The 71,237-nt window shown below is 36.1% G+C and overlaps 7 protein-coding genes and 1 non-coding gene across 17 annotated transcripts; 4 read left to right on the top strand and 4 right to left on the bottom strand.

The window, feature by feature from the left end:
- Positions 1-23,134: 23,134 nt before the first annotated feature.
- On the top strand, positions 23,135-23,911 carry LOC118488405 (G-type lectin S-receptor-like serine/threonine-protein kinase At4g27290). Its single transcript, XM_035985950.1, has 2 exons — positions 23,135-23,739; positions 23,860-23,911. Exons 1-2 carry the CDS (start codon positions 23,232-23,234, stop codon positions 23,874-23,876), a joined length of 525 nt encoding a protein of 174 aa, XP_035841843.1. The 5' UTR covers positions 23,135-23,231; the 3' UTR covers positions 23,877-23,911.
- Positions 23,912-30,804: 6,893 nt separating this feature from the next.
- Positions 30,805-33,220, top strand: LOC110916813 (cyclin-dependent kinase G-2). 2 transcript variants are annotated; one of them, XM_022161471.2, is made up of 2 exons: positions 30,805-30,940; positions 31,367-33,220. In XM_022161471.2, the coding sequence occupies exon 2, from the start codon at positions 31,756-31,758 to the stop codon at positions 33,085-33,087; it is 1,332 nt and encodes a 443-aa protein (XP_022017163.1). In that variant the 5' UTR covers positions 30,805-30,940; positions 31,367-31,755; the 3' UTR covers positions 33,088-33,220. The 2 variants fall into 2 exon arrangements, with proteins under 2 accessions (XP_022017163.1, XP_022017162.1); XM_022161470.2 differs by having other exon boundaries at positions 30,820-33,220.
- A 56-nt stretch (positions 33,221-33,276) lies between these two features.
- On the bottom strand, positions 33,277-34,758 carry LOC110916814 (mitochondrial pyruvate carrier 1). 3 transcript variants are annotated; one of them, XM_022161472.1, is made up of 5 exons: positions 34,666-34,758; positions 34,283-34,401; positions 33,716-33,770; positions 33,497-33,632; positions 33,277-33,413 (listed from the first exon to the last, which is right to left on the bottom strand). In XM_022161472.1, the coding sequence occupies exons 2-5, from the start codon at positions 34,373-34,375 to the stop codon at positions 33,368-33,370; spliced, it is 330 nt and encodes a 109-aa protein (XP_022017164.1). In that variant the 5' UTR covers positions 34,376-34,401; positions 34,666-34,758; the 3' UTR covers positions 33,277-33,367. The 3 variants fall into 3 exon arrangements, with proteins under 3 accessions (XP_022017164.1, XP_022017165.1, XP_022017166.1); XM_022161473.2 differs by having other exon boundaries at positions 34,514-34,725; XM_022161474.1 differs by lacking the exon at positions 33,277-33,413 and having other exon boundaries at positions 33,493-33,632.
- Positions 34,759-35,930: 1,172 nt separating this feature from the next.
- Positions 35,931-37,980, bottom strand: LOC110915947 (O-fucosyltransferase 37). The gene is made up of 6 exons (XM_022160696.2): positions 37,386-37,980; positions 37,080-37,248; positions 36,914-37,003; positions 36,581-36,837; positions 36,247-36,505; positions 35,931-36,174 (listed from the first exon to the last, which is right to left on the bottom strand). Exons 1-6 carry the CDS (start codon positions 37,919-37,921, stop codon positions 36,037-36,039), a joined length of 1,449 nt encoding a protein of 482 aa, XP_022016388.1. The 5' UTR covers positions 37,922-37,980; the 3' UTR covers positions 35,931-36,036.
- A 2,174-nt stretch (positions 37,981-40,154) lies between these two features.
- On the top strand, positions 40,155-42,311 carry LOC110920480 (UPF0161 protein At3g09310). Of its 7 annotated transcripts, none has more exons than XR_004884621.1 (7): positions 40,158-40,445; positions 40,535-40,607; positions 40,701-40,766; positions 40,879-41,019; positions 41,325-41,403; positions 41,502-41,577; positions 42,071-42,311. XR_004884621.1 is itself a non-coding variant. In XM_022164700.2 (6 exons), the coding sequence occupies exons 1-5, from the start codon at positions 40,371-40,373 to the stop codon at positions 41,381-41,383; spliced, it is 414 nt and encodes a 137-aa protein (XP_022020392.1). In that variant the 5' UTR covers positions 40,155-40,370; the 3' UTR covers positions 41,384-41,403; positions 42,071-42,311. The 7 variants fall into 7 exon arrangements, 4 of the variants coding, with proteins under 4 accessions (XP_022020392.1, XP_022020391.1, XP_035841844.1 ...); XR_002581713.2 differs by having other exon boundaries at positions 40,233-40,448; positions 42,016-42,311; XR_002581711.2 differs by having other exon boundaries at positions 40,233-40,448.
- LOC110920479 (nucleolar protein 56) lies at positions 42,220-44,891 on the bottom strand. Its single transcript, XM_022164697.2, has 8 exons — positions 44,571-44,891; positions 44,122-44,336; positions 43,863-44,020; positions 43,558-43,745; positions 43,222-43,474; positions 42,990-43,138; positions 42,774-42,908; positions 42,220-42,683 (listed from the first exon to the last, which is right to left on the bottom strand). Exons 1-8 carry the CDS (start codon positions 44,773-44,775, stop codon positions 42,358-42,360), a joined length of 1,629 nt encoding a protein of 542 aa, XP_022020389.1. The 5' UTR covers positions 44,776-44,891; the 3' UTR covers positions 42,220-42,357.
- A 4,377-nt stretch (positions 44,892-49,268) lies between these two features.
- TRNAR-UCU lies at positions 49,269-49,341 on the bottom strand. Its single transcript has one exon. It is a non-coding gene; the product is annotated as a tRNA-Arg (tRNA).
- A 5,178-nt stretch (positions 49,342-54,519) lies between these two features.
- On the top strand, positions 54,520-58,941 carry LOC110916070 (probable inactive leucine-rich repeat receptor-like protein kinase At3g03770). The gene is made up of 7 exons (XM_022160816.2): positions 54,520-56,270; positions 56,513-56,646; positions 56,973-57,204; positions 57,294-57,505; positions 57,592-57,617; positions 58,315-58,426; positions 58,529-58,941. The coding sequence occupies exons 1-7, from the start codon at positions 55,013-55,015 to the stop codon at positions 58,757-58,759; spliced, it is 2,205 nt and encodes a 734-aa protein (XP_022016508.1). The 5' UTR covers positions 54,520-55,012; the 3' UTR covers positions 58,760-58,941.
- Positions 58,942-71,237: the final 12,296 nt, after the last annotated feature.

The following is a 71,237-nucleotide window of genomic DNA, read 5'->3' on the forward strand; positions in this document are numbered from 1 at the left end:
CCTGTAAGAATACTTACCATTAATGTTGTTCGGTCCTTTATAGACTTTTAGATTTATTCCACCAACTTTTGTTGCCAAAAATAAGATAGAATGAGATGGTAGTCATTTTCTACTTTTGAAGCTACCACAATATTTTGTTTAAATTGAATTCAAAGAATATTATCTATCTCCTCATATTTGTCTTTTTATTCGTATCTAACAAAATCAAAGCAATTCCTAGACATATATTCGAAGGCATGTCGTTTTTTATGTTTTGAAAATTTCTTACACAAATTGTTCGAATTCGATTTCGTTTGATGGAAATCAAAAGCAATTCAAGCCTTTCGTACTTTTCCTAATCGTCCTTTAATTTGGGTTAGGGACTGTAAAACTTAACGCCCCGCCCATTACGGACCGCAATGTTAATTGTCTTTGTCAACAATACTACTTTATTTTATCACATGTCAATTCTGTTTGAAATAATAGTTATTATTTGTATTTTTTAACAATAAAATGTAGTTTTCTTGAAGTGGGAGTCGTGAGATGAATTATCGTGTCCACAAAAAATAGAAACATGCATATTCATAGAATGAGAGTAGATACAAATGCTTGATATTTGTTATTAACCAATCCCGTATACTTTGGTTGCAAAAGTTATAAAGTCATGGATATCTCCCCACTAAAAAAGTGTTAGGAGAGTGTAATAATTTTGGAAGGTACAAACTTAAAACATCACAAGTTCGGTTAAGGATTAAACCCAAATAATTTATCTTTGAGATTAAGGGAAGTCATATCCACATAAAGATACATGTTCCTAATATTAAAAGACGGGGCCAGCTAGTTCCAAACATACAAAAGAAACAACATTATATGATCAAGTCTCTAATATTAAAATTACACTAACGACGAATCTAGAAACTTTTGTCGATGGGTTTCTTTTAGTAGATTTTCACTTAATTATTTTTTTCAAATCATATGTCACTATTTTTTTTCAAAGCGATGAGTTCCTAAGAGCTCACAAAAAAGGCCTAGATCCACCCCTAAATCCGAACCCATTTTTAACCGGACACCCGACCTGATCGGCATGTTTTACCAAACTTGCATTTGATATTTTATTTGTGTAAATTTGAACTCAAAGGCGCTCATCCTTTAAACATTTTTTTGTCTTTTACAGCAAAACTAATAGGATTCTAACATCAAATCGATAATTAAGTCCACACATTTCACCATGGCGATAGTTCAACAAGTAAAAAAGCCCACCCTAAGAGAGGCCTGATGACGGAAGAGCAATGGCGTACATTCGAGTTCGGGTAGGGAGTTGGTGGTATTGTTACCTGTATGTTTATTTGTTTTGGGTTGTTACTGTATTATATTCTAGCCACTGGCTAGTGTTGTTTTAATGGAGTATAGCCATTAAAAAAACACATTTCACCATTGTTGGCACATTCATCCTTGCTGTTCAAAAAAATATATATTTACCACTAAAAAACGCAGCCTAAAACTTAGAGATAAAATTTAAAATTGAATATATCACTCTTTCTTTGCAACAAATTCTATTATCTCATATCCTTGGGTAAATTCTGCATGTAAAAATCACCCAGAAAAGAGTTTTCTCTTATTAGCAACACATCTATTATTAAAACTAGATTTGTTGCGCGCCAAAACAGAGTAATGATAATGTAAAACAAACGTTACTTGAAAATGAGACATGTTGTTTAAAAAGCCAAATCGTTAGATTATGTGACAACTCGTATTTTCGGAAGCCCTTTTCTATGTACTGATTCCTTTCGTGCTTTGTTTTATGATGTAATTTACGTGTACACTTTATGGAATGATTGATGTTCTTGTTTTTATTTGAATGGTTATGAGTTATTAGTGTGTTATGTGAATGGTTTAATGATAACGTAGTCGTACACTAACTTCGGGTCTCATAATCCTCATGGACCCGCACACTCTCGTGTTCTTGATCCTCGGCCCAAACTCTCATCCTTTGTGCAATAAGGCACGACTCAAACAAAGCCCGAAGGCTCGGCCCGGTTCACAAATGTAGCGCATACACACACATGATTTGTGTGTGTGACTCTCACAATTTTCAAAACACAAAACATAACACCAAACCCTAGCTCTCTCCCCTCTCATTCGAACCCGACGACAGCCCCTCTCCCTCTCGAAGATCTTCTTGATTCCATCTTGTTCCTTTCAGTTAGTATATCATTACCTTTGTTCGAATTGAATTCCCTTGGTAAACGTGATTGTTTTGATACATAATGTTGTGTTTAATTATTTTCTTACTTGATGTTGATGCTTAGGGTTATATGTTAGCAAGATTCTTGATGAATAAACTTGCAATAACAAACTGTTCGAAGGGATTTATGTGATGTTGATCGATGATGACCTAGTGTGGATTACATGCGCACTTTGATAATTTTCGGGTATAAACAAGTTACTATTATTGGTTTCGATGTCACATAAGAACTAGGGTTGCATGATGTGAGGAATGTTACTAATATCAATTCACGAAAATCGAACGATGAATTGTGTTTTGTAAATTGGTGTGAATGATGATGATTATGTTGATAAGATGAAACGGTTTAGGATTAGGGTTTATACAATCTTTGGAAAGTTTGTAAATGATTGGTTGATTTGATCGTGCGAGAGTAAATGTGTAACTGATTCCATGATTCACGGCAATAACAAACTGAAATGCACACCTTCTGGCCGCACACTTGTCACACCCCGATATTTCCACGTATTACGGTGGGCCCGGTGGGGAGTATCGTGACATAGTTGATATCATCATAGTCAAATAATCACAGTTCAATGCATAGCCGAAGTCTAAAGTAATAATATTACAAACCGATTCGAAAGTAACATAAAATATTACAACGGATTGTAAAAGGATCCACAGGCGAATCTAAAACAAAAGAAATATTGCTCAACAGATTTTTAAACATCAAAAGCTTGCAAGACTCCTTATTTGATACTAGGAGTAGCCAGCCCATTTCGCTTAGTACATGCACTTAACCTTTTTGGAAAATACGTCAGTTTACACTGGTAAATACAATTAACCGACTCGTTTTAAAAACATTTAAGAAAATTAATTTAAATGCACAAGGTACAAATAATCTTTTATAACTTGGGACAATTATTTAAAAATAATCTTGTATACTGATTTACATGTTTGTCATACATTCAGGATCCGGGATAGAAGCCGGAACAAGATTAATACACACCACATAATATAAACCCACGGCGAGTTATTCTCAACAGGCGGGTATATCTTTTTACATACGCACTGTCAGGTGTATGCCTACACCCCGTGCTTAAGTCATGGCTATTTCAATGAATGAGCCGAGGATATCCAGGACATGGTCATTAACCCCCCAAAGGCTTCGATCAAACAAAACAGATTAAACGGATTATCTCAATGATTTAACCATTAATCGATTAAAAATCAATACCCGACCAAGCGGTATTAATAAATACCGTATCCAAATGTCACACCCCAACCGATGGCGGAAACATCGGGATGAGACGTACAAACTGTTCAAAGACATCATAACACTAAATGTGACAATAATTAAAATTCCATTTATTAATAATTCAAAGTTTCATACAAAGTCTCAAAAAGAAATAACATAACATTAAACAAGTTTATTTCGTAGGTGGGTTTCTAAGTCATCCTATTTATTTCTTCACTTCTTGTATCATCACCCTGCAGTATGCATTTAAAATAAAGTCAACAAATAATGCTGGCGAGTATACAAGTTTGTACATAGCATAATAGAGTTAAAATAGTTTAACAGGATCTAGTCCACGTGAATACTTGAATTCATATTAACAGTTATACTCGTAACGATGAAACTATGTGTTCAAACCATAGTTTAACGCAATTAACATAGCCTAACCCTCGAAAGGGTGGTAACATAGAGTTAAAAATCCTAACAATACCCATAATATTACGGGAGGGGCGTTACAACCTACAGCGCTGCCATTGTTAGGGGAGGCTTGCAAAGTTAATGAACACACAGCCATAAATGTTTAACATTAGCATAACATGATTAACATGAGTCAAATAGATTCACAAGAAATGTGGATAGATAGTGCAAAAATGTTTAACATAGTGTTTTTGATATAGGAAATGCATACTACACCCAAAAGTGTAAAATCGAAAATGGGTCAAGTATACTCACCTTAGAGTGCGTTGCGTATTCTTGGAATAAGATAGAATAATAGAATAATAGATTTCCCAAGAGGCGTGCACAAGAAGATTACCCTATTAAGTTGGAAGGATTTTGTTAAATATTGGGAATTTTGGGAATTATAATATGACAATTAAATAGGTAAAATAAATACTAATCTTACCAAAACATCACAAATAGAATTTCCAAAATGTTGGATTAAATAAATAAAAATTTAAATAATAAATTCTGAAATAATTAAATATGTGTAATATAAATTTCTGTTTTTAATAAATATAAAATTCTGATTTAAATTTCTGGTTTTTAAAAAAAATAAAAATTCTGATTTTATTATAATTCTGTTTTAATAACATAAAATTTCTGATTTACAATAAACAATTCTGATTTAAATAATAAACACTAATTCTGAAAATATATTAATAAATTCTGATAAATTCTGAAAACATTAAATCTGATTTTATAAGATAATAATTCTGATTTAAATAAAATAATAAATCTGAATTTGTAAACTAATAATTCTGATTAAAATATTAATTCTGATTTATAATAGATAATTATTCCTGATAATAAATCTGAAAATAATAACAATTTTGATTTAAATATTAATTCTGTTATTAATATTTCTGAAATATAAAAAAAATAATTCTGATTTTATAAAAAAATTCTGATTATTTAAATAAGTTAAATAAATTCTGATTTTATATAAATATTAAACATATTAAACCTGATATATTAATAATAATAATATTAATAATAATAACATAATAATAATATTAATAATCATAATAATAATAACAATAATATGTTAACAGTAATAATCGAACACAGACGAAAACGGAAACGGAAAATCGTTACAGGCGACGGCGGACGTGCGGAGGTGCTCCGGTGGTGAACTCCGGTAAGGTGACGGCTCCGGTGGTGGTGCAAGACTTCCGGCGGGGTCTTGAACGACGGTGGGCGAAGGTTACGGTTTCGGTTTCGATGATCGGTGATCGAGAATGAAGGGACCAAAGAGACTGAGTTTCGGTCGGTTTTTATAGACAATGCAGGTGACCAGTTACGGAATCGAACAGTCATGTCCGGTAAGCAGTTCAAGGGTTGAAGAAGACGAAGAACAGGCGGTTACATTTTTGTTTTGAATTCTCGTCATTAATGTTAGCTTAAATATAAATGCTTCTGGATACTTTAACAAATATGAAGGCAGTCCAGTTGGTTGATGCGCGTGTCTGGGAACCAAAAGGTCGCGGGTTCGATCCCCGGTTCGCTCATATCCTTGGGATTTAATCCCTTTTTTTGGTATAAGTTAGTTTTAACTAACTGGGTTAGCCACTAACTGAGTTTTCCAACTCAGTTAGTGCTGCCCTTTAGTAAAAGCTAACCAGGTTAGGTTATTTAACGAAAATGCTTAGAACATCAATAAAAATTCAGAAATAATTATTTATTTAATTTAAATTGTTATTTTATTTATCTAAAATATTAATAAAATAATATAAAAATCAAATTTAACCCAAACTTCAATATTTTTACCGAATTAGCGTATAAATTCCCAATTTTTGCACGGTTTAGGGTAATCTCTTGGCAACGATGAATTTAAGAGCTGAGATTAAGATGTAATTTCTCTGTTTTTACGTGTTTAACATAGTTTCAACGTGTTTCAATTGTTTCAACAATACATAACATTCAAACACAAAATATGGATAAAATCATGCATTTTCATTATAATTTCAAGTCTCGAGTACAATTTGGAATTTGAAACAAATACCACGAAGGTACAACTTACAAAAATAGAAAGTACAAGTAGACTTGCCAAAAATGGAAAGATTGAAAATACGAGATGTCACAGTCTCCCCTACTTTAGGAGATTTCGTCCTCGAAATCTAAGAGGAAAACTTTTGAAAAGATGACATCTAATGATTCAAAAAGAGGGAAATAAATGAGACTTTGATCATAATGTTTTTGTTTAGGAAAATTGATTTCATGTATGCATCACATAGCACATTGTTTTTCACATGAATTGCCAAATAGTTTCACATAGAATAGCATAGTATTGCACATAGAATAACAAAGTGTTACACATAGAATATCATGTATAATGAAAGCAAGATAAATTTAGTTTGTTCACGAAGGAGTAATTATTAATTGTTTTAGATTGCGATAATAACGTGCTTCGTCTTTCCAAACTTGAAATGAAGATAACGCTCAAAATGTAAATCACATGATAATTGAGATAACATAAAAAAGAGATTTATCATAAAAATATGGATTGTCACGGAACGTAACATAAGACTATTCCAAAGTGAATCGAAAACCTTCTCGAATTAAGGAAACGTGCTTTGGCCTAATGGACAAATACTCTCATCGAGGAGCGACTAACGATATTTGTCCTTCCAGTTACTACACGTCCTTAATCGATTGGGAAATCGAAACTTTGGCGAGAGCGAAAATCGAGGAGTGGGACTAGTTAAACAAGATGCGAGTTTCACCTCTAACTTGATAACATCGTACCCTAATGTGGTTGGTACTTATCCTAAGATAAGGGTCCACTAGAATATGAAATGGAAAACTCCCAACAAGGTTTGGATTTCACTCCTAACTTGAGGGTAGATTCCGTGCAAAAATCAAAGTATAGCTGAGTGAAAATCATCACCAAGTGTGGGAATCACCCCTATCTTGATGAATCATTTCGATTGTGTTGTAAGAGTGTCTTCAAAGCTTCCAAGTGTGTATTGTGTTAGCCTTAGGAAAGGCTTGTATATTAGAAGTCCAAAAGAATAGAGAGAAGCAAAGAAGAGAGAAAAGGATAATGTCTTTAACAGCAAGTAAATGAGAAAGCTCCTAAACTATAGACTAGGCAAGCAAGGCATTCCTAATTCCCTATAGTTATGGCTCTGATACCAATCTGGTATCAGAGTACTCCTACTATAGACTAGGGAAAAGAAAGGCAATTCTACCTAATTCCCTATAGTTATGGCTCTGATACCAATCTGTCACACCCCAACCGATGGCGGAAACATCGGGATGAGACGTACAAACTGTTCAAAGACATCATAACACTAAATGTGACAATAATTAAAATTCCATTTATTAATAATTCAAAGTTTCATACAAAGTCTCAAAAAGAAATAACATAACATTAAACAAGTTTATTTCGTAGGTGGGTTTCTAAGCCATCCTATTTATTTCTTCACTTCTTGTATCATCACCCTGCAGTATGCATTTAAAATAAAGTCAACAAATAATGCTGGCGAGTATACAAGTTTGTACGTCTCATCTCGATGTTTCCGCCATCGGTTGGGGTGTGACAGATTGGTATCAGAGCTAAAAGTATTTACCTGAGCTAAAATATAAATTTTAATCCCAGCCATATAACAAAGCAGCAACTACGGTAGCTTTTACTGGTCTCCTAAATCTGGAATGAAGGTTTTAATAACCTATTAGATTCCTAACGGGTCTTAATTAAGTCATAACTTAGACCGGTTAGTTTTAAAGAAAGGTTTACGGTTCGAAACGCAAGATTAAGCAAAGACCGGATTAGAATGTGGTTTAGACCCAACAAGTATGAGGACTTGTATAAAATGGGTATACTAAACACATTCTGGATTTTGAGGTAAAAATGATAAGGTTTGACCCGTTTCGATTAATTTATGCAAACTAGTTACATAAACCGTACCGAACGCGAATATGCATAACGGGTAACCAAACAAGTCATGTACAGGTTCCACAAGTTAATATGCTTAAAATATGTTATGATATCAGTAGGATACCTTCCATTATGCCCAAAACAAATTTAAAACCAATTTAAGCCTCGTAGGGGTATTTTGGTCATTTTAAAGTTTATAAAAGGGGTTAAATAATAATCTGAGGTTCTGGTCTAATTTAATCAGTAAAAATATTTATTTTAATAAGTTATATCAGTAAGATATCATATATATATGAAATTTATCATTTATGGCCAAACTATGCACCGCAGGGGCATTTTGGTCATTTCACATATGCTATAAGGGTCAAAATTGGAAATCTGAGTTCAAATCTTTTACTTACTGTTAAAGTATAAAAATTTACTTATAATATCAGTAGGTAATAAGTCTTATGTGTAAAAAATAGTTTTAATCCATACTATGCGTTTAAAAAGCGTAAAAGTTGGTATTTGACGGTATTCGGGTTGATTTAGGAAATCAGAGGTTTTGATCAGCCTCTACTGTTTAAAATAATCTATTTGATGTATAAAATCAGTAGGAAAAGGTTTGATATGTAAAGGATGTGTAAAACTCATTTTATTAGCAAAAAGGGCATAACCGTCAATTACCGAATTAATGCAAGAACCATATGTTATGATCAGTTTAAAATTTAACAAAAATTTCCAAAAATCCCTAAATATTAAATCTTAACAGTAGGTGGCAATTTTGGTGTCAAAATTTGGGTTTAAATAGGTTTTATGCCAAAAATGCCGTTTAATTAATAAAAAGCTTTCATTTTACGATATCGAGCATAACTTCTATTTTAGACCATAATCTGATGTCAAACTTTTAGGACATACTTAAATATCAGTAATAAAGGTTTTTGTTCTCTCACATTTTCAAAAATCTCGTTTTAATATCAAAAGGGCATAATGGTCAACTTTTAAGCATTTAACGGGAACATGCAATCAACTAGGATTTCTATGGAACCAAGTTGTATAACCTTAGAGGGTTATACTATCCTATAACATGGTCCTAAAGGAACCCTAAGGCATATCTAAATTAAGCTAAATCGGGTCAGAACTGGAAGTCAAAGCAAAAGTCTACTTTTGCGACTTTCGATTCCGAACCGAGCCTAAACTCAGATTTGTCGGGTTGAACATGCTTAGACATGTTCTTATATTATTTACCAAGTTATTTTAATGTTAAAACATGTTCCATAACCTCTGCATTGTTAGTTATGAATTTATTTGCAAAAATTGATTCTGTTGACTTTTTATTAACAAGTTTGACCCGACAATTGACCAAGTAAAAGTGATAATCAATAGGTGCCCTTTTAAGGGTTTATTACCTACATAATTACCAACTCATAGCCACTTTCAATTCGAATAATGGCTGGACCGTTTGTGATTAATCACAAAGTCAAAGCTTAATTACAATAACTTTGACTTTCGGTCATTAAGCTAATAAAACTTGAACTTAGGAAGCTAAGAACACTTACTAGGGTACTTAGCACGAAATATGAACTTGAGGAAACTTCCTAAAGCTCCAGGAGGCTTCAGATAAAGAGCTTGAGAGAAAAAATTTGAGAATGTGCAAATGAACACAAAACTACAAGGCTCTTATATAGGAAAATGGAAGCTCCAAGATCATTGCATTTGTCCCTATGTTGCTACCAGATGGTCACAGGTGTCCCTAGTGCATGAAAAACCATTTGCTCAGTCACTGGAATCAAAAAACAAGCATGCAAAGGCGGTGGAACTGGCTAAACCTGCAGCTGTGCAGGTTTTCTGCATCTGATACTCGTACGCGGGCCGCGTAAGACTTATAAGAAGTCTACGCGAGCCGCGTGGCTCCTCTGTCACCGGAAAACAACTTTCATTAATTGCAGTTTTAGTCCCTGGTCCATTTTTAATTAAAATAAATTTGGTTTATTACACTTATGACCCCCATAGTTAACTTTTAAGGGCCTTGGGTCATAAACTAACTCCGTTAAGCTCCCGGTTAGTTGTACGATCACCCGAAAAGTCTTGTTTTCTTCGAAACTCCACAAAATTAATATACGATGTTCTTGAGAGCAAAATATATAATTATTACAATGTTTTTGGGATCGTTAAAAGGTCACTCAGAGGTAACATTTAACATGTTGACACTTTTAACCCCTATGTTTCGTAAAATCCTTATTTTAAGCACAAACGACTTTATATGTTCGATAATTTATTCGTTAAAGAATACAAACGTCGTGTGAGGTTAATCAGAGGCACAAGAATGGCATGTTGACACTTTGGATCCTTTTACTTACATATTTACATTGTTTGACATTTTTAGTCCTTCCAGATCAATCTATCACACGTTTAAAGTCCATGACACGTGTCTTTATTATATTGGTCGTGATTTTACGAGGTGTTACCTCCTCACCCCCTTAAAAGAAATCTCGACCTCGAGATTTACTGAAATAAATGAGGGTACTTCTGTTTCATTGTGGATTCAACCTCTCACGTGTATTCTGGACCTCTACGGGCATCCCATTTTACCTTTACAATCGGTACATGCTTCTTTCGAAGTTTCTTAACCTGTCGATCCTTGATTGACAAAGGTTTTTCAACGGAACTTCAAGCTCTCGTCTATCTGCACGTCCTTATGCGACATTACTAGCGACTCATCGGCTAGACATTTCTTTAAGTTGCAGATGTAGAATACATTATGTATTCCACTAAGCTCTTCTGGCATATTTAACTTGTAAGCTACAGTTCTGACACATTCGATGATCTCGAATGGTCCTATGTACCTTGGGCTGAGCTTGCCCTTTTTGCCAAAACACATCACCCCTTTCCAAGGTGATACTTTAAGTAGTACTTTATCTCCAACTTCAAACTTTAGAGGTTTACGCCTCATATCTGCATAGCTTTTCTTCCTATCCCTGGCAGTTTTGAGACGATCACGGATCTACACAATCTTGTCCGTCGTCTCCAGGACTATATCAGGTCCTGACAGTTGGACATCTCCAACTTCCGCCCAGCAAACTGGTGTTCTACACTTTCTCCCGTACAAAGCTTCGAAAGGTGCTGCTTGAATACTCGAATGATAGCTATTATTGTACGAAAATTCAATCAATGGAAGATGGTCATCCCAAATCCCTCTTAAATCAATAACACAAGCTCGTAGCATATCCTCGAGTGTTTGAATTGTGCGCTCGCTTTGCCCATCCGTCTGAGGATGATATGCAGTGCTGAAGTTTAATCGAGTGCCTAAAGATTGCTGAAAGCTTGTCCAAAAATGCGATGTGTATCTTGTATCCCTATCAGAGATAATAGACACTGGCACTCCGTGGAGAGATACAATCTCATCCACGTACAGCTGAGCTAACTTGTCGGAGCTGTGAGTTTCTTTAATCGGCAAGAAGTGGGCTGACTTAGTCAACCTGTCAACTATAACCCAAATGGTATCATTTCCACGCTTTGTTCTTGGTAACTTGGTGATAAAATCCATAGTTACCATTTCCCATTTCCAGGTGGGAAGTTCAGGCTGTTGCAGTAAACCTGACGGCTTTTGATGCTCGGCTTTAACTTGCACGCACGTCAGACATTTAGCCACATAAGTGGCTATAGATTTCTTCAAACCTATCCACCAATAGTTCACTTTTAAATCCTGGTACATTTTGTCACTGCCTGGGTGAACTGAATACTTCGAACTATGGGCTTCTTGGAGAATCACATCTCGAAGTCCTCCATAAATTGGAACCCATATTCGACCATTCAATCTTAGGATTCCATCCTTGCCATACGACAATTGATCAGCAGTGACGCCTAACTTCTCATTCGGATAGTTAGCTTCTAATACAGCTCCCTTTTGGGCGGCTAACAACCTTTCATTCAAGCTGTTCTTTAATTCAATGCTCTTGGCGTTGATCCTAAGAGGCTTAACTCTTTCCTTTCTGCTCAAAGCATCAACGACTACATTCGCTTTGCCTGGATGATATCGGATTTCACAATCATAGTCATTCAGTGTCTCCATCCATCGACGCTGTCTCATGTTAAGATCCCTCTAGTTAATTAGGTGCTGAAGGCTCTTATGATCAGAATAGATCACACACTTAGTCCCATAAAGATAATGCCTCCAAAGCTTTAGTGCAAATACAACGGCACCCAACTCCAAATCGTGGGGGGTGTAATTCTTCTCGTGCATCTTTAATTGACGTGAAGCATAGGCAATAACCTTGCCCTTCTACATAAGCACACATCCCATACCTGTGTGTGATGCGTCACAATAAACCACAAATTCTTCAATACCTTCTGGCAATGTCAATACAGGTGCATTGCTTAACTTCTGTTTAAGAATATCAAAGGATTCTTGCTGCTTGGGACCCCGGTCAAACTTGACATTCTTGCGAGTTAACGAAGTCAAAGGTGCAGCAATTCTTGAAAAGTTTTCAATGAAACGCCTGTAGTATCCTGCTAAACCCAAAATGCTGCGTATCTCCGTAGGCGTCTTAGGCTCTTGCCAATTCATAATCGCTTCAATCTTAGCGGGATCCACCTGGATACCATGCTCGCTTACTACATGTCCAAGGAATTGGACTTCATGAAGCCAAAACTCGCATTTGGAAAACTTGGCGTAGAGCTTTTCTTGCTGAAGAAGTTTGAGAATACACCGGAGATGTCTTTCATGATCGGCTTGATTCTTTGAATAAATGAGTATGTCATCAATAAAAACAATGACAAACTTGTCCAAGTATGGCTTCCAAACGCGATTCATGAGATCCATGAATGCTGCTGGTGCATTAGTGAGCCCAAAAGGCATCACCAAGAACTCATAGTGACCATAACGAGTTCTGAATACAGTCTTATGCACATCTTCATCTCTGACCTTCAGTTGATGGTAACCTGACCTTAGATCGATCTTTGAAAAATAACTCGCTCCTTGAAGCTGATCGAAAAGATCATCGATCCTGGGTAACAGATATCTGTTCTTGATTGTAACCTTATTCAGCTCGCGATAATCAATGCATAGACGCATTGATCCATCCTTCTTCTTCACAAATAGAATCGGCGCTCCCTAAGGGGATGAGCTAGGTCGAATAAAGCCCTTTGCCAACAAATCATCCAACTAAGTCCTTAACTCTTTCATCGTAGTTGGTGCCAACCGATAAGGTGCTCTTGCAATTGGTGCTACTCCAGGATTGATGTCGATCCTGAATTCCACTTGCCTATCTGGAGGTAATCCAGGTAGTTCTTCAGGGAAAACGTCTGGATATTCAGAAATAACAGGGATGTTTTTGATCTTGGGATTTGGTTCATCAATGGTCACATGTGCCATGTAAATGACACAACCCTTCTTCAAACACTTTGATGCCTTAAGCATAGACACTTGCTTAGGCAATCCGTACTGCGTATCCCTTTGTATTGTCAGAGGTTCACCATAAGGAGTCTTGATAACCACTTGCTTCTTATCACATACGATTTGGGCTTGGTTATGAGATAACCAATCCATGCCTATCACTATGTCGAATCCAGCTAGTTTCAACGGAAGCAAGGACAACGGAAAAGAGTGATTCCTAATGGATATAAAACATCCATCTAGAATGGTTGAAGCAGTCTCTATAGTACCATCAGCCAATTCTACTTCATACTTTATGCTTAGAGTTTTAACAGGCAGATTTAACAACTTACAAAATTTATTGTCTACAAAAGACTTGTCTGCACCCAAATCAAACAATACTCTAGCATAAACATCATTGATAAGAAAGGTACCTATTATCACGTTGTCATTTTGCACAGCCTCCTGAGCGTTCATTTGAAAGACCCGAGCATTGGTCTTCTTAGCCTCTTCAGGCTTCTTTGCAAACTTGGGGCAATTGGTCTTAATGTGCCCCTTCTCGTTATAGTTGTAACAAGTTGCGTCCTTCATTTTATTGCAATCTAGGGTCTTATGCTCGCTTGATTTGCAGATCCCACAAGCTCTAGGCTGCGATTGAGACTTTGATTCCAGCCTACACTTCCCTAGATGGCGCTTCTGGCAGGTCTTGCATTTGGGTTTCTCACCCGAATGCTGGTTATCCTTTTTGAACCCGAAACTCTTCCTATGATCTGAATTCCCCTTTCCTTTCTTGTTAGAGCGAGGAGAACCCTCATCCTCCCGTTTCCGTTTACCTTCATCAGAAACTTTAACCGACTTGTTTCGGATCGCATCCAGTGTGAGAGATAGAGACAAATCCACCACTGACCTGAAGGTGGTAGGTCTTGATGCCTTCACATTGCCCTTTATTTCTGGAGCTAAACCTCCAATGAAGCGTGCGATATGCTTCGGTTCTGGTGTGACCAAGTACGGAACCAGTCGGGACATGGTAATGAAGCTTGTAACATAAGCCTGACAGTCTAAGTTCTTCATAACCAATGTTAAGAAGTCAGTCTCAATCTTCTCAACTTCATGTTGGGGGCATAAATTTTCTTTGATAAGAGCAACAAATTGATCCCAAGTCAGATTATATAACGGGATTTTCCCAGTAGCTTGGATTAACGACCTCCACCAAGCTAGAGCTTCACCTTTGAATGATTGTGACACAAACTTCACAATATCCTTATCAGCACAACCACTGATGTCAACCACGGTATCCATCTCTTCGAGCCAAGTCATACAATCAATGGCTCCTTTCTCCCCTGTGAAATCCCTCGGCTTACAGGAGAAAAAATATTTGTAAGAACAGGCTTTGACACGTGGTTCTTGGTTAAGCACAACCTGTCTAGACAGAACACTCCTCCGATTCGATGAATGATGAGAATTGCTTTTGTGAGATGAATGAGTCTTGGAGGGTGGTTTTGTATGAGGTACTGACTGAGTTCTGATGCGAGTTCCACTCCATTCATTAAACTGTTTGTCAAGAGCTCGAGTAACGGCATTATCTATTAATGCCTGCAGTTCCGCACCAGCTACATTAACTCTGGTAGTATTATTATTCTCCATCGGGTGGCTGTTAACCTCATCTGATCCAGCCATGTAGCTTGATTGCTACATAAATATTGTCAAAGATTTATTCAGAAATCTATTATGGAATTCTTATTTATGGCAATTCACTAACCATGGTAACTATAAACCATATTGGTTAATTTAATTTATTTAAATTTTTATTATAATTTATCCAGTTATAAACTATTAAGGATAATAGGGTGGCATACAGAAGGCCTAGTCAAAAGGACAATTTTAATTCATAAGCCATGATTTTATAGAATCAAAGCATTTAGGTTTGAACGTAGTTCATTACATTTCTTGACAGGGAGTCATAGGCTACAACTGTCTTTTGTCTTATTTGACAATTATTATGGCCCGCAGGCACATCATCACTAATGGATGTTTAATTAAATAGAGAAAGGAATTGGAAGAATCCAATATAAGGATGACAAGTGTGATTTTATCGAATCACTTTTGTCAGGAGGTGTGCTAACATGTTTTCAGATGTTAACAAGGATTTATTTCTTAAAAAGGATTTACCATCATGGCCCTATCTTAAAATGACATGTAGGCTAGGTTATACCTTCAAGATTTTCTTTTAATATCTATTGGCAGATCAAGTACAAAAAGGAATGATATTTCTGATTTATTTCATATATTATATTCATGCATATAATGACAAATGAAATTTTAAATTAAAACATTCCATTAAACTGAAGAAGTACATAGATGCCCTAAACGGGACTTTTAAACAAATAAATTGTCCATATAGGGACTAAAAAGGAAATACAAGTTCTCGCAGGGACTGAATACGTAAATATATGTCCACGCAGGGACTTGATTAGAATTTAAAACTTAGTAAACAAATAAAATAGGAATTTCAATAATCCCTTTTCTTCTTCCCCTTTATTAAATCCGCCAAACCCTTAATTAGACCCCGATGGCTTCTACGCTCCTCTTGTACCTCTCGTTCCACCTGTTTCAACCTCTGAAGGATTTCCTGCTGCTGCGGTGGTTGGATCTGTGGTGGCTGCGGTTGCTGCTGCTGCAGAGGTTGAGGAGGTGGTGGGTATTGATATCCATAGGTCGGGTACCCTGTCTGGTAGGAAGCTGCATAGGGCCTTTCAGGATGAAGAGCATTGTAGTTTGCCGCCACGTGATACGGGTCACCATCAGGGGCATTATAGTAGTTGTAATCTGGGTAAGCTAGTTGCTCAAACGGGTTATACGCCGCTGCACCGGCGTAAGAAGGAATTGGGTTATCATAACCCATGTGGGGTGGTGGTGGTGCGACTGGCCTAGAGTCCACCTCAGAAACTGGGTTTGAAGGCCCACCCATTTGTGGGTCTTCATACAACGGCGGGTAATGGCTGTTGTTTGAGTGTTGGGGTGCTGAAGTGGAAACCCCCTCGCACGGACATCCATGCACCTGATCTTCTTCGCCTCGGTGGTTCCGGAGGCTGTTGCTGCTCTGGCTGTGGCGGTGGTGGTGGCGTAACCGCCTGGAAACGCGAATCCTCAGAGGGATGCTTCTGCTGCTGTTGCGGTGGGTTGAAAGGGGGAGTAAACTCCCAGTGGTATGTGGCCCACCTTTCTGCAAAGCTGTCTGGGCCCCGGTTTGGCGAACTATAAAAAGATGATCCGTCAGAAATCTCGATGGGATGCGTGGGCGTCCCAGATGGTGGCATCTCAGGATCGGGGTCATCATCCATCTCCATATCCTGCATCTCAGGATAGTGGTCAACTGGTCCCAAAGGGTTTGGACCCTCTGGTTCTTGCACCTGATTCGCCGGATTAAATCGGCTCTGGAAGTACGGGGTCGGGTCCTGAAAGGCGAGGTGAGAACCCGACCGCTACAACGGCAAGTAGGAGTGGTGTGAATGGTCGGACTCGTTGTCTTGATGGAGCCCGAAAGAATCGTGGTAAGAAGGCGAGGAGCTAAGCGAGACAGAGCGTCTCGCAGGCTCTAAGTATGTCCTCCAATCTTCGTGAGGACTTGATCCGATGGAAGCGGATGGTGTTCGCCGGTGGGATGGCCCGGCTTCGTGGTCGTTCCTTGTTAGAATTGGGGCTTTTCCCCTTCCGCCTCGGCCTCTGACACGCGGTGGTATCTTCTTTGTTCCTGTCAAAACAAACAAAAAGAAACAAACAAAGGAAAACCATGAAGACAAAAATAAATAAGATTAGGATTAATCCTAAGTCCTTTGCCTAGACTTGGAGGTCAAGGAATGTGCAACTGTGTCATTGAGATTAAACACAAAAGGCTAGTGTTTAATTCACTCAATGTTGGCTTTGATACCAACCTGTCACACCCCGATATTTCCACGTATTACCGGTGGGCCTGGTGGGGAGTATCGTAACGTAGTTGATATCATCATAGTCAAATAATCACAGTTCAATGCACAGCGGAAGTCTAAAGTAATAATATTACAAACCGATTCGAAAGTAACATAAAATATTACAACGGATTGTAAAAGGATCCTCAGGCGGATCTAAAACAAAAGAAATATTGTTTAACAGATTTTTAAACAACAAAAGCTTGCAAGACTCCTTATTTGATACTAGGAGTAGCCAGCCCATTTCGCTTAGTACCTGCACTTAACCTTTTTGAAAAATACGTCAGTTTACACTGGTAAATACAATTAACCGACTCGTTTTAAAAACATTTAAGAAAATTAATTTAAATGCACAAGGCACAAATAATCTTTTATAACTTGGGACAATTATTTAAAAATAATCTTGTATACTGATTTACATGTTTGTCATACATTCAGGATCCGGGATAGAAGCCGGAACAGGATTAATAGACACACCACATAATATAAACCCACGGCGAGTTATTCTTAACAGGGGGGTATATCTTTTTACATACGCACTGTCAGGTGTATGCCTACACCCCGTGCTTAAGTCATGGTCATTTCAAAGAATGAGCCGAGGATATCCAGGTGAAGGGGTAAGGTCCCAAAAACCTCATATCAAGTACGTGGGACCATACCACAACCTCGTCTTTTAACCCTCTTTAGGCCTTGCGCGGCTGTGCACTGGTCTCACAAAGAGTTTAGAAGAAAGACAGCAGACAACATCTGCGCGCTGAAAGGGAAATTATAAAGTCCTTGCGCCAACTCTCCATAACAAAGGGATAAAAATCCCAGCAAATACTCCCGCTTAAATAATACTCAGACTTGGATATTATTTAATACACTGATGCCACACGATAAGGAATCACACCAGATTATGGCAATAATCTTCTAGAAGACTCAATCGTGCACCACCAGACGGTTATAACCGTCTGGGCCACGTGTCATCACCTCGTTCTCCCTAGGAATCACGATGATGGCATGGAATTGGAGAGAAACCTCCACTTGCCCACTTTCCACGTGGCAATTCCCCACCCTTGATTAAGATCGCGATCCGTGTGCTCTCACAATCCGATCAAGAGAATTAACGGGGGGAAAATAACCGCTTATGGAGTTAGCATCTTCCGTTAATATTTCAACAACGAGTTTTCCCGCCCAAACTTCCGGCTATAAATATGAGAATAATTCAGGTATGAACTTCAAGTTACACTCACTTCGTTAATACTTCTTCTTCTTCATAAACACATACTTATTCTCATGCCGAAGTCGGGTCAAGGAGAGAACCTCCCTTCTCCCCTTGACGAGGCTAACAGTGTTCTGTTTTGCAGTGTTCACCGGAGAAGAAGATCTGTCCCTTCGAATCAAACGAGAGAGAGCCACCCTTTTATGCAGAACCTAACCCCCTAGATAATTTGATTCCGGTCATTTATCTAGTGTTTCTTCATTGGCTCCCACCGATTCCTCTGTTTCATCTATTTTTTCTCGTTTCGTTTTGTTTTCCATCATTCTCTATTTTCATATGGCAGAGAATTCATCATTCCACCCATCAAGTCCTCGATCTGAATCCAGGGTTCTACAGCCTAAGATGTCCAGATCGACGGAATTATGGGAATTAAAGAAAGCAACAACAGTCATTCAGAAGGAAATGACTCAAAGTAAAGATGTGCAGATCTTGGAGACAAAGCAAGTTCCAAAACAACTTATACCAAAACAATTTATACCAAAAGGGTTAAATGAACTGCTTTATTAGACAATAGAACAAGCAAAAAATAAGAGGTAAGAAAAGATGTGCAGATCTTGGAGACAAATTTTGTTCCCCTTACTGCAATAGCGTGGTAAACATGCATGAAGCACTCTTAACCCAAGAATTGAGTGTGATCCGCTTCACATTTGCTACCTTTGCAGACTTGCAGTAAGTAAAAAAACATATATCAACAAACAAACATGTAAAAAAAATATACACAAAACAAAAACTAATTATTATTTTATGACTCGCAGAGAAGAATTTTACCGATAAAAAACTGAGGTTGCAACATTCAAAGCTGTGTTTGAAAGCTTCTACAGGGAACAATACGTAGCATCGAACGGAATAGATGCATTTGTAGATATTCTAAACCTTGAAGAGAAGAAAAGGGATAGAAAATCATCACCACACAGATTCTTCTTGTATTCCACAATGATGGTATGTTTTCATATACATTTTGTCATTTGAAATTCTAAAAGTAAATGCATATTAAATGATTTCGCAAACTAGTTATATCTAAATCGCATGTATTATATTTTTGCATTTGAAACATTTTCATACTGTTGTAATTTCGCATGTGTTATATATACTATTCGCATGTGAAAAAAAATCAATTGTTTGCATTTCTCATACTGTTGTAATTTCGCATTTGGTACATACACTCTTCACATGTGAAAAAAAAACCATTTTTTGCATGGATTTGACTCTGGTTACATAACATACAGCCAAATATCTGTTACGACGAGAAGAAATACACAGACAACCAACGACTCAAAATATTTGCCTCGAATTTTGAAGACATGTTAAGTAGATATGAGGTAAAAAAACTTGAATCGCTTGACCTGGTGTTTATTCCGGTACTTCAAGGTGACCACTTCTATGTCTTGTGCTTCAACTTAAAATCCGGCAAAATTGAGCTGATTGACAATTCAGCAGCAGAACAAGAGTTTGAGAAAAGATACAAGGGGCTTCCGGACACACTGGTAAATACAAAAACTTTTTTCATATACATGTTATATTTTATGTAAAAGCTACTAACACAATGTTACAATGTTACAGATAAGGGTATTGGTTTTATACCTACAAAATGCTTTAAAACCAACACCGGCTATAGAAGAACTTGCAACCTCAGTGATAGAAAGAAAAGAGATGGATTGGAGGACGAAGAATAACGGCGTAGACTGTGGAGTGTTTACGATGCGTCACATGGAAACGTACAAAGGAGACCAAAAACCATGGTTGACAGGATTTGTGAATGAAGATGAAGTAAACAACAGACAGAAAGCACAACTTCATCTCCTAAGGACAAGATATCTCAGCAAAATCATTCTATCAGAACACAACATGCATCGTCTTAAAATAATTAAAATGGTCAATGCTTTCGACAAAAGGCCAGACAAAGAGAGGTATCTGAAAGATCTGGATAAGATAATCCCAAATAGGATGAGTACATATTTTGACAGGGAAAACTAAACTTCATTTGATGATGTATTTATGTTACATATTTCAACTGTTTCAATTGCTTTAGTTCCCTTATTAATTTCGCATATATTGGTATTTCTGAATTGGCAATTGTGTTTTTATTTCGCATGTGTTTTGTTTGAAAATCGCATGTTTAACATTGAATTATTAAAATTTGGGAAATACAAGTCCATTACATAACAAAACATGCAAATTTATTGGAACATACACCAGAAAAAAAAACAAAAAGTTCATTCAAAAGATGAAAGAAACTCTATTTTCATCTTCATTGAGCATCTTAATACAGTTATTGCACCGGCCAACTCTTTCAACTGTTTCTCATCCCTCTCACCCAAATCCACCATAAACATAACTACAATTTCTTTAAGACTACTCACTTGCATCTAGGATAACAAGTTCAGAATTTCTTGTCTTCTCTTCATGTTTTCCGTTACACGAGAAATGTTGGCCTCCAACATCTCTTGACAAGATTGATCCTCTTGAATCTGTTGTTGTATCCTTTTCCTCAAAACCTGCTTGATACTTGGTTCAGAAGAAGAAGAAGAAGAGGATGTTGGTAGATCTGCCATTTTTTAATTGGATGTTTGCAATAGTGATGAAAACATAAAATATATAATAAAAAAAATTATTGATATGAATTATTGAAATCAATTATTGAACTGAATTATTTGATTTCAATTATTGAAAGACACTGTGCGAAAATAAAAATAATTACTCATAAAGATTGCGAAATCAAAAGCTACAATTGATAAAAACTTTAAGGTTTGCGAAGTCTCGAATTAAACTTGCGAAATTATACATTAAACTTCATTGTGTGCGAAATGACTATTTTTAACATGCGAAATTATACAACAGAACCATTCTTTTACTAGTTGGATTATTTAAAACATCACATGCAATATATAAAAAGACACATGCGATATAGTAACACAACAATTAAACCCAATAAACACTTATCTTCTACCCTGATTGCAAATCTAATAATAAAAAAAAACTTCAAATAAAAAAACCCAAAACTCAAATAAATGACGAATCAAACATTTTCTGAAAATGGCCGTTCTGTGAGGAATCAATCAAAAACCCTACAATCGAATTAAAACGAAGAATACTTGAATGGAACGGTTAGCAAACGAACTGCATAATTGACGGGATTCCATGATTAGCAGTCGAAAATGTTAGAATAGAATGTCTGATATACCCTTATTTATTAAAATTGAATCAGGACACGTGTATGGCTGCTGTTGTAGCGTACATAATGTACGATAGTGAGATTTGTACCATACTCTTTACCTATATATATATAGGGGGCCGCTAGAATGAGAACCACATCGAGTTGTAAGAACCGCGAGAACTACTTGATCCGGGACGAGGTGGACCAATTTTTTTTTTTCAAAAACGTAGATGCATGTATTATAAACACATTCGTAAAAAAAATTTAAAAAAAAGCCGTGCGTGTAGTTTTTTACACCACAAGTTTGTGGTTTACGAGTTCCGTAAATTTACGGAACTCGTAAACCACAAACTTGTGGTGTAAAAAACTACACGCACGGCATTTTTTAAATTTTTTTTACGAATGTGTTTATAATACATGCATCTACGTTTTTGAAAAAAAAATTTGGTCCACCTCGCCCCGTACGGTGTGGTTCTCGCGGTTCTTACAACTCGAGGTGGTTCTCATTCTAGCGGTCCCCTATATATATATATATATATATAGGGTAGGGTTCAAGAGTGAACCATATTGTTTTTGTGAACAAAATGAACAAATCTTGTCCATTGATTTAGGAGATCTTGAGATTTATAATAATGACAATTTTCTAATTATTTATGTGTAGAAAATAAATGAAAAGGGTATAAGTGTAAATTATTAACTAGTTCTCTTTCCAATTAAATATTTAATTACATTCTCCCTCTTTATTTCTCTCACCAATTAACTAATTTATTAATTTAAAAATAAACACAATTACTATTCAGCCAACCTGTTTTATACACATATGTATATCCATTTTATACACATGCATACATATGTAATTTGAATAATACATATGTGTACTTTGAGTATCCAATACAATTACATATGTGTATAAACCATTTATTAGTTCTGTTTATGTATATTTTATACACAGTTTCTATTCAACCAAACTGTTTTATACACATATGTATATCTTTTTTATACACATACATACACATGTAAATTAAAAAGTACATATATGTAAATATGTCATGAGAAAAGGTATAATCTCTACAAAATAGGAAACATGTAACTGAAATCAAGAATTCAAACAAAATGATTTAAATAGGAAACGTGTAACTGAAATCAAGAATTAAAACAAAATGATTTAAATCTAATTTATGAAAATTAAAGGTAAATTTACAATCCTATCCTTTTAATTAAAAAACAAATGGATGGCTGAGATTAGTTCACTCTGTTCACAAACAAGGATGTTGTTCACTCATGATCCTGACCCTATATATATATATATATAGGGGAAGGTTCATTTGAGAAGAAATTTAATTGGGTAAATTACTTTTTGAGTCTCTGTGTTTTATGGGTTTTAACTAGTTGAGTCCAAAAGCAAAAAGTTTAACGACCTGAGTCCCCATAAGCATTTTCTTTAACCATTTGAGTCCAAATTTCTAACACTGTTAAAATATTTTGGTTAAATATTATTAAATGACTCAAATACCCTTGTAATTAAATTACTTTTATATATCCCCACATCTACCTCCATCATCAGTCCAAATCTCTCTCTCTCTCTTTTATGTATCCCCAGATCCCCAAATCCTATCAATCATTCAAATTCATCACAATCGATTCAAATTTATCGTAAATCAATTCATAACTCAAATGTATTCTGAGTGTGGATGGTATTTTAGGGCGGTATACACGGATCGAAAGAAGCATGAGATGGAAGATTTATGTGACAGGACAAATGATAGTTGTGATCGTTACGGGTTATGTGGCGCGTATGGCATTTGTAGCATTAACGATTCCCCTCCTTGTGGGTGTTTGCGTGGGTTTGAGCCGCGATTCCCTGAGGAATGGAGACGGGCGGATTGGGATAACGGGTGTGTGAGGAAAGTGGAGTTGGATTGTGCGGCGGGTGGAGACGGGTTTGTGAAGCAGTCGGGTGTTAAGGTTCCGGATACGAGGAGAAGTTGGTTTAACGCGAGTATGAATCTTGAGGAGTCTGAGAGTGAATGTTTGAGGAAGTGTAATTGTACCGCTTATGCTAGTTTGAATATTAGTACAGGAACTGGATGCTTGATTTGGTTTGATGAATTGATTGATATGAGAGTGTATGCTGAAGATGGGCAAGATATCTTTGTAAGAATGGCTGCCTCCGAATTAGGTGGTAAGACCAAAACTTCATATTGTTCCGTAAAATGGGTGACCAAAACTACATCTTTTTATTTAGTTAAAAATACAGGTATGTACAAATTTTGACCGTCAAATGTATATATTTTCCTCTTAGCTAATTTTCCATGGTGAAGGATGAGATACAACTTGTGGGAATGGTGGTGGGGATGGTGGTGGCAGTGGCGGGGATGGTGGTGGGGCAGTGGTAGCTGTGCTGTGGTGTTTATTATATATTAAAGGTTTATGCATTAAACACTTGTTCCTTGTACTTATGTGCATATAAGACTTGTACTTTATGTGTAAATGATCAAATTACCCTCATAGTTAACAAACTTGGTCGATGGAGTTAGAAATTTAGACTCAAATGGTTAAAGAAAATGCTTATGGGGACTCAGGTCGTTAAACTTTTTGCTTTTGGACTCAACTAGTTAAAACCCATAAAACACAGGGACTCAAAAAGTAATTTACCCAATTTAATTTGAGAAGAAAAAGAAGAAAGAGCATATTAGTAAAATACTTTTTCATTTATAACTCATATCATTATTTTTTCCCTCTTTAATTAATTAGTCAACTAATCATTAATTATCCTACATATAATCTACAAAACCTACACATATCAAAATTTTCCTACATATACCCTAAACATTATACAATTTTATCCTACACAGTCGAAATTTATCCTACACACCTCGAAATATATCATACACAACTCATAATTTATCCTACACAACTACTAATTTATTCTACACTTTAAATTAAATTGTTTTTTTTTTTAATTTGGAAAAAGTATATATTTTTTAAAGGAGTTACAAATTTAATTTAGTTAGTTATTAAAGGAGAAGAATACGAATTAATGATTTATGTAAGTTTACCAATATACCCTTATTTTAAAATTAAATGCAAATATTAAATGAAGTAAAATAAAACATTCTTATTGGTTGAAATTTCTTCTTTTTTCTTCTTACAAAAAAATTCTTCTCATTTGAACCTTCCACTATATATATATATATATATATATATATATATATATATATATATATATAGGGGACCGCTAGAATGAGAACCACCACGAGTTGTAAGAACCACGAGAACCGCGACCCGCGGGTGGCCGTTGACCACGAAATTTTTTTTACACCTAGATCCGTATATTTTAAGTCCGGGTGTAAATTTTGGGTTCAAACAGCGCGCCCGAGGGGGTAGTTTTTTACGCCCAAATTTGGTTAAAAAAAAAGAAAAATTAAAAAAATTAAAAAAACCCAAACTTTGGGCGTAAAAAACTACCCCCTCGGGCGCGCCGTTTGAACCCAAAATTTACACCCGGTCTTAAAATATACGTATCTAGGTGTAAAAAAAATTTCGTGGTCAACGGCCACCCGCGGGTCGCGGTTCTCGTGGTTCTTACAACTCGGAGTGGTTCTCATTCTAGCGGTCCCCTATATATATATATATATATATATATATATATATATATATATATATATATATATATATAAAATAAAAAAACCTCAAAACAACTAATCATCTTAGCTTCATTCTCTTTCTCTCTCTACATTTTCACCAGCAGCCAACAACCAACAACGCCACCAAACCTCCGGCAGCCAGGAGCATCACCGCCATCTTCCATCAACTCAAACCCAGCAACATCCACCGCCACCTTCAAACCACCACCACCACTATCGCGGTTGTGGAAACGCCGTCAACTGCCGTCTAACCATCGTCTTCAACTCAAATAACCACCACCACCACTACACACCTCTGCAACCACCACTATACTTCCGCTACACTACTACCATGAAACCCATCACCCATGTCCACCACCGGAACAAACACCCTTGAACCCACCACCCTTCACTTCATTCATTTTATCATAAAAGAGAGGTCGTCAAACCCACCACCCTGATTTCACTTTTGGATCAAAATGACAATAAAATTAAAACCACAGGGACCTAAATGCAAAAAGTTTGAGTTTTGGACTAAAGTGTTAAAAGTGACTAAACCTCAAGGACCAAAATGGCAGTTACTCTTTTTATTATTATTTTATCTTTTATCGTTTGATCTATTTAAGTTATATTCAATAGAATAGTTAAAACAAATAATACCGTTAATAAAAAGTAAGTTCTATTAAAAGCTTGGTTAACTTGTAACTTCTTTATCGTCACTCGAGAATACAATGATGAGTCATCAAATATATTTCTCGAAAGATACCTCTGATCAAGGTACGTGAACATGGTTTCCTAAAAAGGATAGTCGATAAGCATGAGACAAAATGTAGGTAAAGGTAGGTACAAATCAATTGTCGTGTTGCACAATATTTTAAATGTATTGACACAACATTACTTTAATGCGTAACTTAATAATAACCTTTTTGCTAAAAATCAAATGGTTCAAATGTTGTTAAAAGAGTTTTAGAACACAGAAAATATTCCATGCATTATTATGGTTAAACACTTAAACTATATTATCAAATACTCCTTGTGGATCATGTATTGACTCAATAAGTCACACCTATTTGTAACGAACTTTATAACTTTTTTTAAACGTTTCAAAGTTTTTAAACGTACATAATTTTAACTAGGTTATAACCCGTGGTACCCACGGGTCGCTCTATTTTTATTGATAATAATATTTTATTAATTTTATTATAAATTTACAATGTTCTGTTTTATAACATTTGTGGAGATATATATAATATTAGTCAATTAGTCAATGTTAAACGTATAATACTAAGAATAAAAATAGATATATATTATTTAGATAATAACTGATAAGCAAGTTGCATTGATTTCAATATAAGAAAAAAAACGCAAACAATACTTTTAATATTGATTTGAACGACACTGCAACTTGTCATCATCGTAAACTTGATAGACAGTACGTTGACCATTCTCAATTATCACCACCTCCTCACAGACGTTTGCATTTGTCTTAGGCTATGCGGTATGGGGTACGTCCCCCATACCGTCGAGATCACGACGTCCCCGTCCTCACCGGCAAACCATCCCGCCCCCCTCCTGTCCCGTCCTCACCGTCTGGTGTTGGACGTTGGCGACGCTCCTAATATGGTGGGCCCCCTTCAAATAACAAGCAGAATCAACCTAGATCTGTAGCACAACATCTACAACAGTTCAACAAACACTTGCAAAAATCACTAAACCCTAGACAACAATTTGATCAAATTTGGGTGATATTAACAGATTTCAACAATTAAAGTTAAGGGATTATATAAACATACCTGATTTTGTTGGATTTTGAGCATAAAGATGAGTTGGTGAAGTGTAAAACAGGAGATCTGAGTTCAAGATTGAGATTTGAGGGGTCGATTGTTATCATAAAGAGGGATGTGGGGGTTATGATTCTGATCGGAAGAGCAAGTATACGTTGTACAATTTATGATCTATAAATGCATTTCAACAACACAAAAAGATGGGATTTGGAGATTCGTGAATTTGGAGATTCGTGAAATAGGAATAGATGACAAGTTTTGATAAAAAGAATACAAGGTAAATTTTTGGGAATGGTTAATGTATTTAAGAGGTTTTTTTCTTTAAGTTTATATAATTTTTTTTATTATTAATGAAAATATTTTATAGTTTATTTGTTAAATGTTAAAAAAGTAGAAGATTAAAAAAACAAAAAACAAAAAAGTGGTGAGGTATGATCATCTAGGACCATCCTCCATACCCTCTAGTTTTGTGGGATGGATCATCCTTGGAAGAACTATGACGTGGCGCCTACGTGGCGGATCATCCTTCCTTGGAGGACCATCACCATACCCTCTAGCCTTACTTAATTGTTGATCGTCAAACGTATAGAGTTCAATTAGTTGACGCGGCCACAATTCCAACAAAACAGAAGAAGTAATAAAGGAACCTTGTTTTTGTAGCATTTCCTAAAAAAACAGATTACATAAATATGAAATTAATAGCAAAAAAAGTTGTTAACAAAACTAATATAATTGTCAAGTAAATAGTAGAAAACAATAAATTGTTACCAGATAGTTTTCAACATAGCAACCACGTTTTAAAGCAAATTCAGAAGATGACAGGCCATCACGCCATTGTTTAGATACCAACTTGAATCGATGTATTGCTTTGGTATCAATCTTGATTAAAATTTGGAAAAGTATCAGTTCAAAAGGAAGATCAACCATTGTATGAAATGGTATTTGCAGGAGTGATTTATAAGAATGGTCTATGGTGTATTATATAATAATCACGATATCAAATTTGGAATTGATTACTTAACAGTAATTTCGAAAATTATAAAATTTAATTGTCATATCAAGGTTTTAAAAAAATTCAATGTTAATGGTATATTATAATTGAAATATTTGTTGAAAGTTATTGCAAATAATTGGAATTTTAGAAAATGTTGAACCATGATAATCTTAGCAATAATATAAATATGGAAATTAAAATTTCATATGTAAATTAACGATTTCAAATGTAAATTGAAATTTCGGTTGAATTAAAATTTATTTCACAGTTCTTAATATAAATTTGGAAGGATTTCAAATGTAAATTAACGATTTTATTGATTATAAAATTCCTTAAATAACAAATCAATTTTTAAAAATAAGATCTCATTTCCATTAATAAACTACAAATTTCGGTTGATTTAAAATGTTTGTTCAATAAACCAAAAATTCGGCAAAACATATGAACTTCAATTAGACAGATGTTTAAATAAATTTGAATTATAATAAAAACCATAAAACATTGACATTTATAAATCGACTTACCATTTTGAATTATAAATCGTTTTTTTGGTTTATTCCATTTGGCCCAACTTAATCTATTATATAAAGGATATACATAGCATCTTCAAAATATAGGTTTTGAAGTTTTTAATAATGGTTTATATTCCTTTCGGTATTATACTGTTTGAAATCTTAATTAGGCTCAATGGTAGATCCATATTGATCGGTACAAATGTGTGTGTAAACAATGGAATGAAGGGCTATCATCATGGCCGTTTGAGTGGTTATACGTCAACTATGCTAAAGAATATCTGGTAATATATTATAGTTGTCTTTTACTTCAATTCAAATTTAAAATTACTTTTATCAACATTGTTCCTTTTTACATGAAAATTATTTGAAATTTATGGACGCAGGAAAGTTTTTGGGAGGATTGCCCAACGCTATATGGATCATGTATTGACTCAATAAGTCACACCTATTTATATTGTGTGTAACGAACTTTATAACTTTTTTTAAACGTTTCAAAGTTTTTAAACGTACATAATTTTAATATAAATAACCTTTTTTTTATCATTTGATGTGACCGGCCGGCTACAAATTTTTTTACCATTTCAAGTAGTAAAGAAAACAGCCAACACCTACCTATCATATTCATGATTTTAAACTTAAGCCATAATCAAATGTCAAGATTTCATATTCTATTAAGTATGGAGTTTAATAATTTCATAAAATTTCTGGTTTTTTCATTGTAAAATATGTTCTTCGATATACAAATGGTCTTAACATACTAAACTAGTTTAATACCCAACCGATGACCGAATATTTTAATGATATAATGACATAAGTATTTTTTTTCTTTGTATTTTAAACAAAAACATTATAACACCTGCCAAAGGTACCAATCTGCACACATAATTTTAGCAATACATGAGCCACAAAAAGATAGCTCTTTTATATCTTCTATCAGCTTGAACTATGGAGCCATTTGTCGTTAAATACCCGGTCGTTTCTACCAATCAATAATCTCCAAAGGGTTGCCAAGACATTGGATTGGAGGATTTTCTCAGCATCCTTCGAACTTTCATATCCTTCAAAGTGCTCCACCACCATCTCTCGAAGAGTGCTCACCGACGGGTCAACTCTAGTCCAACGACATAAAAATGATGATTTATAATTATGCTTTAGAGATTACTGATATGAAAATTGCATTTTCCACTTAAACATGAACTAATCATTATTTATTATCATATGTACTCTTCATTCACAAATTCTAAAAAAATACCATCCAAAAATAAAAAGGCTAAAAAAAAAACTCAACACCCACGTTAGGACAACCGTTCAAACCCTGCTACTCAGCTTTTAAACCCAACTAAAAAACCTATTTCTTGTTTAGATCTTCAATTGCAGTTTCTCTACAATTCTCTAATTCACTAAAGTTTATTCTCAAGCTCTTACTTCAAATGTGGCCATAACGGGTGATCGATCCGTTATTTAAGGGAAGGAAGGCCTCACCATAAGGTTAGTTGCCTAACATTGTTCCATTAGCCTCCTCAATTCATTATCACATTCCTTTGGAATAAGTGGTCCAACATGTTACAAACATGCCGTCTACAAATACCATGTTAAAATTATAAAATAGATTTAAAAAAAAAAAAAAAAAACTATAAACTAAAATTTAATATTGTTGTCAATTTAACAAACAAACGGTTAATCAAATTTCACGTATAATTGATTGACCCATCATAGAAACACAAAATCAAAACTTAACTCAAGATAATTTTGTACCTGATAGGAAGTATAATCATGAGAAGTTGCTGTTGTTGTTAAGGAATAAGGAGAGCCTTAACATATTAAGTTATATTTCTATTTTACATTAGTGGTACTTGTTTATAGTGTGACCAATATTAGGTACCAGGTCAACTTTTTTAGCAACATGTTCAACTATTTGGCAAGCACTTGATTCGTTCTTTATGTTTCTCGTTTCGTATTTTGGTGGCGGCGGACGCAATAACCACTAGGTGGTGACACTAGATAGTGGTGGTGTTCAGCGATGGTGACTATTAACTAGCTGAGTTTGTGAGATAATGGGCTAGTTTTCAAACAAACACGTTTAACTATTTACTCTCGTTCTAAATTAGCAACTGTTTTTTTTTTTTTTTTTTAAACTATATCACTCAATTTCATTACACCGGATTGAACATATAAAAAATATTCTCTAAACCAACTAATTGTTTTTATCATCTGACAAAGATAAGCCCAAAACCATAGTGTTGTATTTAAGCCCAACAGTGGTACAGAAAGCCCAATACACTCAGCCCACTTCTCATACGCGTTTTCACACGATACATACATATATTTTTTAATCGTTGATTGAAGACGAAAGAAAAAATCAATTAGGGCGGCTATCGTTGAGAGATAAGGTTGCGATCCGATTGCGATTCCGATCAATATTCACTGTCTCCGTTCACCGTTCACCGACGTTCACCGTGTTCCGGTAAGAAACATCGTCACCTTTGATTGATTTTCGACCTCAAATACACAAATTCCAAATTTGAGGTTCGAAAAAAGGAAGATCGTCACCAATTCACCGTCTAATTTCACATATCTCATAATCAATTTCACCGATCTGTGATCTATTCATATCAAATTCATCATATTCTCTACCAATTTCAAAATATCTGGTGGTTTTGTTTTCCGATTGTGAATTAGGGTTTTTATTTGTTTCAAAATATTTTGTGTATTTTTTTCAAAAGAAAAGCAATTGAAGATTGAATCAGGTTGAACTCTAATATTTCATAGGATTGTGGTATAATTGGGGCTGTAGATCTGTGTTAGGGTTTCATATTTTAATATTTTTGTTGTATTGGATTGTTGGTCGCTGAAAGTTAGTTGTTGGTGTTGTTACTAATTATGGCGACAGGACGACAGAACTTCTCCAGGAAAAGTTCGAATCGTTCCAATGAAAATCGATTTGATGGAAGGATTTTTGCCGGTGGTTTTGATCGACCAGGCTCTAAGCTGGCTAAAAGTTCCGGTGGAAGAGTTGGTGATAAAAGTAATGGATACATTGATGGGGAACGGGGTCGGTTTGTGCACCTGGAAAATAGAAACCGAGAGGTCGGTTATAAAGAAAATCGGTTAAGCTCTGTGCCTTCCAAGAAAAGGAAGTTTTCGCCTATTATTTGGGATAGAGTTGAGAAGCAGGTATCTTCTGTTAACTCTGATATCACTTGTTCGTCCTCACCAAAATCATCTAAAGATGTTAGGAGGATTGAAAGGTGTTCTGTTTCTGCTGAAAGTGAGCTGCAGATGTCTTCTGTGGAGTCTCTTGTGTCTAATGTTACAGATGATATGGAAATACCAAGCTCTTTGGGTACAAGAGTTAGCGAAGGGGGTGATGAAGAAATTGAAAATGAAGATGGAGAGTACGTTGATGAGCCAAATTTATCCAAATCGAAGTGGGCTTTTAACGACTTGCCCATAATTGAATCAGATGGCAACAATTCAAGCCTTGAAAGTGGTGAGCTTGATCGAGAAGGGTTTGAAAAGAACGATGAGGTGTCTTCTATGTCTACTGAAGATGGCCATTTTATGACTCCATCCAATGAAGATTTAGATAATGTTGATGATAAGGTTGATTTTAGTTCAGAAAGTGATAGTGATCATGAAGTCCGGTTATGTACTGGGTTAGGTGTGACTCCAAGCTGTAGAAATGTGCACGAGTTTGAGAGATTGGGGAAGATTAGTGAAGGCACCTATGGTGTTGTTCACAGAGCTCGGGATATGAAAACCGGTGATATTGTGGCGTTAAAGAAGGTGAAGATGGCTGGGGCAAGAGAAGGTTTTCCTGTTACTGCTTTAAGGGAGATTAACATTCTTGGAATGTTACAACACCCGTCCCTTGTGGAAATGAAGGAAGTTGTTATGGATGACTTCGATGGTGTTTATATGGTTATGGAGTATGTTGATCATGAACTCAAAGGATACATGGAGCGTATGAAGCAGCCGTTTAGTTCAAGTGAGGTTAAACGTCTTATGATACAGCTCCTGGAGGGTGTATCTTATCTTCATGATAACTACGTGATGCATAGGGATTTGAAGACATCAAACTTGCTCTTGAACAACGATGGCGAGTTGAAGGTTTGTGACTATGGGATGTCACGCCAATACGCGAGTCCACTTAAACCCTATACTTCCTTGGTGGTTACACTTTGGTACAGGGCTCCTGAACTTCTTTTGGGGATGAAAAATTATTCAACCGCTGTTGATATGTGGTCAGTAGGTTGTATAATGGCAGAGCTTTTGTCCAAGAAACCACTGTTTGATGGAAGCAAAGAACCTGAACAGATTGACAAGATTTTTAGAACCCTTGGCACACCGAATGACACAATATGGCCTGGATATTCCAAGCTGCCGGGAGTTAAGCCCAACTTTGTCAAGCAACCTTATAATAGTTTGAGGAAGAAATTTCCTGTAGCTACTTTTACTGGATCACCTACACTTACTGAGCTGGGATTTGATCTGTTGAACAAGTTTCTGACATATGATCCGGAGAAGAGGATTACTGCTAAAGAAGCCCTTAATCATGGATGGTTTCGTGAGGCTCCTCTTCCTGCTGAACATGTTAGGATTTGTAAATAGATTTTAATTCTTTGATCTTTCTTAGTGTGAAACATTTTTAATGATCTTCATAGCATTCTTCGATGTACGATTGTTAATGCACTTTGATGATTTTACTCTGTTTTATGAGCTTTTATCGCGCTCTATACGCTTATCATTCTCTCTTTAGACAACTATTGATGACATTTCTTATTTCAGTAACACTATTCATGATTGAAATTTTGATGAATAAAAGCTTGTAATTGATCAACCAACTCTGATCTATTATTACACAATACAGAACATAAGTGAGAATAGTAATCTAAAGTGAAGTTGAGGGTGTCTTGTTATCCTTGAGCTGCAAGTACCTTTGAGAAGAAAAAAAATAATAAAGGTAACTGATGACTCCGTGCATTTGAGAGAATCAAATATGTTTAATGTAGCTTCTTACCCTTGACCTTTTGCCCAACGCGAAAGCTGGTATAGTTGAACCGTTTCATTTGATGCATGGCACACAAGAAGCAGATAGTTGCGAGGGCGAACCATCCATGCAAATCTCATGCACAAAGCTGAATATACACACATCACTGCAAAACATCCAAAGCTTATTAACAATCTGACTTGCTACCACTATCTATTTTTGTTTAAACATGTGCCACTACTAACAAACCTCCGGTCATGTTGCCAGATAACATTTCTGGAGGTTTCTCGATGTCAGCCATTGCCTGCCGCAGAATTGAAACTTTTTTTAATACAAACAATAGAATCCTCAAAGTAGGGGTGTAATGAGCCAAACCCGAGCTCGGATCATTTATTATTTATAAATATATGCTTGTAATTATAACTTTTTTGTATAACATAGTTATTATTTTTAATTATAATTTTACATGTAGTCATAGTAAAAATGATATAAATAATAGGCTTGGTTGATAAGTGAGGCTTGGACACGGGCTTGTTTATTAAACAAGCTTATTTTTAGGACCAAACTCGTTTAAGTTCAGCTAGATACGAGCTTTTAGCGAGCCAATCTTGAGTATATGATTAAGCTCGTTTACACCCCTATCTTCTAGGGGTGGCACTGAGGTCCCACCCAAGTTGAGATCTAGCTTTCATTGGATTTCCAGCTTAAACCGGTCCTAATGGGTATTGATGTGTTCCGTAAGTTTTCCCTTCCTTACCAAAAATTAGTGAATCAATATATAGTATAGTGAAAAGGCAGGCAGGCAAACATACATACCGCGGCAACGAATCCCCAGTTGGCAACGGGACCCCAGAAATGCGTAGTCTTTGGTCCAACAGGACTGTTGAGGAATGTCCTGAAGAAGGACATATACGATCTTGCAATTAACTACACCTCTGCAAACGTTAATCACATTGGCTGAGTTGATTGAAGCAATATCCGGATGGATGGCAATTAATTCACTTGTAATAAATAAATAAATAAAAACCATTGCAAGAAATTTCTTACATTTGGGCTCCACGTATCTCATCATCATCATCATCATATTTTTTATTTAAACTACAGCTGCCTTATGGTTTAATACATTGCTAAGCAAGCATATACAATTCTATGTTAACAAAAACGAAATGACAGATGGATGCAGTGGCAGAGATTCTAACCGTACGTCGCCGGAGATCAAATAGCGGAGACGACAAGAAGAATGGGTAGGAATGATACTGAAACCATGCCAACTCATCGATACTATCTATCTAATATCAATAGAATAGAATATAAAATAAATAAATAAATCACCACGATAACGTTTTTTTCTATTATTGTGTTGTGACAACTGACATGTTCAAAGGATTTGGATTATTGGATATTTGGATCTACTCTATGCACTTCAAGTCATTATATATGATATATATTTTAAGTAAAATCAATTGGATACTTATTGGTATGAGGGGTGTAAACGTGTTAAGCCGATCATGATCTACTCGTGCTTGGTTTACTAAAAAGCTTAAATCGAGCCGAGCTTTAACGAGCCCAATCACCAGGCCAAAAGGTTAGCTTGTTCAATAAACGAGTCTGAGCCCAAGCTTCACTTATCGAGCTTGAGCCAAATAAACCTTTTATTTATATAGTTTTATTTAGATATTAAATTTATATTTATTTAATAGTATTATGTCTAAATTTATGGTAAACCTAACTAAAGAGAATATATTATTCTTTATATAAATCTTATAATTCAAAATATATTAAAAATGATTGTGTATAGTTAAATAATAATAAATAATAAACGAGTCAAACTCGAGCTTGAAAAACTATTAATGAGCCGAGCTCGAGCTCTCCTGTGATAAACAAACACGAGCTCGAACTAAGGCTCTTACACTCCTATTTGGTGTAGAAAGACTGTTTAGGCATCTAACAAGATTGAATTGTATCGATAGCAGCTCACTTAATCCTAATAATAATATATGATATAATGTTACATGGTTCTAGGAAGTTTGTAAAATTATTTAAATTCATTCTTAAAAGTTGTATAATTTTAAAATTCAGTACATAACTTAAATGTGTTATAATGTTAAGTTTTTGCACTATACATATACGCAACTGATTAAGCGTTATACGTTAGGTATATGATTTGAACACACGTACATGATAGCTACTTCTACCGAATTGATCCTTTTCACTCAATATTCTTTGTGTGTAACATCTTTATGTCACTATTTTGATTTTATACGCTATCAAAGATGCTTGTTTTTGACGGATTGTAGCATATGATACAATTAATAGGTTGGGCTACCTTATTTAGACAGTATTTGTCTAAGCCTAAGTTATAAATCTTTTTTTTTTTTTTAACGTCAAACTAATCTATTTCTAATAACCATCAAGATATGCTCCTCCACCTCTAGGGTAGAGACGAGAAACATATTGGTTATTATTCACTTGCAACTTTTATGATTTATTCCAAGTCAGGGTCCATACAATTGAAAAAATCTTCTAAATGGGTGGGTTAAAGTATGTCCAAAATAAGCTCAGCTCATTGGCTAGTGTTTACACATACATTCTGGAACTGGATACACTATTACATCCCGGTCTCTCCTCTTACCCCTCGGTTGTGGTTGCCCCTTCAAATCCATAGACATTGTTACATATTTTCGGTGTCCCACATACGCACGATGACCCTTGAAAAACAAAAAAAAAATGTTAATAGAATCAGGTTAACCATAAGCTATGAACTTGTGGTAATAACAGACCTGCAATGCTCGGGCCATGTGTCCATTGTAAGAAGGCAGAAAAACATCACTACTCAATGAAACAACATAGTCGATTGCGGTCAAGATAGTGGTTCTGTTCCTGTATGGACCAAGTTCCCCATCTCGAGCCAGCATATCTTTCGTCACCACATTTTCAAACTCTGTTTTCAATGGCAGAATGGCTCGATCACCCCCAAACGGCTCACTACCTGCAATGTACACTCGAGCATTTGCTGGTGCCCCTGATTCTTTAAGGAGTCTGCAGTTTTATTATGAAGTATTTTGGGTCAAATATAGAGCACTTTTCAAGTCAAAAAACGTGTGGAACTTGTACCTTGCTGCTTCTAAGGCATTAAGAGGGCAATTAGTATTTGAATTTGTAGCCCGAAACTCGGGGCTAGACTCTCGTTCTTCGCTTATAATGACATCATACTCTGGGCCTAAGCCTGTTGGGCAACCTGTTCTGACCCACAATTCTTTTTCAAGACTGAGATGAACAGCTACATACGGGCCTTCAATCCACATTCTTCTTGCAATTCGGTTACCAAGATCTCTAACTGGTTTTGCAAATTTCAGTGCATGAAAGGCTACCTGTAATGTAACAAGCAAATGCGATCAAAAGAACAGAAAATCTCAAAATTATGAAAGCCTAAACAGTTGAGATCACCTTGCATTTAAGCTTTTGAAGATCAGGTGAAAGATTCTTTGAAAGTTTCGAATCCAACCCCGTTAACACTAGAGACCCGTCTTCGTTGAGCTGCAAAACATTAAGGTTTTAAAGATTGTTTTTCAAAAACTGAAAGTCAGCAGATATTCTGGCTGATGTTTCTTACTTTCTTGAAGAATCTTGCCTGTATCCAAAACGGAGGGACGTTATGTGGAATTTGATTCTCTAACGACTGCCACGAAACTAAACGTGTAGAGGGCAGTGACGACGCTACTCGAATGTCCGCTTTTAAAGTCTTCCTAAAGTGCTCTACATCAAATATTTCAGAAAACTCACTGCACAAAAAAATCAAGCCTCAATTTATTTAATAAAGCAGGAACATATTATAGAAATGATACAAACATATACACCAAATCAAGATAAATTAGGCCACAATCAAACCCGAACCAAATCGGGGAAAATTTACAATTACCTCTCGTCTCCCTTAAGTACGGGCAAAACCAACGAAGCTTCGAGAATTCTCGCGATAATAACCGCATCAACAATCTGATTCCTAATCTGCAACAACCCACCAGAAACCACAACAACTAAAAACCTCTTCTTCTCATTCACAATCTTCACCGACCGCCTTCGATACTTCAAACTAAACCCCAAACATGGGCGGTACCCTTCTCCGTCGGGCTGGTCCCAGAACTCGGTTCCAGCCACTGAACGAGGCGGTAACGGCACAATTGAAGGGACGGAGAGAGTTACTGGTGAATTGTTATCATCTGCATTCGGATCTTGGTATACGGAGGATATTGAAGCTAGAAGAAGAGGTGAGTGTGTAGATGTGTGGATCTTGATAACGAACGGATTGATTGTCGTAAAACATAGGATCGAAGCGAGTATGAGAGTGATCGATAGGAGGATGTATGTTGAAGGTGTGAAGGGTGATTTTTGGGGTGTTTTCGGGGTGAAGAGGAGGACAAATCGAGGGTGATTCTTGATGGATTTAGGTTTCACCATTAGAGCTGATTGAGAGAGAACGAAGGGGATGTGTGTGTGTGTGTAACGGAAGTGGGCACTGTGGGGTATTTTATATAACGATCTTTAACTGTTCTATGTGACGGTTTGTTAATTTTGGCGGGAAATGACAAAGCTTAAACTAATTCAGTTTCTCACGTGTGAAAAATAGGGTTATAATCGATTTAGGGGATTATTTTTTTATGGTAAGCTGTGTATCGAGTGTCGGTACCCGGTGAAGAACGAAAACAATATCGACGGTACAACATCAATACCGTTATCGATTTTATCAGGACCGGTAGTGATATTCGTTTTTATGGTTTTTGATCTATGTAAATAACGGCTTCTTTTTATTTATCGTAAACAATACCGAGTTCCGATACAAAGCAGACAACATCAGTATGATAACTCGTATTATTGAAATTGGTACGGGTATTCGTCTTTTACGGTACCATTACGGACCGCATTAGTGTTTTTTCTACCAAAATACTACAATGCCTTTTAACTGAAAAAAAAGTTAAATTTAGAATATTTTATTTTTATGTAACGATCTTTTTCAAATGGTGTACCTATCTACACACCTATATCACTATCTACACACTAAAAAAGATGTCTTTTGTCCTTACATGCACACCCTGCAGTGTTGAACTGTGGCTAAAATGCGGCGTTTTGGTCCGGTTAACCAGACAAAGACTGACGGGTGTCTGACGGGTCTGTTGACCGGACCAAAACGCCGAGCTTCGGTCGCGTTTTGGTCCTGTCAACCAGACAAAAGACTGACACCCGGTTTGGTTGACAGGACCAAAACGCGGCCAAAGCTCGGCGTTTTGGTCCGGACAACAGACCCGTCAGACACCCGTCAGTCTTTGTCTGGTTAACCGGACCAAAACGTCGCGTTTTGGTCACAGTTCGACACTGCAGAGTGTGCATGTAAGGACAAAAAAACACCTTTTAATGGTGACTATCTACACACTTGGTGTGTAGATAGTTTGGCCCTTTTCAAAAGCAATATGATGGTGGTGAATATCCAGCTGGTTATTTGTTGTGGATGTGGAGGTTGACTTGCCTGCTGGTCAAAGATGGTTGGATTATAATTTATAAGCAGTCGTTATGGTCTAAATTAAGCTCAAATTGGTCAAGGGTTTTGATAATAATCTGTTGATAAATATGAAATGTGGATGCTGTTGAAATGGACTACTTGTATAGATGGGTGGATGATGGATTTAATACTTTTGTTTTTTGAGTTATTATAAATGTAAATTGGATACACACAACTGCAGGTATTTAGTTCATTACATTTACTTTTAACTTCAGGTCAATCACTACATAAAACAGTAAAAAAATTGAAATTTTACTATGGTTAAGTAGAAGTAGAAAAGTATGTTATATTAAACCTAGATTCATAGACTTCTTATAAGATTGTTAGCTTACAATCCAAATATCAATATAGTTTACTTTTACATGTTACAGTTTGCTTTGTCACAGATTACAAACACTGCATAAACGACATGATATAAGCAAGCCCAAAGTTACTAAAACCGAATTTGGGCTTTGTTTAATGATTAGTGAATTGTAACTAATACATAAGGGTTGTTTAACAATACGTTAGCCAAAACATTTCGACATAATAAAAGTTTAATTTTTGAAATCCGAATTTAGGTCTACAAGATTACGATGAATCTAGCATAAGTACACAATGCATGGTTTTCATATTTATAGTGTTACGTCAGTGTACAGCTCGCTCGCATTGAATTATAAACTTTAAATACAAAATGAAATAACAACAAAATGCAAGTGAAAAATAAGAAACAGGGTAGGTAAGGAGAGCGCGGGGGGGGGGGGGGGGGTTCGCCTTTTACTAAAAAATACCGTATATTTGTTGCTTAATGTGGCATACGCCAATCTTTATTTTAAGTTTTTCACTTTTGTGGACATGGTTGTTTTTTTACTTGTATGGAACAAACGAGGTATTTGAATCTAGTTTGTTAACTCGGACGAGTTTAACTTAAAAAACATAATTTCTATGTGTATGACATAAAAGAATGAATATCATTTTTTTTCAAAAAATGAATATCAATTTTTAATTTACTTTAATATTTAAACATTTATATTGATATTAACATATCTTGTTATAAATATCAGTATAGTTATGATAGTTAACATAAATATAATTTTCTAAAAGCTAATTATTTGTTTATAATTTATTACCATGGTTTCAACCGATCAAATCTTATTCTTTCTTTCTTTTTTTTTTTTTTTTTTTTTGAAATTATTTTAATGGTTAAAAACTTGTGAAACAGTAGCGTTAGTTAGCAAGACAGTTATACAACTAGTACCTACCGAACCTTATCGTCTTCTGCTGCTGCTGTTTTCTTCCTTCCTTCCTTCACCGATAAACCCTAGGAAGGAATCCTTGTTAAATTAAAATATTATAAAGGAGTGGGAGGTGAAAATGGGTCTTCAACTTCCCCCAAAATCAATCATAAACCCTAATCACAATCACGCACTTTTCCCCAAATTGCCCACGGTGGTATCTCTATCTTTCTTTCTCTATATTATTAACTGTTTCTTGCTTGCTTGCTGATGGGTTTGTTTTTTATCTTACGGTCGTTGCAGCGTCAGCTTCATATATCGTCTACCCGCTGCTTGCCCGTTAATAAGGACTCCAACCAGACCACACCTCCTCAAGGTATGTATGTATGTATGTATGTATGTATGTAGGGTTTAACAACATATTCGCTTCAAAGGGGTCGGTAATCTTCATGTGTGTTTAATTTTATAGGGGACGCCAATGAAGAAGAAGATTTTGGAGTCAAAGTGGCATTGTCTATGCTGAGCTTTTATAAAAGTCAGTAGTAGTCTAACTTTAATCTATCTATCAATAATAATCATCTATTTCAGTTCTTGAATATTTATTACTTATATACATCATTAGGATTTTTCTTTTTTTATCTTTACAGATGAAATTTCCCCCTTAATGCCAAAAAGTTGTCGATACATTCCTACTTGCAGCGAGTACTCCATGATTGCTTACAAGAAGTATGGTGTGGCTAAAGGCTCCATCTTGACCGCCTGGCGGATCTGTCGCTGCAATCCCTTAGGTAGTTAATCTATTCATTTTATATATAACCCGTTTCCCTTAGGTACGGTGGAAGCGAAAAAGAATCTAGACTTGATTTATAGGAGGCTATTACAGCAACTGAAAAGTGAAGTACCATGACTTGAATGAAATAAATACCCGCCAATCTAAAATAAAAACAAAACCATCAAAATTTTTTGTTTTATGGACCCGTTTTGTTAATACAAGTTGACCATTCAAGTTACTAGTCCCTTATAAGTTAGCTTGCTTCGAATGGTTTTCTTAAAAATTCTTACTTTCGGATATATTTTTTTTCCTGTTTTGTAGGTGGATCAGGATTTGATCCCCCAAGATGGTTTGATGAACCGAGTCCACCAGAACAGTAAACAACATTGTCAAAATCAAGGTATTTTCCTAAGATATATTTTTCTAGTGTATATGTATATATTGTTTTCCTTGTATGTAGATGATTGATATCCTCATTTCTTTCTTCACGAGTTTTAGGTGTTTGGATCTATAATTGTGGTTTTGTGCTACAATTTTTTTCCATGATATCCTCAGAGGTAGCAAGATGAGCAAGGTAGGGAACGGGTCAAAACATGTCAATTTTTTATTACGTGTCGAGTGGATTGAGTCGTGTTGACCCACAAACACTTAAACGTGTCTAGTTTTTAAACGAAAATGTGAATAATTACTATAATTTCAAAAAAAAAAAAGAATATTCTTTAAATCATTAAATAAAACAAATTTAGAAGGTTGTATGCTATAATAATATAGTGTTCGGGTGAGTTCCAACCCGTGTTGGACCCAATACCATTTCAGTTTTTTATCCTCCTGTTTTAGATAAGTACTAGCCAAATAGCCTTATTCATAAGTAAATTGAGTTGAGATTAACACATCTAGTTAACATGAACGCGCTTATCATGTCTTCCATGCATAAAACCGAACGTTTTTTTTTTCTTTGATGGCGTTTTATAGGATTTTACTTTAATCTCTATTTTGTTGTGAATTGTGATAGTTCATGGAAGGTTTATATTGAATGTTGACTAAAAGTCAAGCATGGGCGGTTTCAGGTAATGATATGGGCATGTGCGCGTGGTGATCATATAACCAAGGAGCATTTACCAGTTTATTAGCTTGCGCCTATGGAGCCGAGGCAACTCTATTGGCAGCATCGTCTAATGTAGTTAAATTACACATTGAAAATTTTAACTAACGAGTCTCTCAAATGAAGTTGACTCGTCAAAGTCAACAGCACATCTAAAGCATGGGATCTGTAATAATAATATTTCAATAATTGGTGGCACGATGAAACATGTTAGCAAGACGGTTATACAACTACAGAACCTTATTATCTTCTTCAATCTGCTGACTTTTTCTTCTTTTTCTTCTTTCCTTCACTAACAGCAGCCACATCCGTTTCAACATTTTTGCTCTTCTTCTTCTTCTTTTTTTCTGTTCCATTTTCTGCACTCGATCCATTTTCTTTACCATTTTCAGTGAGGCCCGATTCCATTTCAAGTGCTCGTTTCTTTTTCTTCTTTCCAGATTTGGGTTCGGCATCATCTCCATTGGCAACAGCGTTCTCTTTATCATCTGTCATTTTGTCATCGTTATCTTTGGATTTCTTTTTCTTGCTTTTCTTTGATGAGGGCTCAGAAGCTTTATCCACATCCATTTCTCCACCTTAGAAATACATCACACAAGTATAAATGTGTAATTGATTCTCACCCAGAAAACTGACGATATGTATTAACGGTTTTCTACAACACCAACCTTGACTTGCAGCATTCTCCATCGCAGCTTTCATAACATCAATGTTTTTACGTGGTGCAACCCCTTTGTCATAAAAGTCAAGTCGTTCTTCCACTTGCTCACGAAGCTTGTCTCCAAAACTAGTGCCACTGCTCTCTGTGGTCAACAAAAGTCAAAAACCTTAGGCCGTGAAGAAAGACCAAAAAAATAACTTCTGAAATCGGATTATAAACAAACCTGAGAAACAATCAATTCTTGAAGCGATTGAACACTTGTTAGCAAGATAACGAGCCATCCGACCTTTATTTTTTGCAGATGCGCGCCCAATAAAAGATGAATGAAAAATAAGACCGTACTTTGGTGTGTTCCCTTTGGTTTTCAAAGCCCTGAAACCAAAAAAAAACACTATCAACATCAATATCCAACTACTTTTAGCTCACTTTTATCAACAAATAAACAAATATAAAACCTGAAAAGGGCCTTCTCGGCACCAAGGATTTGAAGGGTAGAAGACGGACACTTGGCAAGATTTGTAAGACTACCAGCATGAGATATTAAACGAGCACCGACAACTTCACCAATCAATGCAGCTAAGTTTGGTGCTATGTCGCTCATTTTAGAAACAAGATAATCATAAAGTTTTTTCCTGTACTCAGCAAGATCCATCACTCGTTGCGCAAACATCTTAACGTTAATCAAGTCAATCGGTGACAAGTCTTGACCTACCAATAATAGAAAACAAAAATACCATTAACCATGGTTACATATTTTCATAACCACGTGATAATGTAAGATATAACCGTACCCATGGATGCTTTTGCAGCTTCTATAACTTCTTTCGCTTTATCTTCATCCCCAAGTATATCAACTAGACCTTCTAACTTGTCTTCAGATAACTCTGATTTGTCCTCAATATATTTTGCAAGTTTAGCATAAAGATAATTGTCATTGACAATCTTCACTAGCTCCGGGAAATGCCACGAGTACCATTCCCTGCATCAAACATCAAGACACTTCATTTACGAGTTTTTCATTCAACTTGAGTATAACTAATACCATCTTTTGACCAGAATTTGATGACTGTTGAGCGAAAAGAAAAAGTTAACGAACCTGACTCTCATGGAAAATGAGTTCACATCTTTATCGAGAGTATCGAGAAGAAAGATTGCTTGAATGACCATGTTGTCAACACGGTTAACGTTGAATTTAACCTTTGCCCTGCTGTAACTGTGGCCTAACCCAAGTTGAGCTTTCTCCAAATCACCAGGCTATATAAATTTTACATAATTAAAACATGTTGCAAGTAGCTGCACACCCTGAAACATATATTCATTCATTCAACAACAAAAAAACTAGAGAAAAATAATACCTTTAGATTCTCAATAAACCGATCAAAATGCAACCGAACACCACGAATGAGCTCAAGAACAAACTCATTGCTCTGGCACGGAATCTTGGTTTCTTCAAATATGTGAGACCCGATTTTGGATTCCGCTACTCCTAAACTAAATTTAGGCTTTTTACCTTCCTTGACCTTTGGAAGACTAAGTTCCAAAAAGTTCCTCAATTCATCGGTCATTTGCCCTAAATAAATAAAAACAAATAAAATAATCCTTGAATATGTCTTCTTTATCATGCCCACAACAATCACCAATAGGCTACAACTGAAGTTCTAAATCATGAAACATTTTTGAAAGGGATTAATACTAAAATACCAAAAAATTTCAAATATAGACATGGCATTTTAGCCTTGACCAAAGTAATCACCTCTCATTTCACAGCAGTCAAATAGCAAACACATATATGTATAAAATGTACCTTCTGAGACAGCATTTTGTTGATTGAGGGCATCAAGAGCGGATTGAAAAGGGTTAAAAGCAGCAAGCTTTACAACTTTTCCGAAGCGGTTGAGATCAGTTACTGAGTTGCGAACAGCCTCTGTGTTCTGCCCAATTTCATCGATACCATGGGCCAAAAACAGACCGTAACCAGAGGCAGACTCGTATAGAAGATACAATGCCATTTTACAACTCAAGAGGGAAGGCTAGTGTTCGTTCGTAGTTTGAGTTTAGGGTTTTTGGTGAGGAGCCGCTAGGTTTTCTTTTCAGGGTTGCGTTGGGGTTCATTTATCATTTATGTGTTTAAAAAGATTAAAAGTTTTTGCATTTTATTCCTAGTTAGTGGGTGTTTGGATTAGCTTATTTTGGAGCAACTTATAACTTATTGACTTATAAAAGTTAATAAGTTGTTTTTAGAGTGTTTGGTTTAACTTATAAAAGTTATTTTTGTGTGTGGAGAAGTTGTTTTGAAGAAGTTAGAAATTCTAACTTATAACTTATGACTTATATAAGTTAATAAGTTGTTTTTGAGAAGGAATCCCAAACACCCCCTTAGTATAGGGGTGTTTGTTTTTTAATCAAAAGTACTTTAGAACCTTTTATGTCTATCCTATGCAGACTAGTGTGTTTGTTTTTTTAGAAGAGCTTTCATTAAAAAATGTCTTCCCTCACCTCTTCCTCAAACAGGCATGGCCTCACATCTTCTAGCCTCTTCAAGCTCTCCTTTCCCTCTCTTTCAAAACACAAAATCCAAACCCTAGTTTTCTCCAGCCGTTACCTGCTCAACCCCCATCTCCAACCGACCTCCACCTCCAGCCGACCTCCACCTCCAGACGCACCTCCACCTCCAGCCGACCTTCACATGTAAGATTGTGGTGTATAGCAGAGACATTCATATTCTGAGCTGCTTAATCTTCTTGATTTTCCTGGCCTACAGTGCTACTCGATCTTCTTGATTTTTATGTTAATTTTCAGAAAGTGGTGCTAGTTTTCAGATTGTGGTGTTATTTTTTAGATTTTTTTATGTTAATTTTTCAGAATTTTGGTGTTAATTTTAAGAATTCTAATGTTACTTTGCTGAATTTGGTGTTAATTTTCAGAACTGTGATGTTAATTTGTTGAATTTTGGTGTTAATTTTCAGAAGAGTTAATTACACAAATGGGTCCTGTGGTTTATAGCTAGTTTCGCCTTTAGGTACTAACTTTTTTTTGTAACAAGTTTAGGTTCTATTGTTTCAATTTTGTAACACCTTTGGGTATTAACACAAAAAAATGACTAAAATACCCCTGCATTTTTTTAAGTTTATCAATGTAACATATTTGGGTACTAACACCTAATTTTATTTAAGTTTAAATCAATTTTACAAAATCTATTTATTTTTTTTTATTTTCATCTTTTTATTATATCTCTTAATTAACAAAAAATCTATTTATTTTTTTTATTTTCATATTTTTATTAAATTTCTTATTTAACATAAAATCTACTAGTTACACCAGTATTTTTTTAAATAGATTTTTTTAAATAAAATCTACTAGTTATATAGTTTTATGTAAATTAAATTTCTTATTCGTTTTAATGCAATGACGTACCAAGGTTACGTGCGATGATGTCGAATTAGTATTTGATATGGAATAAGATTTCAATGATATCGAATTCAATTTCAATGATATCGAATTCTATTTCAATTATTATGCAAATTTACATTTTTGATTTTTTTAATTCAACAATTTTTAGTCTATGGTATCGATTTTTAGTAAATGTAATGGCTTTTATTATATGGTATCTCTTTTTTAATGCATCGAATTAGTATATGGTATCGAACCAGGTTACGTTTGATTTTTGGATCAATTATGGTTGGGTATGTTACTACATCGAATTATATATATTATTATTTTTGGATCAATTAGGGCGAATCCATTGATTCTAAATAACTTTATCATATTACTACCACTTTATTCGTAAATAAAGTCAAAGAGATCTTATAATTGTTTTTTGGCATCTTGCCTTGATAGTAATTTATCGGTATTTTTTTTAATTTATCTGAATGACGGAATTTTGTATGTGCAGTGCGGTGTATGATGGATTTTAATTTTTTATGTTAAAAGTAGTTGTGAAATAATAATATATATAATTCGATGTAGCGACATACCCAACCATAATTGTGAAATAATTCGATCATTGAAATCTTATTCCATACCAAATACTAATTCGACATCATCGCATCGCACGAAACCTTGGTACGTCATTGCATTAAAACGGGTAATAAACTTAATTTACATAAAACTATATAGCTAGCAGATTTTATTTAAAAAATCTATTTAAAAAAAATACTGGTGTAACTAGTATATTTTATGTTAAATAAGAAATTTAATAAAAATATGAAAATAAAAAAAATAAATAGATTTTATGTTAATTAAGAGATATAATAAAAAGATGAAAATAAAACAAAAATAGATTTTGTAAAATTGATTTAAACTTAAATAAAATTAGGTGTTAGTACCCAAATGTGTTACATTGATAAACCTAAAAAAAATGCAGGGGTATTTTAGTCATTTTTTGGTGTTAGTACCCAAAGGTGTTACAAAATTGAAACCATAGAACCTAAACCTGTTACAAAAAAAAGTTAGTACCTAAAGGCAAAACTAGCTATAAACCACAGGACCCATTTGTGTAATTAACTCTTTTCAGAATTGTGGTCTTAATTTGATTGTTACTCATGCATGTTATGTTGTTTGATTATGATGTTCATTGTGATAAAATGGTAATTAGAATTTGTATGATGTTCAGCAGCTTGCAGAAGTTAAAAAAACAAACAGTCTTCTTCTAGCAGACTGCAGAGGTTTGGTCCACCTCTTCTGCTACAAATGTCTGCAGATGTGATCCACAGACTGAAAACATTTAACCTCTGAAAAAACAAACAACACCTAACAGTATATATATTGAGATGAGTCAATTCAAAAAGTAAATCTTCAACGACTATGCAAGCATAGATGCAAATAGATTAATATGTAAAAAAAACTACTTTTTTTTAACGGTCAACAGAATCAATCCCGAGCACTCTCGGGACACCCCCTGAACAAACGGAGTACATCGAGAGTAACCCGAGTCCACCACCAATTTCGGGGAAAACCCGATAACCCACCCGCCCGTAGGCACGACAGTGAAATTACCGGTAAAACCCGTTTGGCTCAAGGATCCAACCCAAATTTCCCTGTGTCTCCTATCATTGTCCACCAGTGACTCACTCTGCATCAAGTGAGAGTTTAACTTGCATCTCTCAAGAGAAATGCAAGTACTCCCCCACTTGATCTAGATATCATTGCCTAAACAGAAAAAAATGTGCATATAAATTGTTTTGTTTCATTAATTATTTCTTGTTAATTGAAACATGTACGGATTAAGTAATAAAATTGTTTTGTTTCATGTTTATCATTTGTTGTTTTCTTTGATGTAAATAATAATATTAACAATAATCAACTTAATAATTTATCGTTGATATTATATAATAATTTACATCGAGATAGTTGGTAAACGGGCAACAAGCTGCGCTGCTACCCTTTTTTGAATAGCAAAACTAAGTCTTTTAAAAACTACGTCCATAGATCTCGGGGTCATAACATTACTATGCATGTCCTATTGAACTCGACTAAGTAGGTCCACATCCTCTGGCGCCAGAAAACCAAAAGTATCGAAAGCAAATGAGATAAACACGTGCTGGTTGTCAAGGCACGCTTTCTCATGCTTGATCACTTTACCCGAAGCAACCTTTAAAGCAACCTGACCCACTGTGAAAGCACTACTCCCTAAGCCCACAAGCGGGAAAACCCTTGTTAGATCCACACAGGCGTGTTTTCCTCCTACCCATCCAAAGACCAGAATGTCGGCTGGTCGAAGGGTAGATCTCCCTTCCAACGGGTCTGTTAAGAAATTAACGGCTGCCTCTTTCTTAGCAGAAATACCAGCGCACCTTAATATGTCAAAAAGGACATCCCTAACCAAATCATGTCGGTATTTGAATCCCGGGAGCTCTCTACAATGAACTGCATGCTCACCAAAAGAATCCAAACACGCCTTATGACAAACTGGGCATACCTCATCAACTGGGAATAAAGGAATCATGAGACGATACTTAAGGATAGTACGGTACTCCACCGTCGACATATGCTGGCCTAACCCATCTATTGGTATAGCAAGAAGAAAATCTTGTGCATGTGGTGCTCAGAGACACTCAAAAACGGCTTTTTGTCTAACAGTCAAGTCAAACTACACTTCGATTTCGTGGACAATTTTACTATAAAGAGCACTCGCCAATGCATGTTGGGCTTTAGGGGGGGGGGTGTCCTTATTAGTGAAACCTCTGAAGTCAAAGCTTGGAATCGTATCACGAAGAAAAACCAAAGCACAAACATAATCTAAATGGATCTGTTTTGGATATTTATAAGAATCAAGGGCCCATCAAGGATAAATTTCCTGTGTGACTTTTATGAGTTTTATCTGTTTTCTGTAATGTCAAGGGCCCATTAAGGATCATTGGCCCGGTTTGGGGTTAGAGTTTGAGAATTGAGAGCCCAAGTGATTGCAGCCTTTTACTTCCATAGACAACTTTCTTCCAGCACAACCGGCCCAAATTACATAAAAGAGTTGTCTCTGGATCTATAAAAGATGAAAAAAAGAAGACACGCCCGGTGGGACTCGAACCCACAATCGCCTGATTAGAAGTCAGACGCCTTATCCATTAGGCCACGGGCGCTTTGTTGTTTTGTTGCCTAAGAGTATAATATAAGAATGCAGTGAAGTCAGTAAACATAGGATCCGTTCCATGGTGTTGAAAACTTGAAATGCTTGTTTTTCTAGGAAAAGAAAAGATATCCACTTTACCATAAAAGTACACCCTTTTTCTATTCCAAAATCATGAAAGAACTTTTATTTCACAAAGTTATGAATCATCGTATCATATTCATATCTTTTTGTAATGAAAGATTTTAGGAAACTTTATTTGACTTTCAAATATACTTTTAAAATTTTAATAATTAACATATAAATAAATACGCTATTTTTATTCCTTAATCATGAAACATGAGAAAAGGCGATTGTTTTATACAATATTTGTTAATGAGTTATCATGATTTGCTGTAATATCATTTTTTATACCATTGACAATGATAGAATTGTTGCATTTTGTGCATGATTTTGCGGTTTGAGACATGATTAACTAGTCATAAAGCCTTTCTTGAAATCTTATATATGTATGTATCATGTGGTTAAACTATTATAAAACAAACTCTATGGATCTTTCGGTCACAGGCTAACAACCAGACTTACCATATTGGTGATTGGATTCACAAGACCTAATATGATACGAGTAAAGGGCATGTTGGTCCCGGTCATGTGTTCAATCGACATGGACCAGTTTTGGACCTTAGAAACACATATTTTTGTTGTTTCTTTCTTTTAGGTGATACAAACAAAAACTTATTTATTTACGGTCAGTCGGGTTTATGTCCTTTAAGTTTTAGGTAATGTTTATTTCGTGGAATGTAATGGAATTGGGATTGGATTTTAAAGAATTCTTTGAGATCCTATAATGTGTTTGGTTGGTATAATTATCAATGAAATTGGAATGTAAAATATGTAAAATGACATAACTATCTTGTATCCAGAAAGAAGGAGGTAAACCCGTAATTTTGATACAATTCCAATTTCTTCTTTGTTAGATGAACAACATAACATAAGGAGTGGAATCCGCATTCCAGTTTCATTCCATTTTATGAAACAAACGCTATAGTATTAAACCAGAAGATTAGTATTTGGCACAGCATAAGATCAATGATTAGAGTAGGTGGTGCTTCTTGGTGAAGCTGGTTCAAGTGTCTATACAATTGGTCTATATTCTCCACTAGTTTTTGACCACCATTAACCATGATAATACATAAGATTAACGTTTATGTGTATTGATAACAATAAAATTCAATAAGCATTTCCATTTTATATAATATACTTAAACCTTTTAAATATAATTAATTAATTTATATATAAATGACAAGAATAACATTAGAAAGGTTAGATATAAGTCCAATTATTTGATAATGACAAGTTGTCTAAATGATTCGAGAAGGATATTTGGGCCGTTACGTCATGGTGGGCTCTACCTCTTTAATATTGTGTACTAAATAAAAATGTGGTCATCAAATGTCTTTTCCTTTGACGTTTAAGTTGGCTTCCAAATTATTGACATGTTATGGAGCCTTATGTAACAAATTATTGACATATTATAAAGATTTAAATTATTTTTCTAATATGAAAATTTACAATTCCATGAATTTATATTTATATATTCCATTTTCCCGTTTAACCCGTAGGATTCAATGAAAGTATTTTTCTTTGTTTGGCTAAAAGGCGAATTTGAATTTCAATGTACATTGAAATTCAACAATCCTTCGCTTACTTGATGAAATATTCATATATCACTAGAATGATAATATAGATACCACCAGAACCATCCAAATTCCCCATAGATTTTCTAAGAGTAGCATCAGTGGCGGATCTTGCCCGTTCAACCTGCCAGGGCCGAAAGACACGGACACTAAAATTAGCACTACGGCCGAAAAACTTGCCAAGGCCGAACATAGTATATATACAAAATTTCGATCGAAATGCGGAAAATTAGCACTACGGTCGAAAAACTTGCCAGGGCCGTGGCGCTGCCACCTCTCCACTAAGAACCGCCCCTGGGTAGCATGCATTTTGTTATTTAGAATAGTTATACATCTTTATAAGTAGAGACCGAAAATCTGTTGGGTTAAAACACAGGTTGGGTTGTTGCAAAAATAACAATCATAAAAGGTAAGAAATTTATTAGTCCTTTTTAAGCTGAGCTTCCAGGAACACGTAACATATTATCTTACTCATGCTAATAAATTATTATCGTTACCGATGAGTAGTAGCAGACCCATTTTTTATCATTGAGACTGATCGGAGGGCATAACCAAAATTTTATACGAGGTGATCTGGATTTTATTGTATAAAAACACTAATACTTTTTTCATAGAGGGCGGTTGGCCTTCATGGGCCTGCCCCTATTGGTGGTCCAAGGGCACTAGGGCGTTCAACGAGTAAGACACCACAACCCGCCGCCACATCACCTACCCGACGATCACCAGCCGGAACCAAGGGTGGTCCATCGTCGGGTACCCCTGAAACAAACACAAACATCTCTCCCCTCTGCAACAAACACACATGCACACATCTATCTCTCTCCTATTCCCATCAGTAAATACCACCTGCTTTCGGTACCACTACCCAAATTGCCGCCGACAATGTTCCTGATTGGGTAGTGGGTCCCGACATCACTACCCGACGACACCCCGAGTAGCCTAAAGTTGAGTTTGGATCTTTTCGTCACTCGCTTTGTGTCCACCGGTGTCTTTTTCAAAATACTGATTTTTTTTTTTTTTGTAGCTTGCCTCCAAAATTATGAAGGGGGCAACTTGCAAATTTACCCATTCTCATATTGTTTAAAAACAGTGACAGCTTGTCTCTTTACTTGACCCTGTCACCAAGTACAAACAATACCCATTTTGCCCTTTGCAATCTTGATCGTCTACAGATACGGCATGGAGGGAGGCTGGCAGCCATTCTTGAATGTCATCTAACACCCACAATAAAATAATTATTTTTCATATATCTAGATTCAGAGTAACTTCTATTGATTTTGGTGTGAAAATTAATTATTAAAAACAAATATGCAAGCGTTAGCGGCGCAACTTGTTATTCGTATACCTTCTATTTCGATGCAATTTTTCTTTAGCAATGATATTATAAAATAAAACAAAACTAAGAACCTAATGAATCATCAAACTGACCTTAAATAAACAATAATCTAACATTTTGTAACTGTAGTATAACAGTTAGGGTTTATATTGTTTTGAAAAAAAAACTCATAAGCTTCTTTATGTTTAAAATCATATTATTTCAAAACATTTAGACCACCCGTAGTTGTAAAGTTTTAGGGCGTTTTTTGCCCCAATAACGCCCCACAACGCCAAGCTCTCCGCCCCCTTGGGCGTTGTTTTCCAAAATGTTGCTTGGAGCGTGCTTTAATCAACGCCGAACTTCCAATTCTTTGGTCAATCACATGCAGGTTTATGGATTTGTCCAATAAAGTATTTTTGGTGTTTTTTTATTTAATTTTATTTACACCCCTTTTTAACATAATGCCTCACAATGCCCACATCTCCACTACACCTATTTTAAAAAAACGTCTCATAATGCCTTATTGCTGACTATGCTGCCACATAATGTAAAACGCCCAAAAATAAAAGCATTACCACTACACATATGGTCTTTAACATTGGTCTTAACATGAATAAACCCATCAAAATTCACGTATGCACTTTATTTTTATTAATATTGGAATCCACAATAATGCATTAGTATATAGTCATGCACCCATCCAAATCCATACGTGAGAAAAACAAAATGGGACCGGTGCATTATAGAAACATTTATATTTTGATTGATATGATTGGTTTAACCGATTTGTTAGAGTATATGAAGTAATTATGTTTGATCGTAAAAAAAACAAGGAATAGAGTTAACCATGCGAAACAAATTCTTATAGATGACTAACCGACAAACATCTTCCCCAATAGCCTCTTGGTCTAGTGGCATTTGATGTTTATTCTATCGAAGTGATGCCATTTCAAGTCTCATAAAGTGGACATTACGTGAATTTTTTTTTGAACGGCAAATTTGGATCACTACGGACCACTGGAATATCATTGTGCCACCTGCGGAACCACCTGATCATATCCATCACCACTAGGCATAATTCCAATTTTAGAAGTAGATTTTGCCGTTAAAATTAAAAGAGATGGCTGATGAATCCGTGGACCAAATTTTCACTTCGTGTTTTGTTGAATCGGTGATTTGGCAAAATGTTAGCAAGTGGTGTAAAGTTACTCCAATTTTTGTCTTCTCGGTCCATGACTTATAATATGGGTAATGCGAACTCGAGGAAGATCATTAAGTCCATTATTTTGGTTAGGTGTTGGGGCATTTGGCGTGCTAGGAACAATATCATTTTTTATAAAGAGCCGGTTAAGATCGAACAAAATCCTTGGAGGGGAGGTCTTAGGTTCAAACCCGAGCAAGAGGTGTTACTTACATAAATGGGGTGTAAAATAGTATAGAAGCAATTTTTGCTGTTAAGAGAAAAATCTTCAGTTTTCCTTAGGATTTCTAATCATTCTAAGTGGTTTCTGTTAGTGGCGAATCTAGAAAAAACCTAAAGGGGCAACGTTTCTAAAAAAATGGCAGCGAAATCGAAAAAACGTCAAATTTTTCCAAAATTTACACTAATTTTACACTAACGCCGGAGCGTCAAGGGGATATGCTAGGTCCGCCCTTGGTTTCGGTTGAGTTGTAGTTGTTTTAAGGTCGCTTGGCCGCTTGCTAGCTTTGTTTTTTTTAATTAATAAAAGTTGTTGTTCGAAAAAAAAATATAAACTGACAAGTTAATTAAGTTATTAAATTTAACATTTTTTAATGGCTAACGAATAGAAGCCCGGCTACCTGAGGTAACTCAATAGCAACCTTATACGCCTGTGATCGCAGAAAGTGTAGGGTAGCCCAAGCCACCATTTCTAGTTGCGGTGAAACCTGTCATCCTAAGACCTACTATGATAAGAGGTGACGAATTTGAACTTGAGACACTTCCACCCGATGCAACTTGAGTAAAAAACGATAATTTATTTGTTGAAAGTATGACAAAACCTGTATGAAAACATTAATTCTCCAAGTTGTCACTAAACTAAGCACCGACTACCAGCTGGCACGTGAATTTAAAGCGAACTGTCTACACATTGACTACTAGCAGGATCTAATTCTACTATCTGGAGTTAATGGGTACTAAATGTCATGCATTCAGTACAACTTTTACTTAATTCTGAGGTTAACTTGACAATTAATTTCTTGTTGGGGGTTCTTCAATCTTTATTGAACTTCAATATCTATCTAATTCTGGAACAAAGAGAAAGATAAAAATCCCAAAATAGCCCACCTCTTATTTCTTCATCTCTGTCCTCTTCCATGGCAGCAAACCCACGTGTCTCCACCACTAAATGCATTGGAACTTCGTATTTCTAACATTATTTTTCAACAACCCACATCAGATTTCATCTTTGTTTTCTACCCTTTTCGTTTGATTCCTCAATTTCTCTAGAAAAAGTTTCAATCTTGATTTCACAGGGGAAGACAGAGCTTAACATTTGTCTGTTTTTGATCTTTAAGGGTTGAATCTTGACTTTTAGTTGTTAAAGATTCTGTTTTCAACACAATTTATGTAAGCTTCACTGTTCAAAGTTCACATTTCACATTTAACACACTCTTGTTCTTCAAGAAAAAAAAAACAGAGTATTTCAATGGCTTCTTCAAGCTTTTATCTGCTGTTCTTGACTCTTTCATGGAGTTTCTTCTTTACAAATGCAATTCAACCTTCGCAAAAACAAGTTTTGCTTCAGTTAAGAAAACAACTCGAGTACCCAAAGCAATTAGACTTTTGGGCCAACACAAGTGATGATTTATGCTACTTGTCATCACCACAAGTCAACATCACTTGTGAAAACAATTATGTTACAGAGCTCAAAATCTTGGGGGGGCTTTCTCCTGATCAACAACTGAAAAAGGTGAGTTCAAGCTTCAATGGGTTTCCAATTCCTTCACAAACCCTTTCTCAAAACTCCTCAATTGACTCTTTGATTGCCACTTTATCAAGATTAACAAGCTTGAAGACTCTTAGTTTGGTTTCTTTAGGAATCTGGGGTCAAGTTCCTGAAAAATTTCAAAGGCTATACACACTTAAGTATATTGATATGAGTTACAATTACTTGTATGGCCCAATTCCTCAAACTTTTACAAGATTAGCAAGTCTTGAAAGTGTGAATCTTGATGGGAATTTCTTTAATAGTAGTTTCCTTGATGGGGTTGACTTGTTATCAAATTTGACCAGTTTGAGCCTAAAAGAAAATGGGGTTACAGGTCAATTACCAGATCTTCCCAATTTGCCAAACAGTTTGACCTTTCTGTATCTCAGCAAGAACTCATTCTCTGGTCAAATTCCAGTGAAATATGGTCAACTCAATCACCTTCAAGAACTTGATCTTTCATTCAACTCCCTTTCTGGTGTCCCACCACCTTCACTCTTCTCATTGCCATACCTTACCTACCTGAACCTTACATCAAACAAGTTGACGGGTCAACTACCGAGTCGCTTACAATGTGGAAACAAACTCGCCGTTGTCGATATTTCACTCAATCGGTTTACGGGGGGTTTACCTTCTTGTTTAAGCAATGAGTTGAACAATAGGAATGTTAAATTTGATGGAAATTGCTTAATGGTTGATGTGGAGCATCAAAAACCGTCAAGTTATTGCGTAGAGGAAGCTCGTGGAGTCGAAGTAGATCCAAAAACCATCAAAGATTCAGGAAAAGGAATGAGTCCAGTAATACTTGTGGGAGTGATTTTAGGAAGTATTTTAGTTCTAGCGCTTTTGGTATTCGGGTCTGTGGTTATTTGTAGAAGAATTAGTGTCCGAGGCTTATCAGAACCGAAATTACTGCCAAAACAGGTGCAGGATTACTCTGTTACGGGCTATCCGTCTGAGCTCTTAACCAGCGCCAGTAAGTCCTTACAGAAACATGATCTTGTATAAGCACTTAACATAGTATCAGATCCTGGAAATCTTTAAAAGTTATATATATATTTTTTTCAAAAAATCTTTCAAAGGTTACATTTTTTTTTCAGAAAATCTTTAAAAAGTTACAATTTTTCTGATTTTTCCAATTTTTTTTTTTGTTTTTTTTTTTTTTTTTTTTTTTTTTTTTTTGTAATTTGATTATGATACATTTGTTTTCGGAACCAGGGTTTGTTTCTGAGGCTGCAAAGTTGGGTACAGGAGGAATGCCGGTGCACAGATTGTTTTCTTTTGATGAGTTAAAGGAAGCTACTAGAGACTTTCATAGATCTACCTTAATCGGGGAAGGTTCAACCGGAAAGGTACCTAACTTTCATCACACAATGTTAACAATATTAACAACGGGTCAGGTAACTTGTTGATACGGGCCAAAATGGAACGGGTCAGGTGGGTTGGCCTAAAAAAGAAAACCTTTTATAATCTAGCCGATTACGATAAAAATCCATTTCTAAGCGTCACACATACATTTAAACCGATTTTCAAACATTTTTTAAGCTATTTTTAACTTTACCCATTTGACCCGTTAGAGAGGAAACATAATTCAAATCAACGGGTCGAAAGTCGAAACTACCACCTTTATATTATCATGTAAGATAAATGATTATATAATAATATTCTTTATATCTAGATCTACAAAGGAAAGCTAGAAAATGGAACAGACATTGCGATAAGGCATTTAACCGTGTCCAAAAAGTACACAATTAGAAACCTTAAGTTACGGTTGGATTTGCTTGCACGCCTTCGACACCCTCATCTGGTTTGCCTATTGGGACACTGCATTAGTAACGAAAGTGATTCAAACAAGGTATACCTTGTGTATGAGTATGTGGATAATGGGAATTACCGTTCTTTTCTTGCTGGTAAGTATTTTGGTACATAATATGACCATACATTTGAGCATATATATTTTTTTTTTTAATTTATTGATATATATATTTGTTTATTGCAGGCAATGACCCTGAAAAGGTTCTTAAATGGGAAGATAGATTGAGAGTTTTGTCGGGTGTCGCAAAGGCTGTGCATTTTCTCCACACTGGACTCATTCCCGGTTTCTTCAACAACCGATTAAAAGCAAATAATATTTTGTTAAACGAAAATGGGATGGCGAAGCTGAGTGACTATGGGCTTTCTATTATAGCAGAAGATATTAAACAAGAAGATGTATGTAAAATAATATTCGACACAAAATATGCTTATTTATGCATATAACAAGATCTGACCTTTTTATTTTTGTTTTCATTTCGCAGGCGAACGGGGAAGGTGTTGAATCATGGTAAGGCATTTTCTATGGTGAAAACGGAAAACTAAGCGGCAGGAGGGTTATACATGCTAAAATGGGCCATATCGGGGTTGGTTGTGTCTATGTTGTTTAATAAACAAGTAGTGCGTTAATTATGGTTACAAAAATAAGGTTATAGTAATAAGAGTAAATTACTGTTTTGGCCCCTGTGGTTTAGCCAGTTTAACCCTTTCAGCCCAAAAATGAATATTTATAAAAACAAACCGTTAATGAAAATACATATTTATTTGTATATTTTAAACGTATTTTGTTAAATAATAATCGTGAAATTAACAAAATAATAAAAAAAAAACTTGAGTAACTGCATTAATAATCTCTTAAATATTAAAAGAACTTTGTAATTATCAAAAACCACCCTTAAGGTATATAATTACCTAATTACCCTTACACTTAAATTCAAAAATGTAACAAAGTTATTGTTAGGGGCCAAAACCGTTATAAAATGCAACCTCAGGGTTTGATATGTTAAAATATTCCTTTTTGGGCTGAAAGGTTAAACTGACTAAACCACATTGGCCAAAACAGTAATTTACTTTAGTAATAATAATCTTGAATATGAACAAAAATGATTTAGGAAAGACCTTTGGGTGATGTTCAACCAGTTTTTAGTTTATTTGACCCGTTTGGAATAAAACAGAGTTACCTCATTTTTTTCCTTCTTATTTTGCAGGCAAATGAAGAACTTAGAGGACGATGTCTACAACTTTGGTTTCATTTTACTCGAATCACTTGTTGGGCCTTCTGCTGCATCTAGAAAAGACGAGTTTCTGATGAATGAGATGGTATTTTCTTTAATTTAAAACTAAAATAAACATGATCATGAAAAAGAGTTATTACTTTTGAAGCAGTTTAAATAACTTAATTCCTTTCTTTGGATATTTCAGGCATCATTTGAAACCGAAGGAGAAAGAAAGAAAGTAGTGGACCCCATTGTACTTGCTTCATCTTCACCTGAATCATTGTCGGTTATAATCTCCATAACCAAGAAATGTTTTGTCAGTGATTCGTGGGCCCGACCGTCTTTCGAAGACGTGCTTTGGCACCTTCAATATGCTGCTCAAGTTCAGGCTAACGCGCAACGCCCTGCTGAAGCAGTTCTACTCATGAAGTGTTGATGTTGAGGTAATTGTATATTAGATGATATCGTCAACAGTGTTGCCATGATGATGAATAAGCAGATAATAAATGTCATCGGTTATGTTTATAATATAGCATAGATATGTACATCTATTATGCCAACAACAACCTTTTATATATTTGCAATAAAGTGTTAAAAATAAACTCCAGTTCTAGTTTTTTTTTTACTAAATCCTTTTTATTAGAAAAATAAATGTATTGAATTTATGTAATCACACAAGAGTGAGAGAGTGGAGATCTAGATCAAGATTTGGCTGATTGAGTAACTTTATGAACTTTTTAAGTTCAACTATGCCGGTTGACCTGACCAGCTCATTTACAACTCGCCAACTCATTTGACCTGTTTATCTAAACCGGTATACGGATTGTCTCCATGTTGCACAGGTTAAGCCTTACACCCCCAATACAAGGTTTTAAGAAGTATGTAAAAAATCTATCATAAATTTATATATTTAGCAAGCTGTAGGAAAGTGGGTCACTTTTTTTATTAATTAAAATAAATAATAAAATAGTAATAGCGATACCCTCATTATTGTTGGGAAACATGATCATTTGCAGCGGAAGGTGATGTCTGTCGTTAGTGACATGCAAAAACCGAAATAACCTAGTAGCTAGCGTAAGTCGGATATCGAACCAGAGGAAGATTGTGGAAAGTGTGTAACGTTAAGTATTTATTAACTACTATTGAAAAAGTAAAACTTAGTTGTTGGATTTGATTGATTATCTAAAATTTACGAACTAAAAGTGAGATTTAAATCAATAGAAAGAACAATGGTTCCTCCAGATTTCAGGTTTTACAGCTAGATTCAATTATGTGTTTAATCGAAACACTCACATAGACATAAGTGTTTAACCTAATTCATCAATTGTGATAACCAACGACTAAGTACTCCGGTCAATACATAACGGGAGGTTATCGAATGATTATCAATTACAATTACAAACCCTAACCCCATGTCAAATATATCTCAATTACTAGAACTCTCGGGAACTGAATGCTTAGAAATTAAGGTTTAAATAAATGCAATTGTCTACAATCAATAAATCAAATCAAGATGAAAAGCATCGAATGCTTAGATCACCTAATCAAAACGATCATCACAAACACATAGTTTTGTCTAACTTACAAAAAACCCTCCATCCGGAGGAAACCACTAGGAAGACTAGCCGCTCATGTAGTTGGTTGATTGATCTTCCATTGCCTCTCCCTAACTGCCGTCGAAGCAGATGATATGATGATTTTATGTTGTCAACTTATCCCCTAGTCTTGAAAGACGGCCCAAATAGAAGTCCATATAGCCGCCAATGTTCACCTCTCATATTTCATGTGACTACCTGCTCTGTTGTCGGCCCAATTGATGAGATGGATTTGTTTGATTATAAATGCTCCCTTTTAATATTCACGTGATGTTGTCAGTGTGCGGCCCAATTGTGCATCTCCCCCAAGTCAATATGGCGGCCCACTTAACAAATCCAAAAGTCCAAAATGTGCCGCAACTATGCTGATGATGTTGATATTTGTTTTTGTTCCTTCCTTCTATAATGTGCCGCCCAAGAGATGACAATTGATGATGTCATGATTAAAATAAATGGTGCCAATTGATAGAATTAATTCATGTCCACCAATGGTTGCGTGTATATATGTTAACTTCTTGTTCACCAGTTCACGTGAGATGGGCCCCCTCCAACCATCCAACATGATGATGTCCACTAGGGTTCAAGCCTCATGTGCGGCCCAATGTCTCACAAATCCAAGACACCGGCCCTTTTTGATGATATTGTTGGCTGACTTTGATATGCAACCGTAGCAATACGGTTATTACCGTAGGTTACGTTCTGACTTCGCTGAACATTTTTGAGAGAACCACTTTCATGCAACTTCCGTATAACAATAATAAACAAACCTCCTGAACTTCATTACTTTCGCGTTTCTTGAGCTTTGAGGTCGTTTTATCATCCGAACAATCTCCGAACAAAGTCAACTCTCATGATAAACATCCTTGGTTGTTTCGTGCCATCACGATGTGTTCCAAACTTCACCGTTTTACGCGTTTAACCTGAGAAACAATAAAAAGCCGTAGTTATCATACTCGCAACGCGTAATAACTTAAAACACACTAATATACGTAACTTAACACACTTAACGCTCGTGTTTTGCACTCTCCATCACATCCCCACACTTAACTTTGATTGTCCTCAAGCAACCATTACAAACATTACTCACCTTATTAACAAATCACCATTAAATCCCTTACCGAATTAACAATTTAAGGTCCCAAGTCATACCCGTCCCATAGACTAACACAATCGAGATTGACAATCTGACAAATAAGTGATACGCATTTAAAACAATTTAAGACTTGCCTAACAAAAACTAACATGCTTATGATACTACACACATGCCACACGCCCCTCACAATAGTCACTCCTCTCGGTTTTATCAAGACTAGCGTGTAATGTGCTAGCATATGTATCGCTCAAAACCAAATATGTTACCTTGCAATCATAAGCTTGTATAGCAATCACACCTCCACTGTATCAAATAACGTAACACATATCAAAAGGACTTTTCGGGTTTTGGGTTAAAGGTAAAGGTAGGGATATATTTTTTTGCTTTTTGTGTTTATATGGCGAACACAAACGAATATACCAAACCATAACAACTTATTCACAATAACACTAACACTTGGGTGATTTGCGACCCACTTATTTAACACGAACATAACAATGATTTTTTTTTCTTTTTCTTTCTTATCTCTTTTTTTTTTCTCTTTTCAATTTTTTTTTTCATAACATACTTCTGAACACACTTGTCATTCATGGTTGGTAATCAAACGGGTTAAACAAGGTGTAGCAAACGAAGGATAAAAGGCTCAACATGGTTAACTAAGGTGGGGTGGATAAACAATCAACAAATTACACAATGAAAGGATCCTAATGCCTTTATCATCTATGTGTATACGCTAAACCACAGTCTCGATACGTATCAAACCACACAAGTTCTAACACAAAGTAACATATGGCCTACACTCAACAAGTGAACATTTATAGCAATTCAACTAACAATTAAGTAGGCTCAAATATCTCACCGAACAAAAGGAATAAGGGTTACCGACACGTAGCATGTGTAATTCATAAAGCATGTTACCCCTAGTTAGGCATCTTTTCTCAACTATTTTCTAAACTTGTCAGAAATACTCTCATGAAACTTAAAGGGACAACCATGACTAGGGATCTAAGTTAGTTTAATATCAGTAGGAACCCTTTAGCAATTGAAAATGTTGGTTTTCATGAAGTTCAAGCATACTTGAGACAAAAAATTTTAAAATTTTTCAATTTTTCCAATTTCAACCGATTCAAGCATTTAAGATCAACAATCCTACCAACCCTCTCTCGAGTTACCGCATCCCCACACTTGGGATACATTGTCCCCAATGTATGGTGCAATTTATAATCTAAACTCGAGAGATACCACCTAACAAACCATGAACGGCTAATACCTAGACGACTCAACACAAAGAAACCACTCCCAACACAAGAAGTTCACACCACCAAATACATGAAAACAAATAAAACAAAGGATAGATAAACACATGCACCTGATCAGAAAACAAGTGAGTGTTTGTACTGGTGTAGCTGCTGCGATCAGACAGGGCCGTAAACATCTCTTGGATTCTCTGATATCTCATCGAGGATGTTGCCAAACATCCCCACACTTGATTCATTGCATCCGTGGAGATGGAACCGTAGAAACCTGTCAAAACACAAACACACCAAAACAAAACAAAAGAACAAATACAATACAATACAATACAATACAATACTCTACATCCTCGGGCTGCCTCCCGAGAGCGCTAAGTTTAAAGGTCTTCAGCCAGACCGTACCTGATTTCCGCTACGGTGGTCTTAGTGCACACTTACCCAAAACATTTCCAACAAATGCCCGGAAATTTACATGCCATCTCCATAAGCTCGTCAGTATAATTGGCATGTTTAGAAAGCACATGCGGGTTTCGCTGATCCACTTCACGAGATATACACCAATGTCTTGCTGTTTCACCCTTTTCATCTTCTTCCTTGAACCCTCTTCCCCACACTTGTTAATTGGAATGATTGATATGGGGAGAGGTTCGGTACACACATTCATCTCATCAGACTGCTCTGCCTCCTCATCCTCACACACCATCTGATCCAGCAGTGACTCTTCATCAGATAAAGGATTCATTGGTGTGGTATTATCCTCCACAACCTCATCCTCCATGTGAGAATAATCTCTAATATCAACAGGTAATGGTGAGAGACGTTCTTCTATTTCTATCTTCATTTTTAACTTCTGACACTTGGAAACTAGGCAGCTGATTCGATCTTCATCGGAAAGGTTGGGTGCTAATAAATATTGTTCGAGTTTGGACAAACTCGCTTCCAACGTAGCAAGCTTTTTCTCCTCCTCGGTCTGATAAGTATAGACACCCTCGGGCTCAGGATATTCCTCGGGATGATACTGTCGGTATCCCTGATACGGTGTTGAGATGTATGCATCCATCATTTTTTTATTCCAATACTCTGGATTTTCCCAATACACCGCGCACACATCCTCATCATAAGAAGTGTGATAACGACCGCAACAGAAACATCGTCCATCCGTCCTTGGCTCATAATAAGTATCCTCGTCCTGATCCCATCCATCAGAGTAATAACCATCCTCCACCGTTGTATCATAATCATAAAAATATGGTAGAGGGGAAGGATTATCATAGCAAGGCATAGGTGGTTCTGCCAATTTCGCTCTTTCCCGTCTAAATCGGGCCTCGTGGCAACCGATACACGGGTAAAGTGGTTCCCTACACAAAATGCATCTAAGAGAGGTGCATAATATTGTAAGATCTGTCATCCTGCACAAACAAAAAAAACACAAGCACCACGCATAAATCTGAACAAAACAAAACAGAACAAAACTGACACTATTTTTGGGATTTTTTTTTAAACTAAAACTTAACACTAAACACTTTGCGCACGCCTCCCCGGCAACGGCGCCATTTTGATGTCTGTCGTTAGTGACATGCAAAAACCGAAATAACCTAGTAGCTAGCGTAAGTCGGATATCGAACCAGAGGAGGATTGTGGAAAGTGTGTAACGTTAAGTATTTATTAACTACTATTGAAAAAAGTAAAACTCAGTTGTTGGATTTGATTGATTATCTAAAATTTACGAACTAAAAGTGAGATTTAAATCAATAGAAAGAACAATGGTTCCTCCAGATTTCAGGTTTTACAGCTAGATTCAATTATGTGTTTAATCGAAACACTCACATAGACATAAGTGTTTAACCTAATTCATCAATTGTGATAACCAACGACTAAGTACTCCGGTCAATACATAACGGGAGGTTATCGAATGATTATCAATTACAATTACAAACCCTAACCCCATGTCAAATATATCCCAATTACTAGAACTCTCGGGAACTGAATGCTTAGAAATTAAGGTTTAAATAAATGCAATTGTCTACAATCAATAAATCAAATCAAGATGAAAAGCATCGAATGCTTAGATCACCTAATCAAAACGATCATCACAAACACATAGTTTTGTCTAACTTACAAAAAACCCTCCATCCGGAGGAAACCACTAGGAAGACTAGCCGCTCATGTAGTTGGTTGATTGATCTTCCATCGCCTCTCCCTAACTGCCGTCGAAGCAGATGATATGATGATTTTATGTTGTCAACTTATCCCCTAGTTTTGAAAGACGGCCCAAATAGAAGTCCATATAGCCGCCAATGTTCACCTCTCATATTTCATGTGACTACTTGCTCTGTTGTCGGCCCAATTGATGAGATGGATTTGTTTGATTATAAATGCTCCCTTTTAATATTCTCGTGATGTTGTCAGTGTGCGGCCCAATTGTGCATCTCCCCCAAGTCAATATGGCGGCCCACTCAACAAATCCAAAAGTCCAAAATGTGCCGCAACTATGCTGATGATGTTGATATTTGTTTTTGTTCCTTCCTTCTATAATGTGCCGCCCAAGAGATAACAATTGATGATGTCATGATTAAAATAAATGGTGCCAATTGATAGAATTAATTCATGTCCACCAATGGTTGCGTGTATATATGTTAACTTCTTGTTCACCAGTTCACGTGAGATGGGCCCCCTCCAACCATCCAACATGATGATGTCCACTTGGGTTCAAGCCTCATGTGCGGCCCAATGTCTCACAAATCCAAGACACCGGCCCTTTTTGATGATATTGTTGGCTGACTTTGATATGCAACCGTAGCAATACGGTTATTACCGTAGGTTACGTTCTGACTTCGCTGGACATTTTTGAGAGAACCACTTTCATGCAACTTCCGTATAACAATAATAAACAAACCTCCTGAACTTCATTACTTTCGCGTTTCTTGAGCTTTGAGGTCGTTTTATCATCCGAACAATCTCCGAACAAAGTCAACTCTCATGATAAACATCCTTGGTTGTTTCGTGCCATCACGATGTGTTCCAAACTTCACCGTTTTACGCGTTTAACCTGAGAAACAATAAAAAGCCGTAGTTATCATACTCGCAACGCGTAATCACTTAAAACACACTAAGATACGTAACTTAACACACTTAACGCTCGTGTTTTGCACTCTCCATCAGAAGGTAGATTTGTTCGAATCAATGGTCATGATTTCGGATATGGAAGTGTGCAGAAAATATAATGACAAACAAGAGTATGCAAAATATGAAAGGATTGAATGGACAATTCTGTGTGAAAGATTGTCTTGATACCGGAAAATGAAACCGGTAATCAAATATATACATGGTGCATTTTGGCGGTTCCATTTGGCGGGAATAACTGTTTTGGCAGTTATTTGAATTACCCGCTTATCACACCAAAATCCATAAGTTATCATACTAAACCGAATATGTAACATCTAATACTTATACATAAGCATAATTAAGTTTAAATATAGTTCTAACATAATCCCCCTTAAACTTGATTATGCTTTGTAGCATACATCAAGACACTGTAGTTTGCTTCATCAACGGCTTTCCGGGCTTCATTGAAGTTGAACCTCCGACGTTTCTTGTGCAGGTTCCAGGTTCCCTCCCAACTATTTCCGGCATAGAGAGCATAATGTTCTGTTGCAGCCTCTTCATGTGCCGTGTCTGCACTCCTTCTTCTCTCATGGCCACCGCCGGTGGTTGACGAGCTTTCTCCTTCCGTTATCATCTCTTTATCGAACACCCTCTCTTGTATGAATTTGAACCTGTAATAATATATCAAGACATCCAAATACATGGCGTAAATGATTCTCATAAATTCTCCGCCTTGATATTCGAAACCAAAGTCCTTAGCGATTGCTGGCCACAAGTTGTCATTCGTGACACTCCGATAGCCTCCGTCTCTTTCTACAGTAACATACAAACCCAGCAGATCGATCCTCCTTTCATCAGGCATCAATGGTGGAATAGGTCTTGAAGATATTCCCATCTTCACGTTAAGAAACCAACCCACCATTTCTTCGAATTTCTTCTCCAAATCATGCTTGTATTTGAATACGAAATCTCTGTCATCGATCATATCAAGTAGTGACTTGCAATCCGCAAAGTCATGAAACTCTAGAGCCCGTATGATCATCCGACTCCAATCGTTTTCATCATCATTCGAAACATTTAGTGATTCAAAGTAAGAATTTAAATAATTCTCTTTGAATTCTTCGTTCACCGAACACAATTCTATCATCCTCTGTTTTTCACTTAAACCCAGTTCGTCTTCTTTAGTTAATCCATTCACATCATTCACCGTGTTTATTATCGGAGTTGAAAACATTGGGAAAATCTTGCACGTGTCACCGGACTTTCGAGCCGTAAAGCCTTGAAGTGTTAATTGATCAAGGCTTAGGACGTTCCGGTCCAATTCCGGTGACTAAAACACGCTTTGTATTCTCAATGTATCATTCGCAGATTTCATTTCAATAGCCCCCACCCCACGTATGAAAAAAATTGTTCTCTCCCGATCTTGTTTCAACACCAATCATGTGTTTTATATGTTTGAAAACATTTAAATTTCCCGCAAAATGATGATTAAACGTTGGACTTACGTACCAGATGTCTCCCCATTGTCCACCCTCAGTCCCGGTGACAATCATCTCGTTCTGGCAGTGAACATCATCATCCTGTCTTCTAATTCCGGTGTTGGTGATGTCTGCCGTTATGGACATGCAAAAACCAACTAAACTATGTAGATAGGATAAGTCGAATATCGAACCAGAGGAGGATTGTGGAAAGTGTATAATGCTCAGTTTTGAGTAACTACTATTGAAAAAGTAAAACTCAGTTGTTGGATTTGATTGATTATCTAAAAGTTACGAACTAAAAGTGAGATTTAAATTAATAGAAAGAACAATGGTTCCTTCAGATTTCAGGTTTTACAGCTAGATTCAACTATGTGCTTAATCGAAACACTCACATAGACATAAGTGTTTAACTTAATTCATCAATTGTGATAACCAACGACTAAGTACTCCGGTCAATACATGACGGGAGGTTATCGAATGATTATCAATTACAATTACAAACCCTAACCCGATGTCAAATATATCCCAATTACTAGAACTCTCGGGAACTGAATGCTTAGATCACCGAATTACAATTACAAACCCTAACCCCGTGTCAAATATAAATGCAATTGTTTACAACCAATAAATCAAATCAAGGTGAAAAGAATCGAATGCTTAGATCACCGAGTTATACGATTGTCACAAACACATAAAATTATCCAACTTACAAAACCCTCCATCCGGAGGAAACCATAAAAGAACTAGCCGCTCATGTTGGTGGGACGATCTTCGCAGGCTTCCATTATCGTGCCCCCACAAAACTCTATGGCTGCCATCAATATTGGAAATAATCATGATGTTGTTGACCAATTTTTATCACTGTTCACGTGTATACCCTTGTAGGGTTTTCTTTCCTTTACTTTTTAATTGCCTTGAACACATAAGTCCATATGCTACCTTCTGTCCAACCGTAGCATACGGTTATTACCGTAGGTTACGCTTTATGTTTTCTGTTTCTTTGTGTTTTCTAAACCCGTAAGTTACTTTTTGACACCATATGTTACCTTTTGTCTTTACTGGGTATTTATTTGCTGAATACAACCTTTCTTTAATTGCCCAACACCCCCTGAACTTTAAACTCTTTCTTTTTTCGCATATTCAAGCCATCTTTCGACCCAAACAACTCCCATTTAATGTGATTTCTCTTTATTAATCATCCATGCTTGTCTCGTCTCATCACTAAACTCTCTAACTTCACCATATTACGCGTTAATCTGTAAAACCACAAACACACGTAGTGAACATATTCCAAGCACATAATCACTTAAACGACAATAATTCACACAAAATACGCACGTTAACACTCGGGTTTCACACCCTCCATCACATCCCCACACTTAACTTTGATTGTCCTCAAGTAACCGTTACAAACATTACTCACCTTATTAACAAATCACCATTAAATCCCTTACCGATTAGCACTTTAAGGTCCCAAGTCATACCCGTCCCATAGACTGACACAATCGAGATTGACAATCTGACAAGGAAGTGATACGCATTTCAAACAACTTAAGACTTGCCTAACTAAAACTAACATGCTTATGATACTACACACATGCCACACGCCCCTCACAATGATCACTCCTCTCGGTTTAATCAAGACTAGCGTGTAATGTGCTAGTATATGTATCACTCAAAACCAAATATGTATCTTGCAATCATAAGCTTGTATAGCAATCACACCTCGACTGTATCAAGTAACGTAACACATATCAAAAGGACTTTCGGGTTTTGGGTTAAGGGTAAAGGTAAGGAAATATTTTTGGCTTTTAATGTTTATATGGCGAAGACAATGAATATACCAAACCATGACAACTTATTCACAATAACACTAACACATGGGTTATTTTCGACCCATTTATTTAACACAAATATAACAACGATTTTTTTCTTTTTCTTTCTTTTCTCTTTTTTCTCATTTCGTTTTTTCTTTTTTTTAAACAAATATCTAACACATAATTGTCATTCATGATTGGTAATCAAACGGGTCAAACGAGGTGTAACAAACGATAGGTATAAGGCTCAACATGGTTAACTAAGGTGGGTGGATAAACAATCAACAAATAACACAATGGAAGGGATCCTAATGCCTTTATCATCTATGTGTAAACGCTAAACCACAGTCTCGGCACGTATCAAACCACACAAGTTCTAACACAAAGCAACATATGGCCTACTCTCAGCAATTGAACATTTATTACACTTCAACAAACAATCTAGTAGGCTCAAATATCTCACCGAACAAAAGGAATATGGGTTACCGACATATAGCATGTGTAATTCCTAAAGCATGTTACCCCTAGTTAGGCATCTCTTCTCAACTATTTTCTAAAAACCTGTCAGAAATACTCTCATGAAACTTAAAGGGACAACCATGACTAGGGATCTAAGTTAGTTTAATATCAGTAGGAACCCTTTAGCGATTGAAAATGTTGGTTTTCATGTAGTTCAAGCATACTTGAGACAAAAAAAATTTCAAAATTTTTCAATTTTTAGCACAATTTCAACCCTTCAACCATTTAAGATCATCAATTATACCAACCCTTTTCTCGAGTTACCGCATCGCCACACTTGGGATACATTGTCCCCAATGTATAGAGCAATTTATAATCTAAACTCGAGAAATACCACCCGCAAACCATGAACGGCTAATAACTAGATGACTCAACACAAAGAAACCACTCCCAACACAAAAAAATTCACACCACCAAATAGACGAAAACAAATAAAACACAGGATAGATAAACACATGCACCTGATCAGAAAACAAGTGAGTGTCTGTAGTGGTGTAGCTGCTGTGATCTAACCAGAACATACGCCCCTCATGGATTCTTTGAGATCTCACCGGGGATGTTGCGAAACATCCCCACACTTGATTCATTGCATCCGTGAAGATGGAACGTAGAAACCTGTCAAAACACAAACACACCACAACGAAACCAAAACGAAATACAAACTCTACATCCTCGGGCTGCCTCCCGAGAGCGCTAAGTTTTAGGTCTTCAGCCAGACCATACCTGATTAAACTCATGGTGGTTTAAATGGCATATCTCGTGCAAAGAACACTTGTGCTGGGGAATGGTTAGTATCCCACTGCCATCCATCACTCCATATGGCATCCAAATTATCAGGGTTATCGAAATCTATCGACTGTGAGAATTCACCCTTAATTTTCCTCACGGGCTTCTTCTTTTCCTTCAACTGTGAGAACTCACCCATATTCACCTCAAGTGGTCTCTTCTTGGATTCGGTTTCATCCTTTGGTGACTCATTTTCTAACTTGACTGAACGCTTTTTGTTTCTCATCTTGAGCCACCACGGTGATTTGACCACTTTATCTTTCACGACCTTTTCATCCTTCGATCTGTCAATCACAATAGCACTTTCTAATGAGCCATCCTCATTAATTGGAGGATGACACTTATTAGCAATATTAGAATAAGCACAAGTGTGAGACATAAAGTTTAAGGAAAACTTACGTGACCCGAAGACCATATTTACCGTATTAGCATTGCAATCAATGATAGCCCTCGCGGTTTTCAAGAATGGTCGATCTAATATAACTGGCGGTTGTCCTTCAACATTGGATGGCGTGTGGTCCACAACTAGGAAATCTTCGGGGTAATAACAATCCCCTACTCTTACAGCAATTCCTCTCAACATCCCCCTAGATGGTTTCCTTGACCCATCTGCAAGCACAATCGTGGTGTCCACCTCTTCAAGCTCACCAAAATCGTATTCATCAAACACTCGACCCGCCAATATGCTTATGCTTGCCCCATGATCAATCAATGCCCAATCAGTCTTGAACACACCCAACTGGACTGGGATCATAGGCCCATTCTCCTCTTCATCTTCAACACTTGCAACCAAACGGATTGCACCACTGGTCATATTTAAACGGACGGGTGAATCATTATCATCAATTATTACCCGTGCAGGCGTTACTGCCTCTACATCTGGTTCTTCAATACAAACCTCATCTTGGGAATCCACGATTGACTCAGATATTTGAGATTGTGAGTCCACTTGATTGTTGCTTCCTAACCTCTCGGGCTCTCTTTTAACCCGCTCATTGCATAGTGCATTTATAAATTCACCTAGCTTGATTACATCTTCATAAATCTGATATATGTCAGGGATGTCTTGGGCGTAACTTGATGAGTCATATTCATTAAAATGACCATTGCCTCCATAATCAGAGCCCTCAAAATATTCTGATTTTCCATTACAACCCCAATCTGGCTTGTACCGGTGATCATCATCCATCTCATAACCACTGTACTCCCAATTTGGATCATGATGGTAATCCCTTTCATCGATCTCTTCTTGATATCTATCTTGA

This window comes from Helianthus annuus, chromosome 16 (genome assembly GCF_002127325.2).
Source record: "Helianthus annuus cultivar XRQ/B chromosome 16, HanXRQr2.0-SUNRISE, whole genome shotgun sequence".
In the NCBI taxonomy this organism is placed as follows: Eukaryota; Viridiplantae; Streptophyta; class Magnoliopsida; order Asterales; family Asteraceae; genus Helianthus; species Helianthus annuus.

What these genes read in the sequence shown, in the direction of transcription:
- LOC110920480 (XM_022164699.2), top strand. Translation starts at nt 40,371, where the DNA reads ATGGGTCTTCAACTTCCCCCAAAATCAATCATAAACCCTAATCACAAT. An exon ending in TCCCCAAATTGCCCACGGTG is followed by an intron (nt 40,449 to 40,534) that starts GTATCTCTATCT and finishes CGGTCGTTGCAG; the next exon opens with CGTCAGCTTCATATATCGTC. An exon ending in CTGTCGCTGCAATCCCTTAG is followed by an intron (nt 41,020 to 41,324) that starts GTAGTTAATCTA and finishes CCTGTTTTGTAG; the next exon opens with GTGGATCAGGATTTGATCCC.
- LOC110915947 (XM_022160696.2), bottom strand. Translation starts at nt 37,921, where the DNA reads ATGGTGAAACCTAAATCCATCAAGAATCACCCTCGATTTGTCCTCCTC. An exon ending in GTACTTAAGGGAGACGAGAG is followed by an intron (nt 37,249 to 37,385) that starts GTAATTGTAAAT and finishes TTTTTTGTGCAG; the next exon opens with TGAGTTTTCTGAAATATTTG. An exon ending in AATGCCTTAGAAGCAGCAAG is followed by an intron (nt 36,506 to 36,580) that starts GTACAAGTTCCA and finishes ATAAAACTGCAG; the next exon opens with ACTCCTTAAAGAATCAGGGG.
- LOC110916813 (XM_022161470.2), top strand. Translation starts at nt 31,357, where the DNA reads ATGGCGACAGGACGACAGAACTTCTCCAGGAAAAGTTCGAATCGTTCC.
- LOC110916070 (XM_022160816.2), top strand. Translation starts at nt 55,013, where the DNA reads ATGGCTTCTTCAAGCTTTTATCTGCTGTTCTTGACTCTTTCATGGAGT. An exon ending in TGAGCTCTTAACCAGCGCCA is followed by an intron (nt 56,271 to 56,512) that starts GTAAGTCCTTAC and finishes TTTCGGAACCAG; the next exon opens with GGTTTGTTTCTGAGGCTGCA. An exon ending in TTACCGTTCTTTTCTTGCTG is followed by an intron (nt 57,205 to 57,293) that starts GTAAGTATTTTG and finishes TGTTTATTGCAG; the next exon opens with GCAATGACCCTGAAAAGGTT.
- LOC118488405 (XM_035985950.1), top strand. Translation starts at nt 23,232, where the DNA reads ATGTATTCTGAGTGTGGATGGTATTTTAGGGCGGTATACACGGATCGA.
- LOC110916814 (XM_022161472.1), bottom strand. Translation starts at nt 34,375, where the DNA reads ATGTCCTTCTTCAGGACATTCCTCAACAGTCCTGTTGGACCAAAGACT. An exon ending in ACTGGGGATTCGTTGCCGCG is followed by an intron (nt 33,771 to 34,282) that starts GTATGTATGTTT and finishes ATTCTGCGGCAG; the next exon opens with GCAATGGCTGACATCGAGAA. An exon ending in ATCTGGCAACATGACCGGAG is followed by an intron (nt 33,633 to 33,715) that starts GTTTGTTAGTAG and finishes GATGTTTTGCAG; the next exon opens with TGATGTGTGTATATTCAGCT.
- LOC110920479 (XM_022164697.2), bottom strand. Translation starts at nt 44,775, where the DNA reads ATGGCATTGTATCTTCTATACGAGTCTGCCTCTGGTTACGGTCTGTTT. An exon ending in AGCTGCAAAAGCATCCATGG is followed by an intron (nt 43,475 to 43,557) that starts GTACGGTTATAT and finishes TATTATTGGTAG; the next exon opens with GTCAAGACTTGTCACCGATT. An exon ending in GGAGAATGCTGCAAGTCAAG is followed by an intron (nt 42,684 to 42,773) that starts GTTGGTGTTGTA and finishes TGTATTTCTAAG; the next exon opens with GTGGAGAAATGGATGTGGAT.